We start from the raw sequence: 72,089 nt of genomic DNA on the forward strand, positions 1-72,089 counted from the left end.
CTGAGACCTTTTGTTACAAAGCCCAATTAAAATAACCAGGGTTGGTTAACCTAGAAATGTGAAAGCTTGTGGTAAATATGATAGCTTTATTTAAATACCTGAAAGGTTATCATGTAGAAGAAGGATTCAAATCATTTTGTTTGATTCCAGAGAGAAGAAGTAGCAACAGTAAGATGGCCATTGAAAATCCACATTTAGGATGGATGTAAGGAAAAACTTCCTGAAAATTAGAGCTATGAAAAAGTAGAATGAAATGCCTCAGGAAATAATGGGTGTCTTCTCAGTAAAGGTCTTTAAGGGAAGATTAGAATACCAATTACTTATTCAGCTTGCTCTAGAGAATATTCTCAGCCATGTATGAATTGGACATGCTCTTTAAGGATCCTTTCAATTCTTGTGTTATGTGAACACATAATCCATTTGTTTATTTTTATTCAAGAAGAATAAGGACAAACAAGCAAAATAGAGTGGGCGAGAAATGGCTCAGGGTCAGGATTTGCATTCATTTGCTAGACATAGGTACTTCCTTTGCCTCTGTTAAAAGGTCTGGCAATATAACAGTCAAAAATACTTATTCACTCAAAGTTGTCTTTAAAGCATTGTTGCTGTTACCGTATACAATGTTCTCTTGGCTCTGCTCATCTCTCTCCATTATTTCTTTTTTTTTCTCTCCATTATTTCTTGAAAATCTTTCCATGTTTTTCTGAGATCACTGAGCTCATCTTTCTTATAACATGATAGTATTGCATCACAATCATATACCACAACTTGTTGAGCCATTCCCAATTGATGGGCTTCCCCACAATTTTCTTTTTGCCAACACAAAGAGAGCTGCTATAAATACTTTAGAACATATAGGTTCTTTTGTGGGTTTTTTTTTTTCCCTAATACTCTTTGGAAATCGGTCTAGTAGTGGTATTGCTGGGGTAAGGAATTAAAAATAAGATAAAAATGTAAAATAAAATATGCAATAAAATCATATTATGTTGAAGTGACAAAGACCTTAATGATCGATTCATCAATCTTCATTTTACTGATGAGGACACTGAGGCTGAGAGGTTAAGTTATTTGCCCAAATTCACACAGGTATAAAATAGCAGAATAACATTTCCTTTCAAACATATGAAAGACATATATGAATGAATATGAGAAACTATTTAAGATTATAAGTAGTAAAGAAACTGGTAATATTCATCCATGGATGATGTTTCATCAATGCAAAATCAAAAAAGATATCATATATATACATATGCATATACATATAGATATTTGTAAGTGTGTATGTATATATGCATACATATGTCTATATATGCATATATGCATGGATTAATGCTCATCAGGTATGCATATATGTCCATATACACCTAAACTGAATAACTTTTTAAATAGATTTACCTCTAGACATCTGATATTTCATTTCCAAGTGTACATTTCCGATGAGTTGTCAAGTCTTGTCAATTCTGTCTCAAAAACATTGTTTCTATGTCTACTGTCCTTCTAATCCCCACTTTCACCACCCTATTACAATAACTTACTAACATTGCTTTCTACCTTAAGATTGTTCTCCTATTCTATCTTTCACATCACTGTCAGATTAAATCTTCTAATACTAAGTTTTGATAGTGCCATTCATTTGTTCAAAAGTTTGCAGAGATGACCTGTTGCCTATTCAGCATATTTACTAAGCATGGGATTCAATTTATTCCAAAGTCTGTCTCCAATGTTCTTGAACATTTATTTAAAATTACTCCCTTAATCCACTCCATTCTCTAGACAAATGACTATTCTAGGCTCTGTGAAAAAGTCCTGTGCTTTCCTCCATCTCTTTTCACTCTTGCCATGTCCAACACCTGGAGTGCTTCTGCTGTCCTTACCCTGCACCACAAGCCCTACTTCTTAAAATCCTGCCCAGCTTCAACTTCCTTATCTTTAAAATGGGGTAATAATATCTTTAGTACTTCTCTTACAGTGTTGTTGTGGATATTAAATTACATAATAGAAAGTGTTCTGCAAAAGTTAAGGCTCTATATAAATTTCAGTTGTTGTTTTACTAAGCTTAGCTTAAAGACAATTTACTCCATATAATACTTGCCTTGATCCCTTCAGTTTTTATTAATTTCATCATCATAATTCAAAACACATTTTTACTCTTCTTATACATTGGCATCATTTGCATATGCATCTTATTTCTCTTAATGAAATGTAAGTTCCTTGAGGGCAGGGACCACATCATCTTTTTATATCTTTATCTGCATGTAACAAAATTCATTAAACTCAGTCATTTAATAAATATTTTTTTGAACAGTGTAGAATGAAGTAGCTAACTTTGGAATGTTTTGTATGGTACGAGTAGAAAAATGTACCTGGGTCTATGTCTACAACTGGGAAGGCATTCTGTGCCAAAGAGATCAAGGATCAAGTTTTTTATATACTGAGGGGATTTTTTGCCTTCTTTTTTTTCTTTTCTTTTTTTTAAAATTGTTATTTATTTATTAATATTTTAGTTTTCAGCATTAATTTTTACAAGAGTTTGAATTACACATTTCCTCCCCATTTCTACCCTACCCCCCAGTCCAAGATGGTACATATTCTGATTGCCCTGTTCCGCAGTCAACCCTCCCTTCTGTCACCCCCTCCCCCCATCCCCTTTTCCCTTACTTTCTCCTAGGGCAAGATAGATTTTTATGCCCCATTGCCTATATATCTTATTTCCTAGTTGCATGCAAAAACTTTTTTTCAAACATCTGCTTTTAAAACTTTGAGTTCCAAATTCTCTCCCCTCTTCCCTTCCCACCCACCCTCCCTAAGAAGGCAAGCAATTCAACATAGGCCACATGTGTATCATTATGCAAAACCCTTCCACAATACTCATGTTGTGAAAAACTAACTACATTTTGCTCCTTCCTATCCTACCCCCCCTTTATCCAATTTTCTCCCTTGATTCTGGCCCTTTCCAAAAGTGTTTGTTTTTGATTACCTCCTCCCCCATCTGCCCTCCCTTCTATTGTCCCCCATTTTTATCTCCTCCCTCCTTCTTTCCACTGGGATAAGATACCCAGTTGAGTGTGTATGTTATTCCCTCCTCAGGTCAAATGTGATGAGAGCAAGATTCACTCATTCCCCCTCACCGGCCCCCTCTTTCCTCCCAAGAAAACTGCTATTTCTTGCCACTTTATGTGAGACAATTTACCCCATCCTATCTCTCCCTTTCTCCATCTCTCAATATATTCCCCTCTCATCCCGTAATTTGATTTTATTTTTTAGATATCATCCCTTCATATTCAACTCACCCTGTGCCCTCTGTCTATATATGTGTGTGTGTATATATATATATATATATATGTACATGTATGTGTATATGTATATGTGTGTATATATATATATATATTCCCTTCAGTTACCCCAATCTGAGGCCTCATGAATTATACACACTGCCTCTCCATGTAGAAATGTAAATAAAACAGTTCAACTTTAGTAAGTCCCTTATGATTTCTCTTTCTTGATTACCTTTTCATGCTTCTCTTGATTCTTGTGTTTGAAAGTCAAATTTTCTATTCAGCTCAGGTCTTTTTACTGAGAAAGCTTGGAAGTCCTCTATGTTATTGAAAATGCATATTTTGCCTTGGAGCATGATACTCAGTTTTGCTTGGTAGGTGATTCTTGGTTTTAATCCTAGCTCCATTGACCTGCAGAATATCATATTCCAAGCCCTTCGATCCCTTAATGTAGAAGCTGCTAGATCTTGCATTATCCTGATTGTGTTTCCACAATACTCAAATTGTTTCTTTCTGGCTACTTGCAGTATTTTCTCCTTGATCTGGGAGCTCTGGAATTTGGCAACTATACTCCTAGGAGTTTTCTTTTTGGGATCTTTGTCGGGAGGTGATCTGTGGATTCTTTCAATTTCTATTTTGCCCTGTGGCTCTAGAATATCAGGGCAGTTCTCCTTGATAATTTCTTGAAAGATGATACCTAGGCTCTTTTTTTCATCATGGCTTTCAGGTAGTCCAATAACTTTTAAATTATCTCTCCTGGATCTATTTTCCAGGTCAGTGGTTTTTCCAATGAGACATTTCACATTGTCTTACATTTTTTCATTCCTCTGCTTCTGTTTAATAATATCTTGATGGCTCATAAAGTCATTAGCGTCCACTTGCTCCAATCTAATTTTTAAGGTAGTATTTTCTTCAGTGGACTTTTGGACCTCTTCTTCCGTCTGGGTAATTCTGCCTTTCAAGGCATTCTTCTCCTCATTGGTTTTTTGGAGCTCTTTTGCCTTTTGAGTTAGCCAATTTTTTAAAGTGTTATTTTCTTCAGTATTTTTTGTGTCTCCTTTAGCAAGTCATTGACTTGTTTTTCATGGTTTTCTTGCATCATTCTCATTTCTACTCCTAATTTTTCCTCTACTTCTCTAACATGCTTTTCCAAATCCTTTTTGAGCTCTTGCATGGCCTGGGACCAGTTCATGTTTTTGGGGGGGCTTTTGATGTAGGCTCTTTCACTTTGTTGACTTCTTCTGGCTATATGTTTTGGTCTCCTTTGTCACCAAAGAAAGATTCCAAAGTCTGAGTCTGAATCTGAGTCCATTTTTGCTGCCTGGCCATGTTCCCAGCCAACTACTTGATCCCTGAGTTTTTCATCTCGTGCTATAACTGCTTGTAGAGTAGAGAGTACTCTGTCCCAAGCTTGTGGGGTTGCACTGTTGTTTTCTGAGCTATTTCTACACAGCAAGCTCTGCCACAGCAGTGCTTCTCCTCCCCCAAGAACTGCCAACCGGGACTGCAACTCAAATCTTATGCAGGCTCTGCATTCCTGTTCTGATCTGCCACTTAATTCCTCCCATCAGGTGGGCCTTGGGCCAGAAGGAACTGCAGCCATAGTTCTGTCCTCAGAGCTGCACCACCTCCACTGCCCCTGGGGCAGTGGCAGAACAGTGAACTCCTTTCACTCTGTCTGCTCAGCTTTTCCCACTAACCTTCTCTGTTGTATTTGGTGTTTTACTGGGTTGAGAAGTCTGGTAACTGCCACAGCTCACTGATGCAGGGTGCTAGGGCCTGTTCCACCCATTTCCCAGTCTGGTTGGTCTGGGTGCAGCCCACACTGGGCTCTACAGTGATCCACTCCCAGTTCCGTGGGATAGACCTTACCTAGCAACCATCTTGGCTGTCCTGGGCTGGAACTCTGCTTCCCTCTGCTATTCTGTGGGTTCTGCAGCTCTAGAATTTGTCCAGAGCCTTTTTTATAGGTTTTTGAAGGGACCTGGTGGGGAGCTCATGCAAGTCCCTGTTTTCCAGCTGCCGTCTTGGCTCCACCCCTTTTTTCTTCTAAAAGAAAAAAAGAAAGAAAAGAAAAATTTGTGAAGCTAAAAAATACAGATACATAATGGATGCACCAGATAACAGAAGTTTCCAAATATTGGACCTATATAGATCCCAATAGTAATTAGAAATTTAAAAATATTTAAATTTCTAAAAGTGGACATTTTAAACTTGTTTATATATTATATAAAATCATTCAATTCCCAAGTTATCTGATGATGTCTTGGGGGCATTTTTAGAATTGTCCTTAACAGGGAGCCAAGATGGCGGCTGGTAAGCAGGGACTAGAGTGAGCTCTGTACCCGAGTCCCTCCAAAAACCTATAAAAAATGGCTCTGAACCAATTCTAGAATGGCAGAACCCACAGAACAGCAGAGGGAAGCAGGGCTCCAGCCCAGGACAGCCTGGATGGTCTCTGGGTGAGGTCTATCCCACACGGAGCTGGGAACTGGGAGCTGGGAGCTGGGAACGGAGTGGAGCAGAGCCCAGCCTGAGCGACGTGGACCATCCAGACCAGAAGCCAGGCAGAGGGGGGCCTAGTGCCCTGAATATGTGAGCTGCAGCAGTTACAAGACCCCTCGACCCACAAACACCAAAGACTGCGGAGAAGGTTAGTGGGAAAAGCTGCAGGAGTGGAAGGAGTTCACGGTTCAGCTTCCAGCCCCGGGGGCACCAGAGGTGGGGCAGCTACAGCTGTTGTTACTTCCTGCTCCAGGCCCATGAGAGCCTTGCTCTCATCATGGTGGGAGGAATTGAGTGGTGGATCAGAGCGGGAGTGCAACAGCCTGCTGAAGATCTAAGCCCAGTCTGGACTGGCGGTTCTTGGGGAAGGAGTAGTGAGGATCTGACAGAGCTGGCACCTCCCCCCCAAACGTGGAACATAGAACTCGTTAGTCTACAAGCAGTCATACCCCACTGAAAAACTCAAGGGTCAAGTTAGTTGGTTGGGAATATGGCCAGGCAGCGAAAACGCGCCCAGATTCAGTCTCAGACATTGGATTCTTTCTTTGGTGACAAAGAAGACCAAAACATACAGCCTAAAGAAGACAACAAAGTCATGGAGCCTACAACAAAAGCCTCCAAGAAAAACATGAACTGGCCCCAGGCCATAGAAGAACTCAAAAAGGAGTTGGAAAAGCAAGTTAGAGAAGTAGAGGAAAAATTGGGAAGAGAAATGAGAAGGATGCGAGAAAACCATGAAAAACAAGTCAATGACTTGGTAAAGGAGACCCAAAAAAATACTGAAAAATACACTAAAGAAAACAACACCTTAAAAAACAGACTAACTCAAATGGCAAAAGAGCTCCAAAAAGCCAATGAGGAGAAGAATGCCTTGAAAGGCAGAATTAGCCAAATGGAAAAGGAGGTCCAAAAGACCACTGAAGAAAATACTACTTTAAAAATTAGATTGGAGCAAGTGGAAGCTAGTGACTTTATGAGAAATCAGGATATTATAAAACAGAACCAGAGGAATGAAAAAATGGAAGACAATGTGAAATATCTCCTTGGAAAAACCACTGACCTGGAAAATAGATCCAGGAGAGATAATTTAAAAATTATTGGACTACCTGAAAGCCGTGATCAAAAAAGGAGCCTAGATACCATCTTTCAAGAAATTATCAAGGAGAACTGCCCTGATATTCTAGAGCCACAGGGCAAAATAGAAATTGAAACAATCCGTCAATCGCCTCCTCAAATAGATCCCAAAAAGAAATCTCCTAGGAATATTGTCGCCAAATTCCAGAGCTCCCAGATCAAGGAGAAAATACTGCAAGCAGCCAGAAAGAAACAATATCAGTATTGTGGAAACCCAATCAGAATAACCCAAGATCTGGCAGCTTCTACATTAAGAGATCGAAGGGCTTGGAATGCCATATTCCGGAGGTCAATGGAGCTAGCATTAAAACCAAGAATCACCTACCCAGCAAAACTGAGTATCATGTTCCAAGGCAAAATATGGATTTTCAATAAAATAGAGGACTTTCAAGCTTTCTCAGTGAAAAGACCGGAACTGAATATAAATTTTGACTTTCAAACACAAGAATCAAGAGAAGCATGAAAAGGTAATCAAGAAACGGAAATTGCAAGGGACTTACTAAAGTTGAACTGTTTTGTTTACATTCCTACATGGAAAGATGATGTGTATGATTCATGAGACCTCAGTATTAGCGTAGTTGAAGGGAATATACATATATATATATATGTGTGTGTGTGTGTGTGTGTGTGTGAATGTGTATGTATGTATATATCAATGTGTATATGTATGTATGTGTATGTATGTGTATATATATATATATATATATATATATATATGTATGTATATATATGTAAAAGAGAGCAGACACAGGGTGAGTTGAAGATGAAGGGAAGATATCTAAAAGAAATAAAATCAAATTAAGGGATGAGAGAGCAACATACTGAGAGAGGGAGATAGGGAGAGATAGAATGGGGTGGATTATCTTGCATAAAGGTGGCAAGAGGAAGCAGTTCTGTGGGAGGAGGGGAGAGGGCAGGTGAGGGTGGGAATGAATGAACCTTGCTCTCATCAGATTTGGCCTGAGGGGGGATACCATACATACTCAGTTGGGTATCTTACCCCACAGGAAAGAAGAGGGAGGAAGATAAAAAAAAATAAGAGGGGGGGGGATGATGGAGGGGAGGGCAGATGGGGGTGGAGGTAATCTAAACAAACACTTTGGAAAGGGGCCAGGGTCAAGGGAGAAAATTCAATAAAATGGCATGGGTTGGGAAGGAGCAAAATGTAGTTAGTCTTTCAGAACATGAGTATTGTGGAAGGGTTATACATAATGATATACATGTGTGGCCTAGGTTGAATTGCTCGACTTCTTAGGGAGGGTGGGTGGGAAGGGAAGAGTGGAGAGAATTTGGAACTCAAAGTTTTAAAATCAGATGTTCAAAAATAAAAAAAGTTTTGCATGCAACTAAAAATAAGATACACAGGCAAGGGGGCGTAGAAATTTATCTTGCCCTACAAGAAAGGAAGGGAAAAGGGGATGAGAGGGGAGGGGGGTGATAGAGGGGGGGTCTGACTGGGGAACAGGGCAACCAGAATATAAGCCATTTTGGAGTGGGGGGGAGGGTAGAAATGGGGAGAAAATTTGTAATTCAAACTGTTGTGAAAATCAATGCTGAAAACCAAATATGTTAAATAAATAAATTTAAATTAAAAAAAAAGAATTGTCTTTAACAATTTGAGTAAAATTATGGTACTTCATGGCCTTATACTTTTTATATAAACATTTTGAGATCAAATTCATTTTATGATCTGCAATGGATAACATAATTCATTTACTATATGAAAAAATTGACTACTTAAAATATGAATTAATGTACTCAAGATGGCATATTGGTCCTAAAATTAGGCTCATGCATCATCGAACACAACTATGAGCTACCAAATATAGAAGTCAGGTCACTCACAGATAGAGTCATGAAAATTACACCCAGAGTTGCACTTTACAAGGCAAATTACTACAGATAAATGGAAAATTGTACCTTCTGGACAAATACATGCATAAGTCTATTATGAAGATTTAGAAAGTGACCTAAACAAATATAAATAAATATTGTTGGATGTACTTGATATGAGTTATTCTCCAATATTTTAATGTAACTTCAAAAAAATTTTTATGCAAATTTCACATTTTTCTAATTATTATTATTTTTCTTTTAGTTGGCATAAGCACATGGGTTTTAAATGGTTAAGCAGTTGCTAAAGATTTTAAATTAATGTAAAGAAAAGCAAATATTTTTTGCAAAGATCTTGGATGATCAAAATGGCTATTTTATCCAATGGTATCTTATTCCTGAGTTTATTAAAGATACAACGTGGGAATTGAATGGGTTTTATATAATATATTAACAAATTTAAAATGTTCACTTTTAAAATCTAAACATTTTAAAATTTGTAACCAGTTGGGGTCTATGCAGGTCCAATATTTAGAAACATCTGCTATCTGGTGCATCCATTGTGCGTCTGTATATTTTAGCCTCACAAACTTTTCTTTTTCTGTTTTAGTAATTGCAGATCAAGGCAGAAATCTTAAAATTACAGATTTAGAGTTAATACTTACCTCAGGACCAATGCTTTCCAGCTTTCTCATTTTATAGATGGAGAACTGAACTAAGTAACTTGCCCAACGTCACACAGAAACTAAGGGATTTGAATCCAGGTTTTGTAGTTCCAGAAACAGGACTCATTGTGCTATGTAATTGTTTTATAATTACAACAAACAAAAACAATAACCTCATTCCTAAGCCCAGATTGCATAAGAACATAATAGCTTATTTAAATCTAAAAAGCCAAAAATTTGCTAATACTGAAAAATCTGCACTTAACAAAACCTCTAAAATGATACCTAATAATGAAACAGATGACAAAATGTACACTCATGTCTTGAATGATTTTGAAGAGGAGGTAGACATTTTTGAGTAGAGTGCTGAAAGGCTTTTCTTTAGTTTAACAGCATAAATCTGATTAGTAGACTAATTTTTCCCAAACAGAATAATTCAAAAAAAGCTGGTGTGCTATAACTATCATGAATGAATACACTCTCCCACAGAATTTGATAAAATGTGACAACACGTAGGGATCTTCCCATAATAGTATATTTGGCATCTATTTCCATGATTGGAACCAAAGAGGGTAAGATGGGGTTATCTGGAACTACTTTGAAAGAAAAGCATCAGTTGCCCCATGATAGAAGCAACTTGAGAAAACTTCTAATGAACTTATGATAGCTACTGGAAACATCAATTTCCAGTCAGTGTCCACCAGAAAAGGTATATACGCTGTAAAGTCCAGAAAAAAAAAACATGCAGGACAGATTTAAGAAAACAAAAGTATATAAGAAATTGTTAATATTTTAATTAACCATTTAAAAACAGCTAAAAGTTCACAAGAAGTGAAAACAGTAAAAACAAATTTTAAATCAATATCACTCAAAAATTATGTTATAAACAGAAGACAGAGAGAAACTTTAAGGAAGGAAGATAAGAAAATGTTATGGTTGCCTCTTTGGTCAAAAGAAATCTAACAAGACAAAAGTATATATTGGATTAACTGTAAATCAGAAATTTTATATCCCATTAATATAATGAATGACAAAAGAGTTACTTCAAGGTAAGTGGCTGAAACTGTGGCTCATACGAAGACTGGAACACAGTGGGTAAGGATAAAACCATAATTATTGTCTCAGATGCTACAAGGTAGCACTTTACTAGAAAAGCATTTCGCTATCTTTTTATCATAAAAAATATAATTGTTCTTTCATAATAGAAGGCATCATGTATTTAATCCTAAAATATGGAAATGCCAGTGACCCCTTCAAATTCAATCTGATTTCACATTTATGGACTTCAAAACAACATTCATAGATTGCATACTACAAGCCCCCCATGCCCCCACCCCACCCTGCCACACACACAAGAAACAAATTATAAAGAGTTCTTTAAGAAGTCTTGGCAGAGAAACAAAGAGGGTATGCCAAAATTCCCAGGGGTGTGAACAATAACACTTTATCGATTCTGTGATTATTGAGCAAGCCATAGAAAAGGACAATAACTCTCTTACTTTATTAATATCATCCTAAAAACTTTGACTTAATTTTTAATTCATGCCATAGTCAGATATGGCAAACACATAAAATAGATCCAAATATAGTGAGAACACTATATTCATATGATATTCGCATGAAAAACTGTTCTCCATTTAAAACATACCACGAATGCCATAATGTCAAGAACAATTGATAGAAAACCTGGCATTTTCCAGGGAAATAGTTAAGCCTGTATGATTCTGCCTAACCTTAAACCCATTATCATCACTCCTGAATAGAAGAGTATGACTTTCACTTGAAAGAGGAAGCTGTAGCAAAACATCATATTAATCACTTGATATACTTGGTTGACATCAAGTTATATGACTGCTGAAAAGCACATTAAACAGCTGCCTCATCACTTAGAAACTCCAACAATATCAAAATGTCATTTGGACTTGATAAGTGTAAAATGTTTAATGTGAGCCAGGGAAGAATAAAGACAAGAGGCTCTGAGCTTAAATTCAGAGGCCCAATCAAACCAATGAAGAAAGCTGATACTTATCAGTATCTTATTCTCTACCAAAGACCATCCAGCATAAGGCTATCAAGGGGAAAGCTAAAACTGCAGATGTTAAGAGACTAATTGCTATCCTAAAGTCAAAGTGGATGGGAATAACCCATTTATAGCAATTAACCCCTATGGAATATCACCCCTAGTATTTTGGTTTGCAGGGTAGAAATGGACAGCATAGTGCTAATGAGACAGAGGACTTGTTACACCAAAGCATCTAGAGAGATATTACCATTTCCTCATTCAAAAGCAGAGAGGGAATTGCCAAATGTTTCCAAAGTGCCAGACAAATCAGCTGAAAATTCACAGAATACTTTTGGACTAAACGAATCTCACTTCGAAAAGTATTAGTAGGGGGCAGCTAGGTGGCACAGTGAGTAGAGCACTGGCCCTGGCATCAGGAGGACGTAAGTTCAAATCTGACCTCAGACACTTGACACATGTACTAGCTGTGTGACCTTGGGCAAGTTACTTCACCCCAATTGGCCTACCAAAAAAAAAGCAACAAAAAAGAAAAGTATTAGTAATGTCTTAAAACAGGTGCATGCTACAAGATTTATCTAATGTAACCAAAGCTTTATATTTGTATTGAGAACAGCTAAAATACTAGAAGAAAATCAAAAGGAAATCCCTTGGTCACCACTATGTTAACTCAACCAACAATATATCAACAGAAACTGTATCAAAGAAATGACTGAGTTATGCAGATTTGTTTAGAGAAATAGAGGAGTTTATGGTGACAATCTTGATCAAGTCTTTGCCACTAAAAATTACAGAAAGGTTATCTCTAAGGAGGCTTGTTGTTTTGTTTTGTTTTCTAAGTTAATGTCAATTTTTTAATGAAGTTGTGAAAACTGTTCAGTGTAGGGCAGTGCAGTGGCAAACTCTTGGCAACTACTAGGCACCTAGGTGGTGCACTGGATAGACCGCTGGGCTTGGAATCAGGAAGCATCATCTTTATGAGTTCAGATCTGGCTTCAGACACTTATTGGCTGTATCTCTGAGCAAAGTCACTTAGTCCTGTATGCCTCAGTTGCTCATCTGTAAAATGGGTTGAAGAAGTAAACAGCAAACTATCCAGTACCCTTGCCAAGAAAACCCCAAATGGTATCAAGAAGGGTTGGACACAACTGAAACAACTTAACAACAATAACAACAGATTCCTGGAAAGATATCATCAAGTGACCAGAATTATATACTAGTAACTGAGTATTTATAGATGGACAACAAAATGCCCACATTATAGATATAATGTCCTCCCCTATATCCTTGCAAATTCAATACATAAATTATTCTAGAATTAGGGTATAATTGCAGAGAAAACTATTGATTACAACTACTGAGATGTAACATTAACTCAAAATAATTGTAACAATGCTAAATCCTCAAAATCTTCAAACTACAAGGAAGGAAAACATTTCAAAATATGGAGACTGAATGAAATAAATTAAAGACATGATAAAAAGACAAAGCAGATATCATCTCTGTTGTTCTGTCTGCTACTGGAGTTGAATCCAAGTTTTTTTTTTTTCAGGAAACCTGTGCAACATGGACTTACATAACAGTACACTTTTTCCATAAGAAAAGCAGTTATTTCATCTGCCTGGGAATTAGTTCTGAAGACATTAAATAAAAAAAAAATCAGGAATGTCAGGATAGAGACTTATCTCCTCTCATCTCTGTTTCATCCCCATCAAAAATATAAAATGAAGCAGTAATAAGGGAAATACAAAGAGCTCTTTTATTACATAATTTCCAAACTACCAATAATAAAAATCTCATAAAACATGGAGCTGTATTGGGAAAATTATCAAAATCATATGGGAATAGAATGTTATTCCCATAATCCTGTCTGCTATTGGGAGTATCTCAAAATTGTTCTTAGTGATTCTACAGAAGATAAGCTTACATCAAAATATTTTTATACAATTACCAAAGTTAATTATTTATTCCATCTGCAGAGACATTTATCAAATATTAAACATAAAAGTTTAATAGTAAGGTATTGATTTTTCCTAGGACCATTTGTGTTAAAAATCTAACAATCAGAAGATGAGATAAGTGAAAATAATAATAAGCCACATTTATAAAGTGCTTTATAGTTTACCAACTACTTTTCTCAACAACCCTGTGAGTTATATACAAAGGTGTTCTTTAGACAGTTTGAAAAAGCTCCTCAAAGCTGATTGTTAAATTTTCAGTGAGAGCACTTACAGTTCAGAATTTGGCAAACACTTCAAATCAGGACTTGATTTATTGTTTTGTTGAATAGATTTATGAAAATGATAAAGAAAATGTTAATGCAGATTAAACCTAAAAGTGTGTCATAAGTACATTTTTCCTCCCAGAGAGCCAGTTGTTCAAAATTTACAAGCCCACCATTGGTTACACAGTATAAGTATCCTCCTCATCATTATTATTAGAAGCATTATTATCCTCATCTAAGAGATGAAGGAAATGAGATTCAGAGATAGGTCAACTTGATTATATCCACAGTTAGAAAATGGTCTGTATCTTACAACGTCCTTTACTTCCTCATAAAGATTTTCTCTTCTGCCCTAAAAAGAAAAGCTTAACAGGGCTATCCAAGAAGAAAGCTGAACACCAGGGAACCCCTGTCCAATTCATATAAATCATGATTTGTAAGCAAGGCAGAGTGATGTTAGCTGCCAAATACCATTTAAGATGTACCTTTATTTGCTCTGACAAAGCCACATTGCTTTCAAAGCCTTTCCAGATTGGCATAAATGAAATCCAGAATATTCTAAATTAGAACCTTTCCTCATGAGTTCTGATTACATACTGATCTTTTAGCAAAGTATACAAATTAAACCATCTATGTGCTAGAATTTGTAAAGAAAGCAAAATTATTTGGAAGCATAGTTTGATGGTGAAAATCATGGTTCAACTCTATTTCTGGTGATCTACTAGCTGGATATAGAATAAGACTTTTGTTGTCTTTTGGGATAAGTTCATTACAAAGGCCTGAGAACTACCCTTGTGGGTCTGATCATAGCTCAACTTAGCATCCTGACAGGCTTTGAAACCAGCAACTATAGAAAGCCAATGGTTCCTAGGTTTGAACTTTGAAGGATGGAGGATGGTGCTGCTCTGAAGAGGTTCAGCTTTGAAATCTGCTTTCCCCTGAGCCAACAAATCCAGAATGTGATGACCTCTTTAGCACAGGCCAAGATTTATTGATTTATTCACATTTGTATTTTCTTCTAGAGATGGTTAGCTGAATTTGAGAAGTGGAATTTGGAGATATGAGATATTGAAGACTGCTATTTTTTACTCATGCTAGCTTGATTTTCTTTTGGCTTTGATATGTTTCCTTTTTTGTATATCAATAGTTACAACAATACACAGTAACATTTTAATAATTTTGTTCATTTGAGAAAGTTGCAAATTGTTTTGTTTATATTATCCCATTATATAATAATGTTAATAATAAGTGCAACAACAATAATGTATTTCATTTATCTAATACTTTCTACGTGTCAGGCACTGTGTTAAGTGTTTTACAATTATTATCTCATTTGATCCTCACAACAGTCATGAGAGGTAGGGGCTATAACTATCTCCATTTTTACAGATGAAGAAACTGAGGCACAGAAGGGGTTGAGTGATTTGCCCAGGGTCAGATAGCTGAGACCAGTTTGGACCTCAGGTCATCCTAAATCCAGGTCTGGAGCTTTAACCACTGCACCACCTAACCACCCCTCATGACAAAATACTTTCTTATTTAACATAATAGATTTCTTTTGAATAGCAAAGTAGAGCTGCTAAATTATTATAATTTCATTTCTCTAGTTAGGTAACTTATCTTTAGTCTATGGATTTTGTTTTATTCTTTTGCCTTTCCTTTTTTGTTCAAAGGATAATTTAAGAAATAGCATCAATTGTGTAAAATATCCTGCATTTTAGGGGAAAAATTGTTTCTTAAAGTTCTCTCTTTTTCCTGGTGAAGGTCTTACTCTTCAGAGCAGGGCATGCTCATGAAGCTGGTGAAAAGGCCACTTTTTCAAGATCTTCTGTGAAACGTTTTTGCATCTGTCATCATTGGACATACTGCAACAGATGTCACTTTCTATTCAAATTTCATGTGATTTACCCTTTTCAGCAGAAACTCTCATGCAAAATAATGGCTTTTCTATAGTTCTTTTTTAATGTGCTTTTCCAAAGCAACATTTGTAGGAAACAGGCATGGGGTATAGAAGATATTATTCCTACCTTCTAGATGTGGATAGAGGAAAACAAAGGAAATACTATTCTTTCTAGGCCAGATATAGCACTGGTCTTTCCAGAATGACAGTCTGACTGTTGAAATACTAAGAGCACATTGCTTTAGCTTTTTCTTTAATGATAGTGGCCTCCAACAAACAAACACACTACAAAGAGCACATGATTTGATTTCATATGTGTATGTGTGAATATATACTTTGAAACTTGAGAAGTTCTAGACAGGTAGAAAGGTGAGGGGGATTGAGATAGAAAGATGATCTGGAGATAGACAAACAGATAGAGACAGAGATAAAATGCATCCTAGTACTGTTTGACAATTTGGGTATGTGGCTGAGATATTTTCAGACTTTAATCTTCTATATTGTGGCTTTAAGTCAAGTCCTTAATATGACATGAATTTAATTTTTTGGTAGTTTAATTTCCTGTCTTTTAATAATAGTAAATTTTTCAGAAGCGTGGAGTGAGGAAGGTGGATATTTTGTGCAGCAGTTTAAGAGGCTAAAAAGTCTATCTAGTAAATTGTTGTGGTCTCTTAGTGAAATATATAATGTAAATATGTATTGAGGTAGTTAAAATACATAAATTATTTACTGTTTATATGGGCTTTGATGAAGGTCCCACAATTTGTCTTGCAAGTTTAATAGAGCTCCTTTTGGAGATATCCCATCAGTCCTGAGTATTCTTAATTAAAACCACAAAATGTATACATATACAAATGCGTGTCTGTGCACACATGCAGTGTATGGTATAAATAGAAATATGCATATGTTTGCATGTGTGGAGATTTAGGAAAAATGAATTTATGAGATGACAGATGACTTAGTTTACCTGCCTAGCTAATATTTAGTTCTTTAAAAACCAACATCAGAAGGCAAACCAGAATCAAAAAGGGGAAAAGAGAAGAAAATACAAATAGAAACACATATGTTCTGAAGCTAAATGTCTATATTTGCCAAGGTTAAGCCCAGGGCAGGTTTTATTATTAAGAATGTGGCTTTACAGCAGGAAATGCTAGAATACATTTTAAGTTATTATTTTAGAAACAACAATTAAATCTCAACAATACCATTTTTGTGCTAAGAAGCATTCTGTTCTAATTATTTTTTAATTCTCAGCCAAATTTTAGCTTAGTCATTGTATCAGGCATAATCTTAGGCTAGTTGCCTACATGTAAGGTGTCCAGATTGCTTTGTGGGTCTTCCTTTTGGAAAACTAAGAGAAGACCTAGGATACAATATTTTGCAAGCCAGAAAATGTCTTTTTTTATTTTTAGTGATTCTTTGCCTATCTCTTTCTGTCTCTGTCTTTATTCTATTTCCCCATGCCCGCAAGTATGTATATACATATGTGTATATGCACATATATGTAAGGCATATGTACTTACATAGTCATATACATGTGCATATTCATGTATGTGATGAATATATATATATATGATTTGTGTATATATACTCATACATATTTATGCATGTATACCTTCAAATACATATGTGTGTGTTCATATGTGTGTATACTCATATACATAAATGTTAGAGATATGGTAGAAGGGGAGGATACTGTAAGTACATTATAAGTATGTGTTTTTTCAAATAATCATTGAGAGGTTAGGAAAAAGAAGGAGCAAATTCATATGTAGTATGTTTGGGGCAAGGCCAGGGCAGGGGGTGGCTAGATCTTGACTTGTAATTTCATGGGGAACTCCTGCTGAGGAAGTTTCATCTACCAACGCCTCTCAGCAATTCTTTTGCAATTGATGCCTTAGGCACGGAGTGGTTAAGAGTTAGCTCAACCCAGTATTCCTGACCCTGAAGTCAGATTCCAGTATGCCTGACTGTCTCTCTCTATATGAGTGCATATAAGTGCTAACTTCTTCATTTTTATCATTGCCATGACCACCATCATCATTTTAGTCTTATTTTTTCTTGTGGTTGGCGTCACCCAGTTCTCTTTCATTTTGAAAGAAGTCTTGGGGAAGTATAAATTAATATTAAATGTTGACCTCTTCCCTTCTGCGCCCCCTTTTCATTCCTAGCTCTACTTCCCTTCTCTACTCTTCATAGACAGCCTATTTCATTAACAAAAAAGAAATTTAAATTACCTACCCCAGCCAAGGAGAAAAAGAAAGGAGGAGAGGAGAAAAAAAGAAGGAAGGGAAAGAGGAAGAAAAATAAATAAGAAAAAGTAGAAAATGAGGAAGCAAGGAGGAAGAAAGGAAAGAAGGAAAGAAAGAAAGAAAAAGAAAGTATAAGAAAAAAGATGGAAGAAAAGAAAAAATCAGAAATAAAAAAGGAAAAGGAGAAAGAGAAAAGAAGGAAGAAAGGAAGGAAAGAAGGAAGGAAGGAAGGAAGGAAGGAAGGAAGGAAGGAAGGAGGGAGGGAGGGAAGGCAAGGAGGAAGAAAGGAAAGAAGGAAAGAAAGAAAGAAAAAGAAAGTATAAGAAAAAAGATGGAAGAAAAGAAAAAATCAGAAATAAAAAAGGAAAAGGAGAAAGAGAAAAGAAGGAAGAAAGGAAGGAAAGAAGGAAGGAAGGAAGGAAGGAAGGAAGGAAGGAAGGAAGGAAGGAAGGAAGGAAGGAAGGAAGGAAGGAAGGAGGGAGGGAAGAAAAGAAGGAAGGAAGGAAGGAAGGAAGGAAGGAAGGAAGGAAGGAAGGAAGGAAGGAAGGAAAAAGGGAGAAAAGGTTAGATCACAAATATACTAGCATAGTCAAAGTCTATATTAAATATATAGTTAGAAGCTGACACACTTAAAGTCCTGTCTTCCAAAAATAGGATTTCATTTCTTGTGCATTTTTTTTTCCTGAACCAGTTTTTGTCACTGTTAGACTAAATACCAACCTTCAGCAAGCAAAAAGTAAGGAGGACTCAGTGCCTAGGGGCACACAATGTTTCAGTAGGTGGCGCTTCAACACAGTTCACCTACAAGGGGCTGAGGTTTATGAACTGAACTTGTTAATACCTGAGGAGTACTCAGAAGCTTTGCAGCCCAATTCCTTAACATTACAGCAAGATGATTATCACTGGCAAGGAAGAATTCAGAAGAGGTAGATTTTTAGTCTCTTCAATATTGTTGGCTATTAGATTTCTTCTGTCATGAATTTAGAAGAGAAAAGAGAGGAGAAGAGAGAAGAAAAGAGAACAAAAAAGAGCAAAAATATTTAAGTCAGTGTAAATGGGAGAAAATTGCTCTTTAAATGACTCCACTATAGTTCCTAGTGTTTTCTATATTTACTTCTTCTTGTTGCTTGTTAGTTAGTTTCATTTTATATTGGCACCTGATGTGTCTGCCTCTTCTATCTATATAATCTCCCTGCCCCCAGCAGCTTGGCAATATTTGATAACATTTTAAAAGACATTCTTCCAACTTAAAAACAGAGATTCCCCTATCAAATTGTTATTTCATGTTTAAGTGATTTTATAGACTATAAACAGTGCTAACAGAGCTGACATTATTTATTAAAATAATAACAAAAATAAAAGTCCCTTCAGCTGTCTGTCCCAAACGGTTACAATCCAACCTATGAATCTGTGATTAAGTGGAGAAGAGGAAGTGATATCATTGGCAAACGAACAGGACTGGGGATGCCTGGGGGAAGTGGACTCGAAAGGCTCAATCCCTGCTTCAAGAAATGTCCCCAAGGACCACTGACCTAATGACCCCCATGAACCTCATTCCCTGGAGGGATGAGGAAAGAAGAGAGGATCCTACCTCTAGAACTAAAGCAGCGTCTGCTCACCCCTCAGGAGAGGAGCCACATTACCTCCCTTCCAGGTTTTTAATTTGTTGTTAGACACTAAGTGGGCAGAGTCACATCACTGTCATGTTTCCTTCAGGGGAAAAAAATCCAGCTTACCATTGCTGTTTAAACTGAGATTCTGCCTGTTGAAATCTTATAACTATCAAATTAAGATTCTCATTTGGAAAGTATACATCCCTTACTCTGGCTTCCTAGTCCAAAGCTTTTTGCCCCTTCATCCACAGTAGGAATTTATTATGTTACCTCTCTAGAAACGCTTTTGAAATTCTAAATCCCAGGTTATAATGCAGCTCAAATATAATATTTCAAAGAATTTTTCAATGCAGCATGTTCACAAGAAAACTTCATTTAAATATAGGGATATAATAAGCAGGATATGTATTTTTAATAGAAAATCCACTTTAAAAAATCCCTGTTCAATCAACTCCTTTGCCTGTAACATGAGGGAATTGATTTGCAAATTCTTCAAGAGAGAACATTCTGAGACAGTCTATTTGTTCCTGCAACACTTCCATAAAGTATGATAATAGAATACAGCTATAAGCAGAATTAGCGATTCAAATATTGAACATTGATCTTTTCTTTTCCTGATGGAGGATAAATGTAAAAACAAAAGTCAGCTAGCATTCTTATTTCTTTTTTTCCCTCAATCTCTCTTGACAGATTCATTATGGATTTTAAAGAAACAAAGCAGAATCCAATTTTTAAAATGCATCTTTCACGAAAACCAAACTGTTTCACTGATGTGACCTGAGCCTGAATTTTTTCCCCAAGAAATACATCCATATAGAAATATATGTATGGATATATATGTATTTCTACTTCAATACACATTCTCTATTTCCATATATTTTTAAACATAACATCTAGATAAGGAGGGGGGAAGCCACCCCCTAAATTTCACATCTTTGTTATTAGAATATATTGACATCTCTTGCTTCATTGACTTTTTATTACAGTCCTGAGGTTAAAAAAATGATTACCAGTGACAGCTTTGCTATTTGCTACAGTTCCCAATGATAATTTCTGGCATTTTCTGTTTTCTCTGAGTGTTGTAGTAGTTGGTGGTTCCTTTTCTTTCTTGAAAAAAAATAATAACTCTATCATATTTACAGTAGAAGTAAGTTTTTTTAAAGATGCTGAAGGGTTTGATTTTTGTTCTTAAAAAAAGGAAGAAAAGAAAAGGTTTAGTGCCACAAAATGCCAACATAAAAGATAGCCTTGAATTAGACCTCCTTCTCTGCTGCTGCTACTACTGCTGTCTTGGCATCTGTCAGTGAGAAGAGCTCCAATCTGGGATTCCCTGCTGGGGTGAGATATGGCTGCATCCCTCAATAAAGGGCCACACAGCACCAGAGCCAAAACACAGGGACCATCTGATGCAAGTCTGTCCTAATGAAAGTCCAGCATGGGGCTAAATGAGTTTCTACCACTGCTGGGTGAGGGGCTAATGATAAAACAGCTCCCTGGGCTCACTGCTGCTGTTGGTATCTTTGTCAGGGCATATGGCAGTTGGCTAAATGCCTTACTTGTGAGATTTCCTAGTGGCTTTATCTTCAGAATACGTTGCATTCTAGCTTTAGAATCTCTCCCTCCCTCCCTTTCTCCTTCTCTCCTCCATCCCCAACCCCTCTTCCCCATACCTTCCCAGACATGCACACACCTCTTCAGATTTCTCAGTTTTCATGTGGTGTATCTCCTTGCCATCCATATGTAGTGAGTATTTTTGTGTGTTTTTGCTAAGGGTGGGATTCTGGGAGGGGGTAATGGTCTTCTTTTCTTTCCCCCCCTTTTTTCCAGTAGGGGAGGGCAGAAGGCATGAGAAGAGGGACTAACAATGACTGTTATGCCCCAGTGGGTGGTTTTCTTTCCTTTAGAGAGGCATAGCTAAAAGCATGAAATATTCACAGTACCAGAGGTACAAGCAGCTTGAAACTTGTTGGATAGTGAAGCTAAGTAAATGCTTTTCTTTTCTTCTACCTCCCCTGTGAAGGGGCATTGGTGGGGGTTGAAGGAGAGGCAGAGAAGGGCTGTCTTCATTGTTATCTCTAATATTAACCTATTATTATTTATACTAGTCAATTTTCATGTTGGATAATGATATACATAGAATGCATAACTCAATGACAATTTTATTTTCCAATCTTTTTCTTTAGATATTACTCAGATTCTTAAGGCCCCTCCCCTAACAGATACAGGGTTTGTATGCTTCTTCTTGTTCTTTTTTGCTCTAAAGAAACACTATTAATAAAACTCAAAGGCCTGCAACAGTAAAATTAGCAGCATAATTTTGTGAATTATTTTTAATTTTTAAATGCCATTCATCACACCCAAACCATCTCTGAGATATTGAACCATTTTTTACACTCTCAATCTTGGCTGCATCTATCTCCAGCTAAATATAGTGACCATGGTTTGATCTTTTATACCTGAAAAAAATATTTTGAAGTTCAGGTTGTTACTTCACATTTCATATGGATAAATTATGTCACAGATAAAAGGGCTTGATCACAAAGACCTGAAGTCATGGAATCCTTTATCCTTTGCAAAAAAAGATTCACAAATCTAAGAGCTAAAGTATCAGGCATAATTTTCGAAAGGTCAGGAAGTAAATGCTGTGAATATTCAGAAGGCCTGCCTCCCAGCCTTCTTGCTAACCACCAGGCAAAACATTCCTCTTTCTTTTCATCACCATCACTCAACTTGTGGTTCTATTGGAAAACTCCAGGACATAAATACAATATGAGGTCATCTGCAGAGCTTCAAGAAATAGCTCTTTCAGGTCTAAATATAAATGATCCTTTCATAATCGTGTTCTGAGAATTCCTAAATGCAATCTTATAAAAATCACATGCTCCCTAATAAACGAACTCAAGCCTTTAAGCAAGGGCTCCACATGAGTTTCAGGTGATTCCTGTGTGTCTGCACAAAGCAGCCAGTGATAGAATCTAAATGACATTGTTTTGCTGTAAATCACATGGCAGGGAAATACCACCGTGTTCTGAATGCCTCATGCCCCATTTTAATTTATTCCCATGACAAAATGCTCCATTAATATAATTTTGGAACAAAGTGAAAATGATGGGAATTTTCTGTGTCACTGCAAAAACCAAACCTGCTTTCATTGTAAGGAAACATTCTTCGAAAAGTCAAGCAAACTTTATTCCCAATTTAAAACTTCTACCTTTCCAACATGAGATTGTCAATTTACAGATGGAATGACCCACAGTAGACCCATCTAGCCTAACAGGTCCTAGCTTTTACAAATGAAGAAACTGAACCCCTAAGAGATACAGTAGCTTAATGAAGGTCATTCAGGTGAAGGAGCCAGGGTTGAAACTGAATCCTCTGACTCTAACTTCCTTTGCACTGTGCCATATTGCCAACTCTCATTTTATTTTCTCAAAATGATTTAATCACCCTGGTGCAATTCAGGAAAAATTGTGCTAAATTCTCTATGTTCAGGTTTTCAGCTAAAACAAATTTCATTTTGGGTAAGGCCAGTGTTTTCTAATCTCAGATTATTTTCATTTGCACTTGAAGAAGTTCACAAGATATTCTTTATATTTTTAGAATCGTTGAACCTTGCCATGGGTTGAAGAAGAGAGCTATTTAGTTTTTACATTCAGCAAAAATAATTATGCAATTCTAGAAAAAGAAAACACATTGATCTAGCATTGTAGAAAGCAAATAGCTCAGCTCACAAGGTTTCCAGTTCTGTATTAGCCACTAATTAGAGCTTTGACCCTGGGTGAGTCATTTAACTCATCTATAAATGAGGTCCTTAAACTAGGAGATTGCTAAGGAACTCATGACAGCTTCAGATCTGTATCATTTCTCTTCAAACCAGAGTGAAGTCAATGGTGTTAACTCATTTTGCAAATGATCTTAACTCTGCATTCAAAAATTAAATTGACATATTCAGGTAAAATCAGAGGCACAATAATACAACTCCAAAGCAATAACACCTTCCTCACATGAGAACCGAGATTTGTAGCTCAGAGGGACAAGCAGACAAGCAACCCATCACTGACCTGAGAGTGCCTGAGACTTTAAAAAACTTGTAGCTGAAAGAGGTATTTGAATCACACCCACGAGTTTTAGAACATACACGTGCACACACACACACACACACACACACACACACACACACAAGTATGAGAGAGCAGTGAGAATAGGGAGCAGAGAAATAGCATCCGCAACCCACTAGGAATTTAATGATCCAAACCAGAATCAGTGAAACAGAGACAACAGATAAGGGTAACAGAGAAGGGAGAGCTGAACCATGGTAGAGAAGGGAGAGACCAAAACTGACCATCAGGTTTTTGTAGATATCTTAGAATAGAGGATTTAGATTGAATCTACATAGTGCTTGAAGGCCTGAAGAGAAATCCCAAGAGTTCTATTTTTTCTCAATTTCTACTCTCCATGCTTGTCTAGTAATAGGAAACTGTTATATATATTTTTTTCTCATTTGTTTTAATTGTATCTTTGTTTTGCTCCAAATGTAAACAATCCAAGGATTAGCTGGAAATATGCAAAATGTAATTTGGAGTAGAATACTAAACCTCTATATGAATGGTTAAGAAAAAGTCAACTGGGGGCTCTGAGCTTCTTAAATTATATTAATACCTTTCTGTCTGATGTAAACTCTAGAAACTGACAGAGAATGGTACCCTGTGGACCAGAAGGTCACTATATTGCCCCTAAGCTAAAAGTGAGCTAATTGCATAGTGGGATGTGGCTGATTCACTCTAACCCCCAATGAGGGAATAGATGTTACAACTGGGGATTTCATCTGGGATACATCGTTTCCTTCCTTTTTCTCTGCTTGGGAGTTTAAACCCTGAATTAATTTTTGTTTTTACATTTTAATCACTAGATGACTGAACATCTTCTAGTTTAGGCTCTCACAAACTTGTCTATCATGGGTTTTGTAGTTCTTATCTAACTTTTCCTAGATAGAGGAAAAGAAAAAAAGAAAAAAGTTTTGCAAATTATTGAACATTTGTGATAATTTAGAAACATTAGTCAGGGACAAGTTTGTTAGGCATTTTGTTATTTACATTTTTAGAAAGAGACTTATCTTAATGGATTGACCATTAGGGCTATGAAAAAACCACAGGGCCAACTCTCTAGGGTCACCTTAACCATTATGTCTGGATTTCATTCTTTCCCTCCCTCATTCCCTTAATATGTGCAACACTCTCTGCTAGATACTATACTGGTCAGAACTTTCAGCAGACCATGAAGGACACAAAGTAATATAATGTGTTTTTTGTAACTTGTCTTTGTGACCTGTGAAAAGGGTGGCTAAAGCACAGAAGAGACAATTAATTATAATGATAAAGTCACCTTATTTTTCATTTAACATTTTATTGACGTAGTTTGTTTTTTAAATTACCTTCACTTCACTCTATATTCTATATTCCCTTCTCCCCTCTAGTAAGAAAACTATTCTTTATAAAAGTTATAAAAATGAAACATAATTTTCAGAATTTCAGAAAAGTCTATGAATACATAAGATCAAGCGAATATTTGAAGGAGACTGGCATGTCCAAAGTTCTACATCTCTGAATTGAAGGGAGTGGTGGTGCATCCTTATACCTTTTCCTTGAAGATCAAGTTCAGTTATTATAATGACCTAGTGTTCAGTTTTGATGCATTATCATTTTGGTTTTGTTGTTATTCTTTTAATTTACATTTTTGTGGTCATTTTATGCATTATTTTTGTAGTTATACTTTATTTTGAATCAGTTAATTTAAGTTTTCCCGTGGTTCTCTGGATTTTACAGTCATTTTTTCCCTTGTAGTAAAGTACCATCTGTTCACATTCATGTACCACAATTTATCTAGCCATCATGCTTCAGTTAACAGGCTTAACTGTTACAAAGTAAATAACTAAAGTGTTGACTAAGTCTTTGACCCAGAAATTCCACTGCCGGTCATATATAGCTCGAGGAAGATGATGATGGAAAGAAAGGTCCCATTTTCACCAAAGTATTTCTAGCTATACATTTTATAGTAGCATAGAAGTAGGAAAAAAGTAGATACCTGTTAATCACTTTCTCTGGTTGTTCCCCATACCTGGAATGCTTTCCTTTTCCACTCTAACAACTGACCTTCCTGGCTTCCTCTAAGCTCCATCTAAGATCATACCTCCTACAAGAAGCCTTAACCATCCTCTCTTTATTCCAGTTCCTTCCCTCTGTTAATTATTTCCTACTTATCCTTTACATAGTTTATTTTCTACATATTTGTTTGCATGTTGTCTCCCCCATTGGACTGAAAGCTCCTTGAGGGCAGGGACTATCTTTTGCCTCTTGTGTATCCCTAGCACTTAGCCTAGTGCTTGACACACAGTAGTGTAGTAAGTGCTTAATAAATGTTTATCAATTGAATTCAATTGTTGTCAAAATATAATAAATATTTATCAAGTGCCTCCTAATGAGCCAGGTACTGTGCTAAATGCTGAGGATGCAAATAAGTAAAAAGAAAGACAACTCATTCCTTCGAGGAGCTTACAATCTATCAGGGAGGGCAACATCCAAAAAGTCGATGAAAAAGAGTCAGGGGAAGGTATCCAGTAAAGAGACATAATGATGGTGGAATTGAATCCAAGCAGTGCAACTGGTGGGAAATGAAGAGTTTTCTGAGCTTTTGAATCCCCTTTAAATGGAAACTTTGGAGGAGTTTTTTTTTAATTCACCCTCTAGGGTGCCCTTCATTCAGGGGCTAGCAGCAACTGAGGATACTGATGAGGTGTGAGTACCTAGTCGATGCAATCACTGTTCTGGTTCCTGGAGATAATTGTTAATAACTATTTTTTTTATTTTGAGAACTATTGATATCTTTTCTCACTAATTAATTTAGGTATGACTATATATTATATATTTATATTAAGAACTCATTTTTCATGTAGAGGAAACACTTATTCAGGTAAAGACTATGTTATATGATATGCATCTATCAAAATGTGGCATCATCACAGTTATTTAAAGGACTGGCCTTGGAGTCTCTAAGGCTGAGATTCAAGTGTTATCTCTAATAAATTTAGTACATGACCATGGAACTTTCACTTAACCTTGAAATACCCTCAAAGAACTTTCTAAGACTATCATTAATTAATTAACAAGCATTTAATAAGTTTTGACAACCTTAATAATTTGGGCAGCTAGGTGGCACAGTGGGTAGAATATGAGGACTGAAATCAGGAAACTGCTCTTCCTGATTTCAAATCCAGCCTCAGACCCTTACTAGCTATGTGATCCTGGGCAAGTCACTGTCTGCCTCAGTTTCCTCATGAGAGGAAACGAGCTAGAGAAGGAAATGACAAATCTAGTATCTTTGCCAAGAAAACTCCACATGTATTCATGAAAGTTGGAAAAGACTGAAAACAACTGAACATTTAATAAGCACTTACTTTATTCTGGGCACTGTGCTAGAGATAAAAGTACAAAAAATGAAATACTTCCTGCCCTTGTGAACCTTATATTGTGCTAAGTGAGAAACTGTTGGTGGATTTGTATTGGTGGAGGTACACCAAGAGTTTTCTATCATGATTAAATAAGAAGTCTGTACCAAATATGTATGTGTGTTTGTGTATGTATTTGTATGCTTGTGATTGTGAGGCACAATCTTATTTTGCACATGAAAACTTAACAAGTTTATATACAAGCCCTTATTTGCCTCATTTTACCTAGTAGTTAAGCCACCAAATGTAAAACTGCATACCTAAGGTGATCATGTGAGCAGTAGGAATGAATTGATGCTGATTTCGAGAAAGGAAAGGTCATTTCTCAACTAAGGAATTGGAGAAGCCTTCTCAGAAAGGTGATATTTAAGCTGGATCTGGAAGGATGAAGATATGAAAACTTGTCAGGGTTTGGAAAGGGGAAAATAGGTTGAGGATAACATTGCAAACCATAAGAATAACAGGAGTAGGAGAAGGAATATTAAGTAGTTTACTGTGACTGGGCCCTAGTATATGTAGAGGGGAGTCATGTGTGATAAGCTTGGGAAAGGAAATTGCAAAACAATGTTAAAGCCTTGAAAGTAAGCCATCTGTCTTATCTGATAAGCTCTTACAGCTTATAAAATAATGACAAATTGGGGGTGGGGGAGAAGTGTCATTGACCTCTATGGTTTCCACCATTCAAGTAGGTATTTGTTGCAAGAAACATGCCAGTGGATAGAACAGGAGGGAAGGAGCAAAAGAAACCAGATCCTATGAAATCGTAAAGGTGATTATGAAAAATGGACTGGACTTGTTCTACTTGCCCTTTGACAGTAAAAACTAGAGAAATTGGACGGAAATTGCAAAGTAGTAGATTGAGGCTGATGTAAATAATAACAAAGACAAAATTCCCATCAACTGGACCTAGGAAAAAGGAGGATGGACTGCTGTTCTCTCTCCTTAGACGTCTTTAATCAGAGATTGGATGACTACTTGTGGATGTAATAAAAGGGTTTCTTGGTTAGCTTTAATTTGGACTTTAATATGATCTCTGAAGTTCCTGCCATTTCTAAGATTCTACAATCATTTTTTTTCAGAAAACAGTAAGTTGGAATATCTATTCCCTGACTCCTACTCAATGGGACCAAATCTCTTAGTTTTTACCACTTTGCTGAGGCAAGAAAGAATAAGTCAAATAAGGGAGTAAAGGGAAGAAGGAAGTAAGAATTTCTTAAGGGTCTACTATGTGTCAGGCACTGTATTAAGCACTTCACTAATATTATTTCATTTGATCCCCACAACACATCCCCACTTTACAGTTGAGGAAACTAAGGCAGACATAGAGTAAATTACTTGCCCAGGGTCAAAAAGCTAGTAAGGGTCTAAGGTCATATTTGAACTCGTCTCCCTGACCGCAGGCCCAGCACACTATCAATTATACCACATAGCTGAGATTACACTGTCCATAGGGCCAATGTCTGAATGAATCTGTCCCGTGACTCACTCTAGATGTTCAGAAGTCCATTGAACAATCACATACTCAGTCTCTCTCTCTACTTTGAAATACAGATATTTATAATGGCTTTGACAGATAGAATTGTCCTCCTATTATTTTTAACTGTCTCCCAGTAAAGCAAGTTTGCTTCTGCCCAGACAAGTTTAAACCCTCTTACCGTGGGATAAACTATGATAAATGAATTATTAGGTATGCTTTTTTTAAACTTACTGTCACATTTTCTACTTTTTGAATTTTTTAGGCTCATTATCTACTATTCTTTGCCTAAGTGACTCACACATATCTGTTTGAATATCTATTTTGAATGTTCATCCCTCACACACCAAAAATATTCCCAATTGAAAAACATCTGTACCTACACTGACAATTGCTTAGTGACAGCATTATACTGTGCTTTCACAGGAGAATGACAAACCACTTGACAAACCTGATAAAGCACTGTATAACCATCAAGTGGTCACTCAGCACTGCAACTTATCTACTGCATCTGGTATCTAAAGGTTAAGTAATTTGGTCATACATGCCCTCTGTCACATGTTAGCCATGGAGCAGTGAATAAAATTGGACTCCTGACTCCCCATCCTGTACTTGAGGAATTCTATCATGTCTCCTCCCTTGTAGTAGATACTTTTACTGCACTCTGGCATTAGACCTTTATAGTCACAAGTGACATGAAAAAAAATGTTTTGAGTCATGCAAAAATCACTGGCCACGTGAGCAGCAGTGAAATCACTTTCCAAACCAGGTTACCACGTCCGTATTACACCTCCAACAATCAAGTTAGCACTTCCAACATAGCTCCCAGAAGACTAGTGAAACACTAGCATGTGAAGCCACAACTGATTTCCCCTTGTCAAGATGCAGGTAAACTACAAAACAAGTCGCACGGTACAACCAACTGCTATGCAGTTAATCCAGGTTTTTGCAATCATTAGAAGAACATTCCTGTGAGTTAGATCTTGTATCCCCATTCTTCAGCTGAGGAAACAAAGGGAGCTTGCACATCAGTGGCTTGCTCAATGCCACCTGGTAAGTCATGGCCTGACTGAGGCTCCGCCTGCCTGAGGGTATCTGACACAATCCTAATTCCTACTGAGTTACCCTGGCCCTGTACTGTTATGGTTTCTAGACCTATGTGATAGGGAAGTAGGAGCCTGAGAAGTTTTTGGAGAGACTTCATTTCTCCATAATTCCCTCTTTGCTTTATTTTTATTCTGTAGATGGATTGGACTCTGTAAGAGAGATTTTTAGACTTGCTTTTTCCCAGGGGAGTAGTAAAATGGGTTTGTTCTGTTTTTACTGTGTCTCCTGTTTTACTACCCTTGCCATCCATTGCTTCACACTTTTCATTTAATTAACCTCTCCATTGAGGTCTATTTGCACAAAGATGAAATTTCAAGGGAGAAAATTCTTAATTCAGATAAGAATCAAGAGAGATAAGTAAGATGAAGTCTTCTTTCCAGTCACTTTGAGGTTTAATTTATGGGCTGTGTGTTGGGGATGTGAACCCAGTTTTGCAACTTTACAACACATTTCTTTCTCTTTTATATGGTTTGAAATTAGCAGAACTGGATGCTGGGCTGATGTGAAGAAGGCAGGTTGTATCATGCTATGAAGCAAACCCTTCCTATCTTTCTGTCTGTCTCATTCTCTATCTCCCTTCATCTCCCCTCCATATCTCTCTATCTCTTCCTCCTTCTCTCTCTCATTCCCCTATGCCATGCCCTCCCTGTATCTTTAAGCCTCTCTCTGTGTATGCGTGTGTGTGTGTGTGTATGTGTGCCTGTCTGTCTGTCTTTTTTGTAGGTAGAGGAAACTTGTGTAATATTCTATTCCTGTGTGAGCATGGACTTCATGATTGAATTTTGTTTCCCTACTTCTAACACTGATGACTCTAATCTGCATTTTTAACAATTCCACCATCAGACACACCTGGTGCATTCAAGTGATGCCACATGCCAGAGCTTGGGGAGGGATGTTTATCTGATTTCAAATTTGTTCTTGTTGTTGTTGGTTACTCAGAAAGAGATTACAAGGGACCTTAGCTCTGTAATGATGGCCAGTCCTGGAAAAGTGCTTTGTACCATGATTCATCTAAATAAATTTAATCTGATTTCTAAACATTCTGTGATGTTCCTAGGCACTGTGTTCAGGACAATGAGCCGAGGGTGAGGTAAGAAGAACAATGTTATTAGATATCATGATACTGTCAGGCAAGTCCTGACTGGCTGAACATTGAGAAAACCTTTTATCGGCAGGTCAGAAGTTTGACAGGTGCACCTTACTTTTATGCTATAGGTTGCTTCCCGAAATTTGGGGAAAATCCTATTTTATAAATTGTTGTTTTTTCCCACATACATATTTTCAACTCCATTTTTCTTCAGTTTTGATTGACTTTCAATTAGAAATAGCTCTTATCCTAAGTTTTTCTTTCTTTAAGTACTCTATATTCTCAAGGAGTTAAACAACTGTAAAGCAACGCTTTAGTGCACGAGGAAAATTCAGATTACGAGCCAAAACAAATTAAAAAAACACAACAAAATCTGTTTCAAAACAAAATAATGCTTTTCAGAACTGAATGTTCACTCCCTTATTTATCTACTTTGTAATTTGGGATTTCGAAAACACTCATTTTCTTAAAGTGGGGCACATCTATCCAGGTTAAAAATCCCATCCATTCCTACTCAAATGAACAGCATTTCCAGTTTATACATGGAACAGAATGTTCAACAACATGGAACAACAAATGATACAACCTTATTCTATAGATCTGCTCCCAGTTTGCCCCTGGTTTTATTCCCTTCAATCTTAGTCTAGTCTCAATATCAGATGGTTTTAAGTTGCTTGAGTATTTGTTATAACTGGCTGGTCCGCTATATGGCTAATTCCTGGCCAACTTCATGCTTCCTTTCTCTGCCTCCTTTCACTCATTGCTCTTGGAACAATATTCAAATCAATACTACCTTTCTTGAAAATTAAATGTCCATCAACTATTGTATGATTCCACTTACCATCCCTGTTACTTCCCTGTCCAATATATTTCTCCCTTTAAGTCTTGTCTTCCCCATTAGAATGTAAGCTCCTTGAAAAAAAAAAGGTGCTGTCTTGCTTTTTTTCTTTTATATCACCTATGCTTAGTGCAGTGCTTGGCATAAAACTAGCATGTAATAAATGTTTTATCATTCATCCATCTATGTACAGGTCCAATATGTTCCCTCCTCTTCTTCACCTCCTGGCTCCCCTGAAATCCTTTAATACTCATTTCAAATCCCATCTTCTGCTGTCCTACTACATTCTTCCCTTTTCCTAATACTTTATCTTTGATATTACCTCCCATTTGTGCTGTATATATCTTGTACATACAATTACTTGCGTGTTGCTTACTTCCCTTATAATATGAGTTCCTTGTTTATTATATTTTCCTTTCTTCATATCCCCAGTAAAGACTTAGTGCAATGCCTGGCATGCAGTAAGCACTTAAAAATGCTTGTTGATTGACTGGTTGAATAGGATTGAGAAATGCATCGATCAGTCACAGAAACTCTCAGAAACTATCTGCCAAATTATCACAGTACTCTTCTGCTTAAATGAATTTACGATTTTATTAATTCAGGACTTTGTTTCAATGATGTACTCAAACACAAGCCCTACTACGCCTGCTTATCCTGGGAAACTCTCATCTATGTCCTCTCCTAAGGTCAGTTGTAGTCATTTCATAAATGTTTGTTGGATTGAATTTGATGGAGGGGTTGTGTCTGTCTCAGTGCACGGTCTGCCTCAGTACATGGCCTAAGTGCATGGATTACTGATAATGATGGAAGTGTAGGTAACAGGGGTAGTAAGCATCACAGCATAAACTATATTGAGCTGGTTAAATGGTTTATGTCTTTTTTGGATGCAATTTACCTTAACTATTCTGTTGGAAATGTCCTTTCTCCATCCTAATTCTTTTCTTTTTTCCCATTGCCTCATTGAGTGTATCCTAGGTTTAGGGACGCCTGGAGAAAAGAATGTAAAAAAAACATCCCAGTGGGTATCTATGATATTTAGAGAATGTTTCATGTTTCCTTAAGGAAAGGATTAGAACACAGTCACTCCAATGAAAATGTTATCATCGAGCCAATAAGATTCATTTTAGGAATCATCTGCAATAATAAAATATCGTTCCCTTTAACATTTTTAAGGGTTTGTGAAGTTCTCTTCTGCAACTAACACTGTGTGAGAAGAAAGAGAGGATTAACAGCATCTTAATAGGCTCGAAAATAGGGCCAATTTTCACATTACACAGCTAAATTGGAAAGGAAGGAAATAAAGACATCAGTGGATGAAATTAATGTAATTGGAGAATACTGTAGTCAGAGTAGTTTGTTTGCTCTAATCTCGTACACAATATAAAAATGTTGCTGCAAATGGACCCCAGCTGCAAGCAATCACAGTCAGAGAAGCTAAATGGAATCAACAATGATGATCTGGTAGAGAAGCAAATGCCCATGCAGTGTTTCTTGGAGGAGACTGCAATGGCCAACTGTTCCAAAAATGCTATTCCAAGATTAATAGAGGGAAAATGCAATATAGTTCGGTTGAAAATTAATTTGTATGCTCATGCTCAAGGACCAGATGGATGAAAAATGCTAATGTTGCAAAGTCTTAATGTCCAGTTGTTATTCTATCAATACACTTGGTACAAGCCTTTCATCAACGAGTGAGAAGAATGAAAAATGGCAAAATACACAGTATCTGGAGGCTGAGGATATAGATTTAAATCCCTGCTCTGCAGCCTACTACATTTGAGACTACAGACCAACCCTTAACTTCTCTGCACCTCAGAGTCATCCAAGCAGTAAATGGGTAAGACAGGATTTGAACCGAGTTTTTTATACTCCAACTCAAGCACCCTCTCCACTACAAAACGCTGAATTGTGAATTTAATTAAATTACATTTCTTTATGCAGGATCACCCACTTAGGTATTTATATATGAATACTAAAGTAATAATAATAATGATGCCTCTAACTTCTAAATTTGTTAAGGTAAAACTTGTAGAATATCCATGCATCTTAAAAAAGAACACGATATGAAAATATATTTAAAATGTAGTATAAACATGCAAACAACAATTTACTTCTTTTATAGTTAACAGTTAAACCAGGCTCTGTTACTTGCCCTACAAGACTGGCTGGAAAAAAAATATTTCTTAGTGTTTTCTTACTGTGCCTATGGTGGGAAAAACAACACAAAACAACACTGGAAATACAAAAAAATGTATACCCACTCTGATTTTTTGTGACAATTTGCTAAAGCTAAGGCATCCCATCAAGACTTAATTCCCTGTCCCTCAAGTCTGTAATCCATTGCAGTAACTTGCATAGAAGACTGCAAACGATGAGGAAGCCTACCTAACATGAGATTCTTTTGATCTTTCATAGCTATATAACATTAATTGAAGAACAGAAAATAGAGATCTTTAAATGGTTATGTTTTTGATTAGATGTAATTCTCTTCTCTCTCTCTCCCTACATATAAATATGCATACATGTGCATAGGTGTATCATGGATGGGGATGGTCCTCAAAATTATGAACTTAATCATTACTAAAAAAAAAAACTTGCATTAATCAAATCAGTATGCTATTTTTTCCACTTGATAGTATTTTTTTTCAATAACTTGTAAAGATAGTATTCAACATTCACTTTTATAAGATTTTGAGTTCCAAATCTGATTTTCTTATATTTGGAACCTAACTAGGGACAAAATATAACACTATCAAATTAGATATTCCCCTCTCACATTAAGGATTGCAGTATAGCACCACCTAATTTTTATTTAGCTTTTAAACTTTGAATTATAATCTAAAATGGTAGTTATAGTGCATGGACATGAAGCTTGCTTCAACATTGATGAATAAGTTTATGTGACATACTGATATTTTTTTTAATATTATAGAATAGCTATACTAGAAAAACATGTCTATATACTCAGTGTACCATAACATTTGATCTCTAAAGTAAGTCATTCAGTTAATGAACATATATTAAGTAGCTCCTATGTGCCAAGTCTTAAGATAAGGACTAGCGGTACAAAGAGTTCCTTGCTCTCTAGCAGTTCACTGTCTAATGCGAACAAAGGCTAGCATTTGCATAAGGAATTCTTAACTACAGACTAGTTGAATTAGATGTACTATGATATCACTTCCAATCTTAAAAATGTTAATATATTAAAGACCTGAAAAGTAACAAGTCGCCATAATATGCTCATTGTCAAATGCACAAAAGTTTGTTTATTTTAATTTAGTATTTGGTTCACATTAAAACTGAAATTTCTAATTCTCTTTCAATTCTACCATGCTGCTAAATTAAGTGTGTAAATTTCTCACCTCTTCCCATAACATTTATGTAATCATTGTCTTCTTGTCTATTACTAAGAGCAAGTTTAGGACCTGAATAAGAGACAGAAAACTGAGGTTTTAATCCTCCTTCTGCTATTACTCAGCAAGATGATTTTTAAGTAATCTCTTTGACCCCTCTGGGTCTCAGTTATATCATCTCTACAATGAGAATGTTTGACTATATTATCTTCCTGAAGTTTTCTCTGATTATATTATTATCCTCAGAAATTACTCACAAGCAAATAATGTAATGCAGAAGCGAGATGGCACAGTGGATAAAGTGCTAGATCTGGAATCAGAAAACCTAAGTTCAAATCTGGCCCTAGAAATTTACTGGCTATATGACACTGAGCAATTCACTTATCCGTGTTTGCCTAAGTTTCTTTCTCTGGTAAAATGAGTTGGAGGAGGACGTGACAAACCACTCCAGTATCTTTGCCAAGAAAACCACAAATGGAGTTATGAAGAGTAGGACATGACTGAAACGATTGAACAATAAAAATGGGGAAAATGGCAAAATTCCCTTTTCTAACTGACTCTCTTCACTCTCCTGGGGTGTAGGGTGTTTAGGGAAGATTACTACCTCTGCAATGAGGACAGCTGAGCCCTTTTTCAGGGATGCTTTCCATCTTTGGTGTCCACCTGATTCACCTAGCTCTTACCTGTGCCTCTTAGAAGCTATAGCATGAAAAGCAACCACATCCTAGTAAACCTTTTCATCAGATGGGCTAAACCAGATTGAAAGTAATTAATGGGCCTCAAACCCATAGGTAATGGGGGGGGTGTCAACCCAAAAAGTTTGAAAGACACCAAGGTCATCAACTGCCTCCTGAGCCATTGCCAGGTTGTTCTTATTTGAAATATGAAACCTTTATCTGATAAATTATCTATAAATTTTTACTCCCAATGTTAAAGTTTTTCGTGTCCTAATATATGGTCAATTTTCATAAAGGTACCCTATATCATTAAGGAAAAAGATATATTTATTTCTATTCATATTCAATTTTCTCCACATATATAAATGCATATGTATATGTATATATATATATGTATATATATATATATACTTATATATGTAGAGAGATAGAGACAGAGAGACACACACACAGAGATACAGAGAGACACACAGAGACAGAGTTTACCTAAGTTTCTATTCACTTCTTTAATTTCTTATTTCTTTTTTGGTTAAAATTATCTAGTTCTGAGATGGGAAGGTTAAAGTCCCCCACTATTGTTGTATTAGTATTTCCATGTGTAATTCATTTAACTTTTCCTTTAAAAATTTAGATGCTATAGCATTTGGTGCATATGAGATTAGTATTAATGTTATTTCATTTTCCATAGTACCTTTTTCATAGTATAGTTTTGCTGTTTATTTCTTTTAATTAAATCTATTTTAGCTTTAACTTTGGCTTTTAGCTTTAACATGATTGCCTTCTCTTCTTTTTTCACCTCAGCTGAAGCATAATAAATTCTACTCCAGCCCTTTATTTTAACTATGTTTTATATATATATATATATATATATATATATATATATATATATATATATATATATATATATATATATAAAATCTCTAAATGTGTTTCTTGTAAACAACATATTGTTGGATTCTGATTTTTAATCCATTCTTGTATCCATTAATACCAATCACTTTCAAAGTTATAATTACTAGTTGTGTATTTCCTTCCATTCTGTTTTTCCTCTCTATTATACTTCTTACCCTCTATAAGCAGAATAATTTCCAGGGATGTTCACATAAATGATAAGGTGATGGACACATTGCCAAAGCTAGGAAAAGTGTGGGAGAGAAGATTATTAGACGGCCTAACAAACTGAAGGTCCACAGAGCTATTGTGCTGACCTCATTGTTGCATGCCTGTTGAACCTGGAAAGTGTACCAGTGGGATGGCAAGAAACTGAATCACTTCTGTTTGAATTTTCTTAGGAAGACTTTGAAAATCACCTGGCTAGAGAAGATACCAGACCCTGAGATAGTTTCTCAAGCTGAATTGCCAAGCATTCAAACCCAATTGCAGAGAGCACACCTCTGGGCTGACTACATTGTTCAAATGAAAAAAAAGTATGTTTGCCTAAAAGGCTAATTTATGGAGAACTCACAAAAGGCAAGCACTCACATGGAGGTCAGAAAAAGCAATATAAGGATATTCTTAAGATCTCTCAGAAGAACTTTGGAATCAGTTGTGAGATATGGGAGACACTGGCACAAGACTGCCCGGCATGATGTGCCACATGAAGAAAGGCATGGCACTCTATGAGCAAAGCAGAATTGCAACAGCTCAAAAGAAACAAATATTCATATGGACTATTTGTGTCTAACCTGTGTTAGAGCCTTCCAAGTTCATATTGGTCTGATCAGGCACAGTTGGACACACTGTACCCGACCCTAATACTGCGATGCCATGCTGGTCCTCTTTAAGAACAAAGAACAACAACCAACCAAGCATATACTTAGAGCCTTCATACTTTGTTTCTTTCAGCAACAAATATTTTTAAAAGGCAATAAGAGTCTGAAAATAAGAGTTTAAGTTTTATTACACGTCAAGTACTCTACTAAATGATAGGGAAGAAATATGAGCAAAAAAAACCCCACAGTCTCTGTTCTTAAGTAGGCATAGGTGAAAACAACAGAAGCAGCTGAAAAGTGAGGGTTGAGGTTGCCCAAGTGGAGAGATTATGTCAGCATCTAGAAGTTAGCAGTAAAGCCAAGAAGAAATGAAAGTTGGCGCTCATTGACCCTTCCTAAATGGAGGCACTTAAAAGAACCCATTAATGAGAGAAGAGAGTGAGCATGCTGGAAGGATGTTCCAGGGTGAGGAGGGCCCAAGTACTGAAACAAGTATCAGGATGAGGCTGTAAATGATGCATGGTGTTGAAGTCTAGAAAGTCAGAAGCCTAATCCATAGGGGAATGAAATTTGGCATAAATCAAATAACGAATACAATTCATTATCATGTGAATTGGGGAAGATATAAAGAAAAGTAAGACATAGTCACTGAATTCAAGAATGTTTTAATCTGATGGGGGTTATAATACAAATGAGAATATAGGGACATAAGAGAAGTTAAAAATCTTGTACAATTAGAGGAGTAATCACATTTAGCTAGAAGGATTAGGAAATTCTTCATCGAAGAAGTAGAATTTAAGCTAGGCGATTAATCTAGGCTTGGATATGGAGGAAGAAATATTTTACAGGAAATATTGTGAGGAAAATCCTAGAGACAGGAAAACATAAGACATGGTGGATTGTACCTGTAATTCTGGATTTGATTATAGTTCTTAAAGTTTTGTCTGTGGACCCCCATGGGGCAAGTCACTTAATCCTATTTGCCTCAATTCCTCATCTATAAATTAAGCTGGTGAAGGAAATGGCAAACCACTCCAGTATCTTTGTCAAGATAACCCCAAATGGGGTCATGAAGAGTCAAACATGACTGAAGGGACTAAATAACAACAACCTACAGCATTGGTTCTTGTGAGCAAGGTGCTTTTAAACTTTAAAACCCAGTGTAAATACAAGGTATTATTAAGTCTCTCCAAATCCTGGTTGAGAGAGTGCTACCTTCTTCCTTAGCTAGGTTCTCTTGTGATTGTAGAGTTGAGGAAAATTCAGAACTATATTTTCAGACAGTAGACTAGTTATCCTAGTCTGGAACTTTTGCTCCCAGTCACCCAAATTGTTTAAACCAGGTCCTTGGTTCTTTCATGCTCACCACATATATTTGAAAACTTTTACTTATCTAGTATATTAAAAGTTAAATAGCTTCCCCTTCTCTCAATATGGTGGACAAAAAGGCACCAAAGGAACCAAAGGAAAAAAAGGTCAAAAAGGAAAAAAAAAAAAAGAGAACAAAAAAGATGTGGCTGAAAAGGTGGTGAAAAAGCCTCGAAAGCATTGAAGTAGGAACCCAGCCCTGGCTGGAGGGATTGGTAGATACTCCAGGTCTGCAATGTATTCCAGGAGAGCCATGTACAAGCAGAAATATGCTGCACCAAAAACCCAGATTGAAAGGAAAAAGTAAGAGAAGGTGCCTGCTACTATCTCAAAGCCAGTTGGGGGGTGATAAGAATAGAGGAACCCGTGTGGTAAATATTCGAAAAATGCCTCAGTAATCCTACTGAGGATGTGCCTAGAAAGCTGCTAAGTCATGGCACGAAGCCCTTCAACCAGCATGTGAGGAGACTTGGAGCTAGCATCAAGCCAGGCACCGTTCTGATTACACTCACTGGCTGCCACATGGGCAAGTGAGGGGTTTTCCTGAAGCAGCTGGCTAGTGACTTGCTACTGGTGACTGGACCTATGACCATCCACCGTGTTCCTCTGAGAAGGACCCATAAGAAATTTGTTATTGCCACCTCTACCAGCGTTAACCTTTTCAGGTGTAAAAATTCCAAATCATCTCACTGATGCTTACTTCAAGAAGAACAGGCTCCATAAACCTAGACACCAAGAAGGAGAGATTTTTGACAAAGAAAAGAGAAATATGAGATTACAGAGCAGCACAAGGCTGATCAGAAAACAGTGGACTCTCAGATCCTGCCCCAAATCAAGAAAATTCCTCAGCTCCGTGGCTACCTGCATTCTGTATTCTCTCCCTCCAATGGAGTTTATCCTCACAAACTGGTATCTTAAATGCCTTCCAGAGAACTCTTATTAAAATATTTGGAATAGGTAAAAAAAAAGTTAAATAATGCTTCCCTTTCAACTGTACAAGATTTTTAGCCACATTTTACGGACAAAAACAAAAACAAAACAAAACCCTGAAACTCACAGAATTTCAGTGAATTTCTTAGGGTCATACAGCTGATAAAGTTGAGTCAATACTCAAATTTAATTCTTCCTCCTTTATGACTAGTGCGTTCACTTATCATTCTACCACACTGCCTTAGATAGACCCAAACTAACAGCCCTTTCTTTCCCTTAAAGTTCCCTTACTCTGTTAGGAAGAAAAGAATAAGACATATCTGCCTTCTATAGAATCTGCTATCCTGAAATTACCTCTCTAAGCAAGCTGAGAATGACATATGATCAGATTACCAGCTTCAAAGGAGTACCTAACATATTGGAAAATAAAGCCCCATGCTAACTAACTTCAGTGATGTTGGCAGCTATTGAAAATACTGTTTTCCACCTGCCACACACTTGTGCCCTTGTTGCTTCTCAGCATCTCCAGTGTGACAATCACCAGATCCCTTGACCCTAATCACACAGTGGACGTGGCTTTAGCTAAGCATGTGGGAGTTTATTTACCTCCTTCTGGATACATGTGTTCTGCAGCCCCAGGATATTTCTTAATGTCAGCTGCAACAAACTGGAGTTGGTGACATGGGTCTAAGACTTGATAACAATGATAATAAGAATTGACATTTACAGAGTGCTTTATGGTTTACAAAGCACATTATGCACATTATCTCATTTTATCAGTACAACTCCCCTGGAACGTAGGTAGTACAGTGATTATTGCCCCCATTTTAGAGACCAAGATACCGAGGCTTGGAAGGCTGAAGTAATTTGTACAAAGTCACATATATAAAACTGTGATTCAAACCTTGCTCTTCTGGGTATAGATCCAATGTACTTCCCACTGCATCACAGTTATTTAGATTTATATTATTGAGGATAAGTACATTTGAAATTAATGTTTCCTAACTATAGATATTAACAGAACTATGCTTTGTAGATGCTGTCTTCTATAGTAGCATTGAATCTTTTCAAGTGTAACTGTTATTACAAACTTAAAACATATTTTTGTTTTGTCTCTGGTAACATTTTGTCTAGGAGATTAATTAATCAATAACCTTTATTAACAGTTTTATCATGTGAACTTTGGAAATGCATTGCTGTTACCAGCTTCAAGCCATCAATCTGTGAACTGATTTATTTGCAATGATATGTTAATTAATTTCATGGCTCACCATCTAGTCAATGCAGGAATCTATTGAAAGAAGCAAAAAAAAAAAGCTTTTCCTTTACACTGATCATACCAAATTGTTCCTGTTACCTTAATTTCAACCTAGAGGGTCAGAGGCATGGGAAAGGTAAGAGTTTATTTTCAATTCAAAAATAATCCTTAAACATTTCTGTTCATGCCATTCCAGATTTCCTTAGAACTCTTCCTGAAGCTTCTGTTTGCAAGAACATTATGCTGATCAGATGAAGTTCTAAAGATCCTCAGGACCTTGAAACAACATTCACAACTACTCAAAAGAGATCATAGAACAATTGATATAGCAGAAAATGGATGGAGGAAGTCAGTTGCCCATAAGCAGTGTTGCTGGGTGGTTGTTCCACTGAGTTCATGAATCAGCACAACATATCTTCTCCCCCAATGATAACCAGAGCAGCCTAGATAGCATTTAGGAAACTGCAGTACTTTCAATGATCCTAAGATGTTCCCTGGCATGAAACTCAACTTTTTATCACCAATACTTTCTCAGTGATACTATTTAGTTGTAAATTAAGAAATAAAACAACCTTTCATCAATAAAAATTGTAGATGACTCAAAGAATGATGAAGTGGTGGCTAAGATGAGTGATTTCAAGGCCATATGTCTTGAAGATGTTGAAGAAGAGGCAGTAACCCAGCTCAACTTTCCCAACATCACCCTCTAAACAACTTCAGAATAATGCCTTAAATAGATTCTGGAGTTGTGGAGCCAACAAAAGGTCAGGGTGAGACATCTTTCCAGCCAAACAATTTAGTTGTTCTGCCGGAGAGGTCTATGACACCAGTTTGGGTGCAAAGTGGGGAGTGCTTGCAGCAATAGCACCAGTTGTGAACCTTGGAGTTGGGGGTGAAAGTGGCAGCAACAACTTCAGTTTCTGTGAGCCCAGAAAAGGTAATGACAACTGCAGAAGGAGATTGCAAGGGACCCTGAACTAGCACTGGGTTCAAGATCCTGATGCATTTTCTATATGCAGTTCCTGGTCATAGTTTAAGGGAAGAGAGGAGTACTAGCACTTGTGACTACACAGGAGCAAGGCACATGTGGGTAAAGACCAGAGAGCAAACCAGGAAAGGAGTGACCACACCTCTCCTAGGATTACACCAACTTTGAAGCAATGAATACTTGTGGAACCAAGAATTAGTTCTTAAGACAGATACACTAAAAAGCCTGAAGCTTAGCTAAGTGTTTCTCCACTCCCAGGGAAGCAGAGTCCAATCTTAACAAAGTTCGAAGACAAGAAATAAGCTAGAAAAAATGAACAAAAAATGAAAAAGAACTTGGACATAAAAAGGTATTACAGCAGCAGGAAAGACCAAGAAACAAACTCAGAACAAGACAGTAACATGAATACAACTATAAGCAAAGCCTCAAAGAAAAAAAATGCTAATTGGACAACAACCCTACAAGAATTCCTGGAACAAAGAAATAAATAAGAGTGGTAGAGGAAAAAATTGGGAAAAGAAATGAGAGTGATGATATTAAGAAAAGAGACTAACAGCTTCTTGAAAGAGGCACAAAAATACTGAAGAAAGTAATACCTTAAAAAACACAATTGGCCAAATGGTAAAAGAAGTAAAAAAATCAATGAAGTAAAAAAGTCTTAAAATGCAAAATTGACTCCAAAGAACTTAATGAAAAAAGCTATCTACCTCCAGAGAGGGAACTAATGAACTTTGAGTGCAGATTGAAGTATATTTTGTTCACTTTGTTTTTCTTGCTTTTTTGTAACACGGTTAATATAGAAAAAATGTTTTTCATGATTTCACATGCATAACTGATATCATATTGCTGGCCTTCTAAGTGGGGGAGGGGGAGAGAGAGAGAGAGAGAGAGAGAGAGAGAGAGAGAGAGAGAGAGAGAATTATGAATGCATTTTTACAAAAAAGAATGTTAAAAATAAATAAATATATTTTTAAAAAGGAGATGAAGTCATACATGTCTAGTAAGAAGACTTATGGCCAAGAATAAGTCATATACTGCCTCAGAGCTATAATACCAATTATATTAATTAATCATGAGTAAATATACCAAATTATTACTTTTGGCAGGGGAGGGGGGAAGTGAGTACAGATGGAATTCAACCCAAAATATTACTTTTTAAACCAGGAACTTATCATTTTCTTTTGAATTCAAGTTTTTGTTTATTCAGATCTGTATGTATAGCAAAAAGGGATTATCATAGATTACAAAAAGATTTACAGTAGAAGAAAAATATAAAATGAAGGTCATTTCATTACAAAGATTTGTCAATTGATATCCTCTTATACCATTGTATCTCCTTCTGTATTGTACTACATGTATACTATTAATTTTAGTTCAATCAAACCTTACTTTGTAGAGCTTTCTAATAATGAATAAGCTAGTTGCTGAATGAGGAAAAAGCAGAATTGGTCGCATAGTAAAAAGGTACAAAAGCTGACTCAATAAAATTATTTTTTAAAAAGAAAATTATTCCTTAAAAATTAGACTTGGGCAAGTAGAAGCTAATGACTCCATTAATTAACAAGAGACAATATAATGAAGTCAAAATACTGGAAAAAAATATAAGAAAATGTAAAATCTTATTGAAAAACAACTGACCTGGGAAATAGATGAAGAAGAGAAAATTTAAGAATTATTGAACTTCATGAAAACCATGATCACAAAAAAGAACTTAGATATCATCATTTCAAGAAATTATATAGAAAAACTGCCTCAAAATCTTAGACCCAGAGAGTAAAATAGAAATTAAAATAATTATTTCCTGAATGAAATCCAAGAATAAAAACTCCCAGGAACTTCCAAATTCCAGAGCTCCCAGGCCAAGGAGAAAATATTGGAAACAGCCAGAAAAAAACCATTCAATTAACATGAAGCTACAGTTAAGATCACATAGGATTTAGCAGCTTTCATGTTAAAGGAGTGGATGGCTTGGTATATGATATTACAGAAGACAAAGGACCTAAGATTACATCCAAGAATAATCTAGTCAGCAATACTGAGTATAATCCTTCAAGGAAAAAATGGTTATTTGATGAAATAGAGCACTTTTAGGCATTCATGATGAAAAGATAAAAGTTGAATAGAAAATTTGACATTCAAAGACAAAACTCAAGAGAAGCATAAAAAGGTAAATGTCAAAGAAAAATCATAAGGAATTCAGTTAGGTCAAACTATTTAGATTCCCATATGGGAAGAGGACACATATAATTTCTAAGAACTTTATCATTATTAAGGTAGTTAGAGGCAGTCTATGTAGACAAAGGTCATGTATGTGAGTAGATTAGGATGGGATGATCTAAAAAAATTCAAGGTTGAGAAAGAGGGATGCACCAGGAGAAATGGAAAAGAGAGGAAGAATGGGGATAATCATATAAAATAAAAAGACACATAAGAAAGAACTTTTACAATAGAGGGGAGTGTTGGGGCTGAAGTGGCAGGCAATGCTTAAGCCTCTCATTGGAATTGTTTCAAAGAGGTAAGAATAAATATACAAATGCAGTTGGTTATAGAAATCTCTGTTACCCAACAGGGAAGCAAGAAAGAAGAGGGTAAGAGAAAGGGGGTGATGAGAAAAGGGAAGGTGGGTCAAAGGAGGCCGTAGTCAGAAGCAAAAATAGCTTTTAGGAGGAACAGGTTAAAAAGAGAGAGAGAAGGATAAATAAAAGAAAATAGGATAGAGGGAAACACACAGTAATCATAACTATGAATGGTGATGGGATAAATTTACACATAAAATTGAAGTTCATAGTGGAATGGATTTAAAGCCAGAATCCACCAATATGTTGTTTCTAATAGACATACTTGAAACAGAAAGATGCGGAGTTAAAATATGGGTTTGGAGCAAAATCTATTAAGCTTCAACTGAAAAAAAAATAAAGCAGGGGCATCAATCATGATCTCAGACAAAGCAAGAGTAAAAATAGTCTAAATAAAAGGGAAACTACATTTTCCTAAAAGGTACCCTGGATCGTAATGTAACATCAAAACATTTTATAACACGTTTCTCTGATAAAGACCTCATTTCTCAAGATAATATGGAATTTAGTCAAATTTATAAAAATGAGTGATGCCACAGTTGATAAATGGACAAAGGATATGAATAGGTACTTTTCAGAAGAAGAAATCAAAGCTATCTATAGTTCTATGAAAAAAAACACTCTAAATCACTATTGTCAGAGCAGGGCTTCTTAAGCTGTGGGTCACAACTCCATATGGGTTTAAGAATAAATAATTGATACTACATAGGTATATGTATATGTGTGTGTACATATATGTGTATATATGTTTGTGAATATACATGTGTGTGTGTGTATAATTGCTTTTTCAGTGGGTGGTGAGGGAAGCTGGGTGGGTTAAGAATTTGGAACACAAATTTTTTCAAAGAGAATGTTAAAAACAAAAATAAATTAAAATAAAAGAGCCCAAACCATATATCTTGGGCTCTAGCCATTCACTCCATCCTCCTGAAACCTTTCCTACAAGAACCTGAACTCAAATTCTGGGACACTGGGCTCTTATAGGAGAGATTTTATTTTATCTTGTTCAGAACCTGGACCTGTCACTTAACCTCTGTTGACCTCAGTTTCCTCAATATTAAAATGGGGATAATAATAAGAGTACTCCCATCCCAGGATTAACATGAGATAGAAATGAGATAGTAAATTTAAAGTACTTAATAGACTGCCTGGCATATAGTAAATGCTATGTAAATGTTAGCTATTATATTATCATTATACTCATCATCGTCATCATCATTGTCTTTGTTGATAATTATTTCCAGGCCACTACAATACCATATTTCCCCACATGTCCCCTTCCATGTATGTTTTGCTAGAGGTCTGAGAGCTTGTATTTTCATGTCGTGCACATATAAATTCTTTCTTTTTTTTCTTCCTTCCTCCCTTTATTCTTCCCTCCTTCCCTCCCTCCCTTTCTTCCTTCTTTCTTTTCTTCCTTCATTACTCTTCCTTCCTTTCTTCCTTTCTTCCTTCCTTCCTTCTTTCCTTCCTTTCACATAGGATATACCATACCATCAATGATGTTCTTCGCACATAAGAGATAATGTTCCCCAAATGTATGATTCCAAAAAGGAGATACGTCAAGCATACACTGTATTGAGAGTAAGAAACATCAAATAATGTTCAAAAAAAGACCTAAGGAAGGTCTTTGGGAATTGGTTAGATACTTTGTACAGGATCTATTGAGAACATAGACAGGAATTGCATGGAATGAGAAAATGGGACTGAATCGTGTTGTGCACAATTGGACAGAGCATGCACATCGATGAGAGCACAGGTCATTTGAGGTAAGATTTAAGTAGGAATTGAATGTTAAAAGTTCCAGGTCAGAAAACATTACTCATTTAAATAAATAGGGAAACTTAAATAAAGTATCACTGACATGAAACAGACTTGGGTTTGACTTTCACAGTTTCTTCAGGTTTGATCCCTATTCTGAACAAAATGTTCTGTTCATTTCTCTGCTCCCTTCTTATTTTTCTTATCATATTTCTTGTGAATTTTGTAAAAGGAATTTTTTGTGTGTCCTGTTTAATTTTTTGGTCAGGGGGGTGCAGGTTTGAGTCTTCAAAACTATTAACTTTGTCAGTATTGGAATAGTCATCCTAAAAGACTTAATCAGTATTTCAATACATCGGTAAAAAACAAACATTTTCTCCCTCCTCATTTTATCACAGGCCATATAGAGAAATAAAGAATTAGAAAAGTAACTTAAAACTGAATGTAGTTGATTATATTTTCCTCATGTCAATAGCTTTTTTTAAACTATATGGAGGATATTTAAAATTCTGTATGGTATGTGATGTGGTCCCACATCAAAGAAGGCCTATTATCTTCTTTCGTGCAGCTGAGTCAAAAAAAAGTTTTTATATTTTAAAATAAAGTTTTATTGTATTTTAAAATGTTAAAAAGAGAGAAGCATTCTTAACTCTGAGCATACAAAGCAAGGCAAAGGCAAGATTTTGTCCTCTGGCCATACATTTCCAACCTCTAGAGAAAAGGTTCTCAAACTTTTTAGTCTCAGAACCGCTTTATATTCTTTGAAATTATTGAGAACTTCCACCAGAGACTTTTCATTTAGATAAGTTGTACCCATTCTTACTTACTGTATTATAAATTAAAATGTTTTAATATTATTATGAAAAGAGTTCATAGACCCCCTAAAAAGATGTCAGGAATCCATAGAGATCCCCAGACTTTAGTTTGAGAACTACTCTTATAAAAAATAAGTGCTGCATGAGTTCAGTTGAGTCAAGAGTCTATGCAGTATGGGGTGATGGGTAATAGAATCTATTGCCTTTAAAGTGCGTGAGGTTCTTGCGACTAGAACTATTTGAGTACAGGTTTGATATATAGTAAAGGAGAGAGATTCTTGCTTTGACTGCAGAGTTCAACTAGATGATCTCTTAAAGCAAATTCCAAGGCTTCCATTTTACGATTTTCATAAATCTGTAAACAAAACCTAGAAAATATTTTTAATTTTTGCAATACATACATAAAGACAGAGGCATGTATGGGGTTCCCATGACCTATCCCAGCTTGCTTCGGTTGGGCTTAGCAAAATTAAGCCAACTTGGGCTGACTGGATCAATTTGTTTTGGGAACAGACATAGAATGAGGGAAATGAAATCAGTTGCTATTTTAAAATTAGCCATCTGGTGCATCCTCAAATATTGCCTTCTAGAATAGAATATAGTTGTTCTTAACTGTATCACCAAGCTTACTTATTTTACTTTCTTCACAATGTATGACTGATTCTCAAGCATAATTCCCAACCTCCTATCCCATTATTTCCCACTGTCCACTCAAGGAGGATGCACTAAAATGCAATTTGGCCTCTTCCTCCCTACTACACTCTCTCAACCCCTGGAAGCTTTTGGAAAAATGTTATCACATTTACCCCACATGGTGGGCAAAAGTAATATGTTGTGAATTATTGTAAGGCGAATCAGTAATTGAAAGATCTTTCCTGCCCATTGAATAGGCCTCTGGTGGGGCCAACAAAGGGAGGCCTGATTAGAGGCTGACCCACACCTTGTCACTAACTAGGTGTGAGTTCCCAGGCCCACACTAGTTTGATAGCTGTGTGAACCTGAGTAAGTCATTTAATCTCTTCAGTTTCCTCAATGGTGAATTGAGAATATAATAACAGGTACCTCCCAGAGTTTTTGTGAGAATTAAATAAGATAATTTTTCATAAAGTGTTTAACACAATGTTTTCATTTAGATGAGTTGTATCAATTCATATTTATTGTATCATAAATTAAAATGTCTTAATATTATTATGAAAAGCCTTTGACTTCATAGACCCCCTAAAAAGATCTCAGGAATCCCTAGAGATCACTAGACTTTACTTTAAGAACTGCTCATATACAAATAAGTGCTGCATGAGTTCAGTTGAGGCAAGAGTCTATGGAGTATGCTAGTTAAGCTGATGTGAGCATGAAGCCCTCAGGGAGTTGCTAAAACCAGAGCCAGTGGTATGTGCACTGAGTTCTAGTCAATCAGATGCCAGCTAGGACTGTATAAAAAGAGAGCCCAGAACTAAGAGCAGCAGGATTCAGAAGCAGGCAGCAAGAGGACTTTGAGGCATTGAGAGCTACAGGAATCAGAATTCAGCCCAAGGAGAAGCAGAAACTTGGAGTCTACAGGGCTGCAGAAGACAGTGCTGAGCAGAGTTAGGATTCCTGAGTGATTGTTTACAGGAAGGCCCTCCCAGCAGAGGGGAAGCTTACAGGATGACTTGGCTCCTTTCTGTAATATTGTGTTATAATTTCCTTTTTGCTACATTGAGGTGGGCTGACTGGCTTTGGAATATTATTGCTACTATATGGAATTGGAATTGCTGGTCCTGGGATTGGATTCTCTCATGTCTAAATAAATACACTTCATCTGCCTTCTACCTAGAGAATTTTTTATACCTTGTGATTCCAAACTATTCAGGCATGTTCATGGTTATCCTTGAGGTCATGAAACTTGCCTTACTAATATAAGTATACATAACAGATTCTCCAGAAAGGAAAAATCAGTAAAAGCTGATGTAAACAATACATCTAAAAATGAAAAAAAAAATCAACAAACATTTATTGAGAAACTGTTACATATAAGGCATTGTTCTAAGAGCGATGAGAGATATAAATAAGCATGAAGATATATGGTTTCTTATCATACAGAGTTTGCATTCAAGGTGAGGAAATAGGATGTGTCTACCTGAAAAAAAAATTACTTATGATGGAAGGCAGAGAGTGGTAAGTTTTAAATGAGTACGATAGGAAAGGGAACAGTGATTTCAAAGCAGGAAGGAGGAAAAGGAAGGAAGGAAGTATTTAAGGGAAGTAAGGAAGGAATGAAGGAAAGGAGGGAGGAAACAAGAATTTATTAGCACCTATTATATGCTAAGCAGGAACCTCACTACTGTAAAAGGCAATAGATTCCATTATCCATCACCCCATATTCCATAGACTCTTGCCTCAACTGAGCTCATGCAGCACTTATTTGTATATGAACAGTTCTTAAAGTAAAGTCTAGTGATCTCTAGGGATTCCTGAGATCTTTTTAGGGGGTCTATGAAGTCAAAGGTTTTTCATAATAATATTAAGACATTTTAATTTATGATACAATAAACATGAATTGATACAACTCATCTAAATGAAAACGTGTTAAACACTTTATGAAAAATTATCTTATTTAATTCTCACAAAAACTCTGGGAGGTACCTGTTATTATATTATCAATGTACCATTGAGGAAACTGAAGAGATTAAATGACTTACTCAGGTTCACACAGCTATCAAATATCTTAGGTCAAATTTGTACTCAGGTCTTCCTGACTCCAGGCCCAGAACTCTACATTCTAAGCCTTCTTGCTTAATGAATTCCTTCTATGAACACAGGTTTCTACCTTCTCTGTAGCTTATAGACTTAGATAGTTGCATAGAACAGTGGTATCAAACTCAATAGAAGGATGCATTAAAACATACATATGGGTCCCTGTAGGCCACATATTGAATTAAAAATCATATATACACATGATCTATTGCATTCTTATTTATTTTGTTAAACTTTCACAATTCCATGTTAATCTGTTTCTAGCAGTACTGGAGTGTTTTATGTTTCCTTTCTCTTACCTACAACACTGGGTGTCTTGCCCATGGTCACCCAAGCAGTAAGTGTTGAAAGCGGAACCTGAACTTAGCCTTCCTGGCTCTGAGGCAGGCTCACTATCCATTAGGCAATACTGCCTCTTCCAAATGAATGTCCTAGACTAGCAGTCAGAAAACTGCTACCAGCAAGCCAAATCCAACTCAATTAATATTTACTGTATTGGTTAAATTAACTATCTTAGTTTTATTATGAAAATACTTTTGACCACATGGGCCCCCTGACAGGATCTCAGAAATTGATAAGTCTCCCCAGACCTCACTTTGAGAATGACTGGTACAGATAATAAGTACTATATAAGTACAGTTGAGTCAAGAGTCCAAGCTGTGTGGGGGAAGAATCAGTTTTGGGTAATAGGATCTCCTACTTCCTAAGGTAGTGAGTATTCTATAACTAGAAGTATTTGAGTAAGAATTTTGATATACAATGTAAGGAAGAGATTTCTGCTTTGACTGGGGAGTTTAAGTAGATGATCTTTTAAAGTCTCTTTCAACTCTATGATTCCATGATTTTCAGAAAACTTACAAACACAAACATTTTAATTTTGGCAATATATTAATTCTCAGTTCAAAGAAGAAGGAACAAGCATCTATAAAAGGCTCAAAAGATTTCTTAGAAATCAAATAGCTCTTGCATAAGAATTTTTTGATGACTGGTATAAATGAATTACAAACATATGGACTCAATTCCTCATGAAACACAATGAAAAGAAAACAGTGCTTGGCAAAATGCACTTTGGGCTTTTTGAACCCAAAATCTTTGCGAAAATTGTTCAAGATGTTTTAATGACCCCCAAATACTGTTGGACTTATGTTTTTCCTTCTATAAGCAAGTTGAGCCCCTTAATTTTTTTATTCTATTGTGTCTGTCCAAAGTCCAAGGATGTTTTCTCCCAGCTGCTGAATGTCATCTTTTAGTAAACTGCCTTTTAACCTTTTAACTGTTGTTTTACTAAGTCTGTTTGCTTGTTTTATGCATTTGGGGGAAAATGACTTAAAGGTTTAGATGTTAAATATTTCAAAATTTTGTGAGTAGTGTATAAATCTACTCAAAAGAAAAAAAAAAAGAAAACGTTTCCTAACTCATGCCATTCAGTTTAAAGGTGAGATTCTCAGAATGAGTGAGTATAATGAGATATGAAGTATCAGGGCCAACAATGGATTCTCCAGAGGAAGAGAAGTCTTTAATAAGCATTACTTGAGTTTCTGTATACAACAGCAAGAACAAGATTTTGGAAGTTTAAATGCCATTGGGAAGTATTACCATGTTCAAGCAGAAGCTGTGTATTGGATAAAATCCATCCTGAAGAGTATATACAAATTTCAAACTTGAAGTACATAGGGAGCCTTTATCTATTTAAGTCTTCAATTTAAGTTGGAAAGAATATTTTTGTTCATTTTAAAATTTTGTTCATTTTAAACTTAAATACAAAAAGAGAGAAGAAAAATAAAAGAACATTTCCATGTAAACAATATAATGTAAGAGTATTCAATGTAAAAAAAATTTCCATTTCAACCTATGTAATAAATACTATACATTGTTTTCAAAGTTAGCTAGCTTTTCTTTGCTTCCTTCTAGGTTTTCTTTTGTTCTCTGCTGTGCACTTTTTGGTTTACTTTTTTCTCTTCCTCCCCCCCCAAAAGGAGGCTATAATTACATGTGGATATATATATATATACATATATATATACGTATATATATGTATATATATAGTCATAGACATAGATATCTATAAACACAGACATATATATGTATGTATATGTGTATATATACATATCTACATATATATATATATATATCATACTATGCATATTTTTCTTTCCCTGGAGATAGGTCCAAGTCTTTCCTGTTCTTCTAAATTAACTAGTTCATTATTTCTTATATCACAGCAGTATTCCAGAACAATCATATCCTCTCTGAGACATTATCTGTGAAAATTTTCCCCAATTTTCTGCTTTCCTTCTAATTTTGGCTACATTGGTTTTATTTATACAAGAAGTTTTTAATTTAAAATAATTGGAATTATCCATTTTATAGTTCAACAATATTCTTGCCCTATAGTTTAAAGTGTGCTACTGCTGAATTTCCTTCCTTTATATTTTTTTTCTTAGTTTCTTTGAAATTCTTGATCTCCCAAATGAATTTTGTTATTTTTTTTATAATTCAGTAAAATAATTTTGATTATTTAATTGGGATGGCATTGAACAAATGGGTAAAATTGACATTTTTAATTATGTTGGTTTTACCTACTCATGAACAATAAATATTACTCTAATTATTTAAATCTGATTTTATTACTATAAAAAGTATTTTGTGTTTATGTCCATATAGTTCTTGTGTCTATATAGACAGGTATACACTCAGGAAAAGAAATATTTTCTTCCTCCTCAAATTAACTGTATTAACCACAAACATTCTATCCCTACCCCATGTCTGTGCCTCCCTCTCACATAAGAATGTAAGCTCCTTTAGGGGACATATTATTTGAATTTTTCATACATATTTCCAGCATCTATCAGTGCCTTGCACAATGTAGTTACTTATTAATGATTTATCGAATTGTGTTGAATTGTTTACACATTGTATCCCATTTCAGCTCCCTTCTCATAGTACTCACACCAGCAGAGTATAACCCCAGAGGGGCAACTTCTTCCTCAGGTTCTAGTAACCCCGGGGGTGACTACTTCTAACAATGTAACTCCCACCAACATGCTTCCCATGAAAAATCAGTAAGCAGTGGGCACAATCATAAAGTACAATATTACTAAAGGAACACAGGTGAACAAGGCAATTCATAACTCTAGAATTACAAAATTGCATTTTCTTTTCTTACTTTAGACTCCATGAAGTTCATTGTGAAATGGGGAGGGATTATTGGAGGTCGACCAGTTCCTCCACTGCTAATTGGACTGGTTTTCAATAAAGCATATTATCACATTTGGGTACATAAGTGTTGCACTGACTCCTCATAGGGTATGGGATCTGTCCTGGATTGGTCAGTCTGCTGGACTTCTTTTTTATCTTCCATAGGTAGCTGCACTCTCTAGCACTCCCTGACTCAGGCTGAGCTGGTGTTACTATGCTTTTCAAGCTGGGACTTTTCACTGCCTTTTTTCAACTGGAATGCCACTGTGCTCTTTCACAAATGGCAGAGAATGGTGGAGAAGGCAGGCTCAAGGAAAGAGGAAAAAATTGTAGCAGGTACCATTGGAAATGCGATTGAGATTCCATTCGAGTAAAATTCAATTATTGAGCTTCAGTTCATGCCCAGTGAAACTCATACACCATAAGCTTATAAAACATGAAAGATTCAACTTTTACAATTTGTCATCACTTTCTGATTCCTCATATTTAAGTAGTTTCAAGGAAACTGTTGTTTTGTTGTTGTGCATTATCCCACCAGCATTTCACATTGACAGTCCTCTAAAGCTTCATAGATTAATGGTGCAGCTAAGCGATACAAGACAGAGTGCTAGACTCTGAGTCAGGGTGACCTTAGTTCACGTCCTGCTCAGATACTGACTAGTTGTATGTGCCTGGAAAACTGACAATCTCTTTGATTCTCAGTATTCTTATCTGAAAGACAATGATAATAATTGCACCTATTTCACAGGGTTGTCATGAGGACCAGATGAGATAACAGCAATAAAATGGTCCATAAGTTTTAAGTATTATTTGTGAGTTAGCTACTATTTATTATTTGTGAGTCAGCTGAGGGCATAGTGGAAATAGTGCCAGGCTTAGAGTCGAGAAGATCTGAGTTCAAATCCGGTCTCAGACACTTACTAGCTGTGTGACCCTGAGCAAAGCACATAATCACGTTTGCCTCAGTTTCCTCATCTGCAAAATGAGCTAGAGAAGGAAATGGCAAACCACTCCAGTATCTTTGCCAAGAAAACCTCAAATGGGGTCACAAAGAGTCAGACATGACTGAAAACTACCACATAGTATTATTATTATCATAGCACCATCATTGCCATTATCATCATCACTGTTATTATTATGAATTGCTACAGCCAAATCAAAGAAATCATTACCTGATGTCTAACTTTCTGACAATGAATCACTCTGAACAATAGTTGTGTAGTCCACGGCCAGGCCTTCACAAATTTTCTGGAACTTCCAGTGCTTGAAATTTTATAACTCTATTTTATAACCAGAGCCACCTCCACACTAGGAGCAGACATTGGGGAAGGGTGCAATTAAGAAACTAACATCTCTTCACTTGTAAAATGTTTTGAGTATTTAGAATTAATTGTTCCAAATCACTTCTAGAATAGTGTCTTGCATACTGTAGGTAATTAATTAATGTTTGATAAATCATAATTTGGGACTGTATATCTGCCTATGTTATAAACAAGTATTACCTGCAAAGTGGTATAACAGTAATGCTACTTGAAGTTACTGTGGCTGTGTAAGACCAGTAACACCATCACACAGGAGAGCTGCTAGCACAGATTTTTTGATCAGCTTTTCTAAGGAAAGCAACTTTAAGAGGTTAACAATCTTACTTTAATTAAACATACATATATCATTCACTTAGTGAAAGGGAAAAAGTCAACACCCTGAACTTCAGAGAACACACAAACAGAAATTAAAAACAGAGAAAATATAAACAGAACAAATAACACAAATCAACAAACAGGCTTCTAGCTGTCTGACCAAAGATATACATGCATAGTTACCAGAGAGAGAAGCATCAAGATCTGGGTTTTAAAGCTGGGGCGGGGTGGGGGTGGGGATGTTCCTTAAAGGCTACCCAGAGTCTTCATATCACCACTCTTCCAATGAGTGAGCCTCAAGCAAAATGCTAACCTCAGAGTATATACACCATTTTTCAGGGCCTGAGGGCTTCATACCTCTCCAGGGCTTCATACCTTTTGTGACCTAATTAGCAAAATGATGTGGGCCTTCCTCCAAACAAAGGCTAGACTTAATCAAAGGCACTTCGTTGCCTTACTGCTGAGAAGCACTCCAAAAGGAAAAAAAACAGTAAAAAGTCCCACTTTGCTTGCCCTTACAAGTGGTCAAAAGGAGAGGCAAACACTTGGAAATTTCCAAATTCAAGTCTTCAGAATCTGAAAGCCACATGTGATCCATGTAGTGTTTCATTCTTTTAAGCACTACAAATAAAACATAATTTGAAAGGATACTTTTGTCGTTTGTTTTTTTTTTTTTTTTAGAAAATTAACAAGTTTCAAAATTGTTTTTTGGGAAATAAAGTCCACATATGTCTTAAATTTCACTCTAGTCACACCCAAACGAGGGAAAGCTTGTTTAGAATAGTGCATTTTGGCTGTAATTATCCTTAAATAACAGTTTGGAGCTTGGACCAATAACTAAGAGAAACCCTGTTTTGCAATTCTCAATTTCTGTTTCATCAGAAAGACCCTACCTAATTATCGAATTAGGGTTCCCTATGAGAATTTTTTCTGGGAGGAAAGATTGTTAGCTTCTATGCCATTCAGGAGATAAGATTTATAATTGATCTGTTCAGGGAATTTTCTTGGAGTGAAGGAGAAAGGGGAAAATGTTTGTATTGGGGGTGGGGAAGGATGTGACGTCCTTCAGAAAAAAAAACTTACTTTGAATTCTTTCAGTCACTCCCTTACAAACATTTCTACCAGCACTGGTGGGGTATTTATATAGTAAAGAAGTATCACATTACATGGTAAAGAAGTAACACATTATCTTCATCTTTTGTCTATATAAATGAATATATGCCTTGTTTTATAAGATCTCAGTTATTCAAAACTAGAGGGAAGATATTTATTCAACAGCAAAAGATGACAAATTGTTAATTTCTATTGTTAAATATTAGGTGGCAGTATGAAAGAATTATGGAATGTAATTATATACAAAGTGTTTGCAATTTCTTTCCTGTTATATACATTTTTCTTTCATGATTTGCAATTATGACTGGGGAAAAGAGTGTCTGGTTTCCCTCATCTTTTTTTTTATTTCCTGGATTGCATCTCTAGTTACTTCAACTGATATTTGTGTAGTATAGTTATGAATTTTAATTCTAATCTTTCCCACCTGGATGTACCCCTATCTAGATTTTTGTTAAATGTTATCCATAACTAAACATAAAATTCCAGATGAATTCTGAATTGAACCAAGTATAGCAGAATTGCAATCTTCATTCTAGATGTCATAGTCAAAGTTTCAACTAGCTTTTGGTATATCACATTTTAAATTTATATTAAATTTCTTGTTGAATCAATCCCCTTGTTACTACATCTACACAATCTCTTACTTGCATAGATTATTATTATTTTTTTTAACTTGAAGATAGGAATTTCTCTCTAGACCTATAAAATTTAAGCATATGAAATTCAAACAACCATCCCAACTTGTTATAGTCTCATTTGATAATGATTCTACCATTCAATATATTAGCTTCCCTTTCACCCTTTGTGTAATTTTTAAAAATGATTAGCATGTCTTCATCCAATGCATTGATAAAAGTTGATGACTATTAGTAGTCCCCTGGTTCCTGTACCACTTCATTAGGAATCTCTCTTGAGATAAATATGTTTATATTCATCAATGCTTTTGACATCTGATCTTTCAAAAAATTAATCAATAGTGAGTGGAGCATTGGGTATTAAGTGAGGGAGACCTAAGTTCAAAGTCTTTTTCAGGCCCTTAGTAGCAAGTCATTTAACCCTACTGAGCTTTAGTATTGTCATCTGTGAAATGAAAGGGTTGAACTCACTGACCTCTAAGTTCCCAAACAGCTCTAAATCTATAATCTTATGACATTAAAGCTAATTTTTTAGGGGTGAAGGGCACTGAACATTGAGAGGATCCAAAAAACAACTTCTGGATATATAATCCATACTATTTCTTTTGAGCAGTTTACCTTTCCATTTCCAAACTCCAGGCATGAGTCTTAACTCATCAAGACATTTCCACCTGGGCATCTGTGAAATCCTCAAATTGAAGATATCTAAGGTACCTAGATGGAAAGAGTGCTGAGCCTAAAGTCAGAATGACCTGAATTCAAATCTAACCTCAGAAACTTCCTAGCTGTATGATGCTGTATAGCACCTACTGCCCAGGATGGTTATGAGGATCAAGAGAGATAATAAATTTAAAGCACTTAGCATAGTGTCTGGCACATAATGCCACAGAAACATTTGCTATTATTATATTAAACCCATCATGGCATCACCCCCAGACTCACTCTTTCTCTAGGTTGTTCTATTTTTGCTGATGTTACCACCATTCTCTTAATTTGCAAGTGTTACTATACCTAGGAATCTCAGACATCCTTATCTTGGGAAAATCATCCAGAGTCTCCAAATCCTTTCTGAGCTCTTCCATGGCCTGGGACCAGTTCATGTTTTTCTTGGAGGCTCTTGCACTTTGTTGACTTCTTTAGGCTATATGTTTTGGTCTTCTTTGTCACCAAAGAAAGAATCCAAAGTTTAAGACTGAATCTGCGTGTGTTTTGCTGCCTGGCCATATTCCCAACCAGCTAACTTGACCCTTGAGTTTTTCAGCAGGGTATGACTGCTTGTAGACTAAAGAGTTCTATGTTCCACATTTGGGGGGGATGCGCCAGCTCTGCCACACCAGCACTCCTTCTTCCCCAAGAACCCCCAACCTGGACTGGGATCCAGAGTCTCAGAACAAAAGTCACATTAGAAATGTAGCAGGAACTTTATCTCAATGGCCCTTATCACTGACTTAGGGTTTACTCACAAGAGACCCTCATCCCCTCACAAAAAGGGGAAAGTTTCAAGCTTTTCCACAGGACAAAAAAATAACAGCCAATGGCATTTATATAGCCTTTGAGATGTATAAAAAACTTTTAAAATATTATTTCAATTCATCCACAGAATGATTATGGGAGTAGGTCATATCACTATACCTATTTTACAGATAAGGAAATTGAAAGAAACAGAAGTTAAGTGATTTGCCCAGAGCAATACAGTAATAAATGTCTGAGGCCAAATTTGAGCTCAAATAGTCCTGAATCTAGGACCGGTGTTCTATTCTCTGGGCCAACAACCAGGGAGTGAACATCAGTACACAGAACTCCATGACAGAGACAGTCCTGTATCAAGTACCTTTTGCTAGAACCCCAAACAATAAGGGATGCTTAACTAGTCCACCTGATAATATAGGTGTAAGCCCCCCAGTTCCCAAAGTTGTAACTGGGTCTTTCATTCTTTAGGCACCTTAAGTTATCGAAAAGCAATAAGATAGTCCACATGGGTATATAGAGATAATGTGGTGTGGTACATAGAAAACCGACCTTGGAGCCAGGAAGACCTAGATTCAAATATTACCTCTGATTCATATTGGTTGTATTACTCTGGATAAATCACATTTCATATCAATGCTCTAGGGCATCTCTCTAATACTACAAATTATAAAGAAGTCAAACTGTATTAGCAGAATGAGTTTCCTCACCTCGGACTTCCCTATCATCATTGAATCATATGTCCAGCCTTTATTCTCTATCCTTCTGGTAAAAAATTAAGTTTCCTATAACTGTTCTTACTTTTTCAATAACTCAGCTACCACTAACTCCATACATGACCACAATAACAATACAATAATGTGAACGAAATCCTAGATAGTTTCCAGTCTCTATGATATTATTCATTGTGAGGCTAACCTTTTTATATAATGTAGGTTACAAAGACCTGTTGATTTTATCTCAAAATATATCTCCCATATATCCCCTACTTTCCTTTTCTGTGACCAACATTCTGATTCAAGCCTGAATTAATTCTCAAATACACTGTAGTAATAGATCTGAAATGGTCTTCTTATGTCCAGGCATTCCTATTCCAATATCATTAGTGTTCATTTAATAGAAATGTAATATTCTTAATGAAGTGCTTTGATCCAAGTGCTGTCCCTCTCGTATACCTTCACTGGCTAACTAACTGGCTAACTAACTACTAACTACCAAATAGAATACGAATTTGCCCTGACATGCACGATGTTCCCTTTTATTCTCTTTCAAAATTATTTATTTTAATCTGAACTTAAGAAATAAAACAAGCATTTTCATAATATAGAAGAATTGGGGGGAATGATTGTACATGAAAGTGCAAATCTATTATGTACAAGTTGCTATTCCTTTTAAATATATAATAAACTTTCTTCCCCCCCCCTTTTTTTCTTCCTTCCTTGCCTGCCCAAGAGATGATTACCATTACACACAAAAATTGATATAGACATGGATATATGGATGTGTGTGTATGTGTGTAAAATAATTCTATACACATTTTTATTTATCAGTTCATTTTCTGGATGCAGACAGTATTTTCCTTCATCTGTCCTTTCTAGCTAATTTGGGTATTTGTAGCAGTCAAAATGATTTAGTCACTCAAAGTTGTTCTTAAAACAGTATTGTTTTTACTGAATACAACATTCTCTTGGTACTGCTCATTTTGCTCTTCATTATTTTGTGCAAGGATATCCATGTTTTTTCTAAGATCATTGAGCTTATCATTTCTTAAAGCCCAGTAATGATCCAACACAATCATATACTACAACTGGTTCAACCCTTCCCCAATTGACAAGCATCCCTACAATTTCCAGTTCTTTGCCAACACAAAGAGAGCTACTATAAGTGTTTTAAAACATATAAGTTCTTTTCCTTTTTCCTAATCGTCTTGGGAAGCAGACCTTGCTGGTTCTAAGAGTATAGGCAGTTTAATGACTCACTGGGCATAATTCCAGATTGCTCTCCAAAATGGTTGGAGCTGTTTACAATTACATCAATGTTAAATTAGTGTCCCAATTTTTCCACAACCCCTTCAACATTTTTCCTTGTCTCCATGTAACGACCAGTGGGGTGGGACATTTCGTTGCCTTTTGTCTGAGTGCTTCTCAGCACTAAGGCAATCAAGTGCCTTTGAATCTTGCCTTTGTTTCAATCAAATCTTTAATTGAATCTGGAGTCTTTGATAACCAGCTTAAGTCATAGGAAAGCTTAGGTCACATGGATTTGAGTCACATGGTTGTTTCAGCAATCTGCTAGCAGCTGCTGAAGGGGTCTGTAAAACCAACAACAACCAGCACACGGAATGCTGAAAGCCCAGAATCTTTTGATCTGCTTTACTAAGGAAAGTAACATTAAGGGGTTAACAATCTCAGTTTAATCAAACATGCAAATATCATTCACTTAGTTCAGGAGGAAAAGCTAGCTCCCTGAAAGTCAGAGCAAATACAAACAAATTACAAATATCAACAGACAGACCTCGTCTGATTCAAATCTCAATGCATAGTTACCAGAGTTTAACAAAGTCTGAACATCCGGGTTTACAAGCTGGAGGGCTCTTAACTACAGCTGCCCAGAGTCTCCACATCAGCACCCCGACAAGGGTGAGAGCCCTAAGCAAATAGCTCTGTTCTCTCTTTTTTATGCACTCTTTAGCCATCATCAAACCTCATCTGAGTGACCAGAACTTAAGCTCTTACTATTGGCTCTAGTCTCGGCAGCTCCCCTTAGGACCCTGGGGGCTTCACACTCACATGGGCTTAGCACCTAGTAGCTAGGGGTTTTGGGCCTACTTGGGAGTAAAGATATAATCAGACCTCCGTTCATTGGCCCCACCCAGAACCCCTCCTTAGGTACCAATGCAATAGTTGTGAAGCCCACTGACCCTAAAGAAGTGTATATATACTCAGAGGTTAGCATTTTGCTGGGGGCTCACTCACCAGAAGAGTGTCATGTGATTTAACCAGACAAGACTCTATGTAGCCGTTAAGGAGCCCCCTGGCTTTGAAAAACCCAGATGTTGGTGCTTCTCTCTCTGCTAACTATGTATGTATTGCTATGGACAGATAGTTACAAGCCCTGTCTTCTGATTTGTGTTATTTTGCTGTGTTTATATAATTTCTGCTTGTAATTTCTGTTTGTGTTTTCTCTTAGAAAATCAGATCAAAGAACCTGTGTTAGGAGCCCTCATGGGTGCTGGTATTACTGGCCTTATACCTCCACAGCAGTTGCTTGTACCATTGTTGTTATACCCCTTCAATCATTTTAGCCAATGTGATAGGTATAAAACAATATCTCAAAATTGTTTTAATTTGCATTTCGGTAATCAATAATGATTTAGAGTATGTTTTCATATGACTATAAATTGTTTTGAATTCTTTATTGGAAAACTGCCTGTTCATATCTTTTGAACCTTTTGTTGATTGGGGAATGACTTGCATTCTTAGAGATTTTGCAAAGCTTTTTATAAATTTAAGTATGATACTTTTTTATCTGAGGAAAAACCTAATTTTTGTTTTCCTTCCTTTCCTTCCTTCCATTGATTTTATTTATACAAAAAACCTCTTAATTTAATGAAATTGAAATTATCAGCTTTACACAGCGCACTGCTCCCTATCTCTTGTTTACTCATAAAATTTTCACCTATCCATGAGGCTGATAGATAAAATATTCCATGTTCCTCAAAATTTTCTTGTAATATCTCTCTTTGTATGTAGGTAATGTGTTCATGCTGACATTATCTTGGTAAATGACATAAATATTGGTCTATGCCCAATTTCTCTCATATTGCTTTCCAGTTCCCCCAATAATATTTACCAAATAACTAATCATTCCAAAATATAAAGTCCTTACACTTGTAAAATACAAAGTCACTATGTTTGTTAATATACATTTTATGTCTATTTTGTTCCATTGATTTGCCTTTCTATTTCTTAGACAGTAGCAGATAGTTTTGATAATTATTGCATTATAATATAGTTTAAGAACAGGTGCTACTACTAATCCTCTTTCTTTTACAGGTTTTCAATTAGCTCTATAGATATTCTTGACTTTTGTTTTTCCAAATAAATTTTGTTTCTTTTCCTAATTCAATAATTTTTTGGCAATTTAATTGGAATGGCATTGAATGTACAAATTAGTTTAGGTAAAATTGTCATTTTTATTATATTGTCCCTGCCTATACATGAACAATTAATATTTCTCCAATTATTTAAATCTGATTTTATTTGTATAATAATTTTCTTATAATTTTGTTCCTAGGTTTGTTTTGGCAGGTGACCTTCTAGGATATTGTAAACTGCCCAGAGGTATTTTGAATGGAATATGTTTTGCTCTTTCTGCATCTATTGTTTTCTTTGTGATATATAGGAATACTGATGATTTATGTGGATTTATTTTTTATCCTGCTACAATGCTAAAATCATTAATTATTTCAACTGACTTTTTAGTTGAATCTTTGGGAATTTCTGAGTATATATTATCATGTCAACAATGAGATAGTTTTATCTCATTCTCTATTCTGATTCCTTATATTTCATTTTTTTCTATTCTAATTGTTATTGTTAGTATTTCCAATACAATATTGAATAATATTGTTGACAATGGACATCCTTCTTTCAAATCTGATCTTACTGGGAAGATTTCTAACTTAGCCCCATTACAAGTAATGGTTGCTGATGATTTGAGGTAAATGCTTTTTTATCCATTTAAAGAAACATCCATTTATACCTATACTTTCTAAGTTTTTTAATAGAAATGAGTGTTGTACTTTAACAAAAGCTTTTTCTGCATCTATTTATATAATTGTGTGATTTTTGATGCTTTTATAATTGATATGATGAATTATGTCAATAGTTTTCTGTATATTAAACCATCTTTCTCTTCCTGATATAAATCCTACTTTGTAATAAAATTTAATCTTTGTAATATATTGTTGGAATCTTTTATCTTGTTTTTTATTTAGAATTTTTTGCATTTGTATTCATTAATGAAATTGGTCCATAATTTTCTCTCTTTGTTTTTACTCTTCCTGTTTTAGGTATTAGTATCATATTTGTTTCATAAAATGAATTTATTAGGATTCTTTCTTTGTCGATTATTCCAAATAATTTGCTTAATATTGGAATTAGTTGGTGTTTAAATTTTTGATAGAATTCACTTGTAAACCCATCTAGTCCTGCCACTTTTTCTTAGGAAGCTCATTTGTGGAATGTTTGATTTCTTTTTTTTAAATAAGTCTATTTAGATATTTTATTTCCTCATCTGCTAATCAAGCTAATTTATATTTTTGTAAATATTCTTCCTTTTCACCTAAATTGTTAAATTTATCAGCATACAATTGGGTAAAAAAACTCATTAGAATTGCTTTAATTTCATATTCATTAGTGGTATATTCACCCTTTTCATTTTTTAATGTGTGTGATTTGTTTTCTTCTTCTTCTTCTTTGTCTTCTTCTTCTTTGTCTTCTTTCTCTCTCTCTCTCTCTCTCTCTCTCTCTCTCTCTCTCTCTCTCTCTCTCTCTTTCTCTCTCTACATACACACACATGCGCGCGCACACACACACACACACACACACACACACATTTATATGTATTTGTATTCCCTTCAACTACCTTAATACTGAGAATGGTCTCATGGGTTACAAATATCATTTTTCCATGTGGGAATGTAAACAAAACAGTTCAACTTTAGTAATTGCCTTATGATTTCTCTTTCTTATTTACCTGTTCATGCTTCTCTTGATTCTTGCATTTGAAAGTCAAATCAGAGCCAAGGTGGTGGCTGGAAAGCAGGGACTTGCTTGAGCTCTCCCCCAGGTCCCTCCAAACACCTGTAAAAATGGCTCTGAACAAATTCTAGCACTGCAGAACCCACAAAATAGCAGAGGGAAGCAGGGCTCCAGCCCAGGAAAGCCTGGATCGTCACTGGGAAGGATCTATTGCACAGAGCTGGGAGCGGAGCAGAGCACAGCCCAGTATGGGTCATGCCAGGACCAGCCAGACTGGGAGCCAGGCAGAACAGGCTGTAGGGTGCTGAATCACAGAGCTGCGGCAGTTACCAGACTTCTCAACCCACAAATGCCAAAGACAACATAGAAGGTTATTTTAAGAACTTCTAGATAGGAGCAAAAGGAGTGTGCAGTCTGCCCTAGCCCCAAGGGAGCAGAAGTGGTACAGCTCTGGGGCTGCTTCCAGAGCCCCAGCTGTAGTTACTTCCTGCCCCAGGCCCACTCTGTTGGAGGAATTAAGCAGCATATCCTAGCTGGAGGGCAGAACCTGCTTGGACCTGGATCATGGTCTGGGCTGGCAGTTCTTCGGGGAGGAGAAGCACTGGTGTGGCAGAGCTTGCTTTGTAGAAATTGCTCTGAAAACAACAGCAGAGCCTCTCAAGCTTGGGACAAAGTACTCTCTACTCTACGAGCAGTCATACCCTGACTAAAAACTCAAGGGTCAAGTACTTGGCTGGGAACATGGCCAGGCAAGGAAAATGGACTCAGATTCAGACTCAGACTTTGGAATCTTTCTTTAGTGACAAAGAAGACCAAAACATACAGCCAGAAGAAGTCAACAAAGTCAAAGAGCCTACATCAAAAGACTCTAAGAAAAATATAAATTGCTCTCAGGCCAAGGAAGAGTTCAAAAAGGATTTGGAAAAGCAAATAAGAGAAGTAGAGGAAAAATTGGGAAGAGAAATGAGAGTGATGCAAGAAAATCATGAACAACAAGTCAATGACTTGCTAAAGGAGACCCAAAAAATACTGAAGAAAATAACGCCTTAAAAATTAGACTAATTCAAATGGCAAAAGAGCTCCAAAAACACATCGAGGAAAAGAATGCCTTGAAAGGCAGAATTACCCAAATGGAAAAGGAGATCCAAAAGACCACTGAAGACAATACTACCTTAAAAATTAGATTAGAGAAAGTGGAACCTAGTGACTTTATGAGAAATCAAGATATTACAAAACAGAATCAAAGAAATGAAAAAATGGAAGACAATGTGAAATATCTCATTGGAAAAACCACTGCCCTGGAAAATAGATCTAGGAGAGATAATTTAAAAATGATTGGACTACCTGAAAGCCATGATCAGAAAAACAGCCTAAACATCATCTTTAAAGAAATTATCAAGGAAAACTGGCCTGATATTCTAGAGCGAGAGAGAAAATAGAAATTAAAAGAATCCACTGATTGCCTCCTGAAAAATATCCCAAAAACAAATCCTCTAGGCATATTGTTGCCAAATTCCAGAAGTCCCAGGTCAAGGAGAAAAGACTGAAAGCAGCCAAAAAGAAACAGATTGAGGACTGTGGAAACACAATCAGGCTAACACAAGATGTATTGGCTTCCACATTAAGAGATCAAAGGTCTTGGGATATGATATTCCAGAGGTTAAAGGAGTTAGGATTCAAACCAAGAATCACCTACCCAGTAAAACTGAGTATAATGTTCCAAGGCAAAATATGGATTTTCAATAAAATAAAGGACTTTCAAGCTTTCTCAGTGAAAAGACCAGAGCTGAATCGAAAACTTGACTTTCAAACACAAGAATCAAGGGAAGCATGAAAAGGTAAACAAGAAAGAGAAATCATAAGGGACTTACTAAAGTTGAATTGTTTTACTTACATTCCTACATGGAAAGATGATGTTTGTAATTCATGAGATCTTTCTCAGTATTAGTGTAGTTGAAGGGAATATACATATGTATAGAAAGAGGGAACAGGGTGAGTTGAATATGAAGGAATGATATGTAAAAAAATAAAATCAAATGAAGGGATGAGAGAGGAATATATTGAGAGAGGGAGAAAGGGAGAGATAGAATGGGGAAAATTATCTCACATAAAAGTGGCAAGAAAAAGAGGTTCAATGGAAGGGAAGAGGGGGCAGGTGAGGGGGAATGAGTGAATCTTGCTCTCATCAGATTTGATTTGAGGAGGGAATAACATACACACTCAATTGGGTATCTTATCCCACATGAAAATGGGGGAAGGGAATAAGAAAGGGGGGACAGTAGAAGGGAGGGCAGATGGGGGAAGAACTAATCAAAAGCAAACACTTTTGAAAAGGGACAGGGTCAAGGGAGAAAATTGAAGAAAGGTGGACAGGATAGGATGGAGGGAAATATAGTCTTTCACAACATCACTATTTATGGGAGTGTTTTGCATAATGATACAAGTGTGACCTCTGTTGAATTGCTTGCCTCCTTAGGGAGAGTGTGTGGGGAGAGAAAAGGGGAAAGAATTTGGAACTCAAAGTTTTAAAAGCAGATGCTGACAAAAAAGCTGTTTTTGCATGCAACTTGGAAATAAGATATACCGGCAATGGGGCATAGAAATCTATCTTGCCCTAGAAGAAAGTAAGTGGAAAAGGGATGGGAGGGAGGGGGAGTGGGGTGACAGAAGGGATGGCTGACTGGGGAATGGGGCAATCAGAATATATGCCATCCTGGATTGCGGGGGAGGGTAGAAATGGGGAGAAAATTTGTAACTCAAAACATTGTGGAAATCAATGCTGAAAACTAAAATGCTATATAATAAAGTATGGAAAGTTGAATCTATTCAACTCTGGTTTTTTCATCAATAATGCTTGAAAGTCCTCTATTTCATTGAAAATCCATATTTTGCCCTGAAGTATTATACTCAGTTTTGCTAGGTTCGTGATTCTTGGTTTTAATTCTAGCTCCTTTGACCTCTGGCATATCATATTCCAAGCCCTTCAAACTCTTACTCTAGAAGCTGCTAGATCTTGTGTTATCCTGATTGTGTTTCAACAATACCAGCAATATTTTCTCCTTCACCTGGGAACTCTAGAATTTGGCTACAATATTCCTAGGAGTTTTCTTTTTGGGATCTTTTTTTAAGAGGTTATCAGTGGATTCTTTCAATTTCTAATTTACCCTCTGGTTCTAGAATATCAGGGAAGTTTTCCTTGATAATTTTTTGAAAGATGATGTCTTGGCTCTTTTTTTGATCATGGCTTTCAGGTAGTCCAATAATTTTTAAATTATCTCCCCTGGATCTGTTCTCCAGGTCAGTGGTTTTTCCAATAAGATATTTCACATTGTCTTCCATTTTTTCATTCTTTTGGTTCTGTTTTATAATTTTTTGATCTCTCATAAAGTTACTAGCTTCCACTTGCTCCATTCTAACTTTTAAGGCATTATTTGCTTCAGTGGTCTTTTGGACCTCCTTTTCAATTTGACTAATTCTGCCTTTCAAGGCATTCTTCTCCTCATTGGCTTTTTGGATCTCTTTTGCCATTGGGGTTAGTCTATTTTAAGGTGTTATTTTCTTTAGTATTTTTGGGGGTCTCCTTTAGCAAGTCATTGACTTGTTTTCATGATTTTCTTGTATCACTTTCATTTCTCTTCACAGTTTTTCCTCTACTTCTCTTACTTGCTTTTCCAAATCCTTTTTGAGCTCTTCCATGTCCTGAGACCAATTCATATTTTTCTTGGAGTCTTTTGATGTAGTCTCTTACACTTTGTTGAGTCCTTCTGGCTATGTTTTCATCTTCTTTGTCACCAAAGAAAGATTCTATAGTATGAGTCCTTTCACACTACCTGCTCATTTTCCCAGCCAATTACTTGACTTTTGAGCTCTTTGTCAGGGTATAACTGCTTCCAGAGTGGAGATTGCTTTGTCCTGATCTTCAGGAGTTTTGTGCTGCTGCTGTCAGAGTTACTTCTATTCTGAGGTGGTATTATACTTCTCTCCACGCCTGTGCTCTGGTCTGTGAGTACTGGCATCCCTTTCTGCCTTGTAACTACCAGGAGGACTCCCTCTCCACAGTCACCACAAGCTCTGTCACACCAGTGTTCCTTCTCCCCCACGGACTGCCAACCACAACTGCGACCCTGATCCAAGCAGGGCAAAGTGAGAGAATACTGCCTTAGCACTGGTAAAGAGATCCCTGCATTCCCACTCTGATTAGCAGTTTCATCCCCCCTCCCCCCTCCCGCCACTGTCTGTGGACCTGTAGCTCCAGAAGCAGCCACCACGATTGCAGCCGCAGCCACCTCCACCACCCTGGGGCTGGGGCCGGGCTGTGTACTTCTCTCACCCAGATCCAATAGTTTTCCCACTGACTTGCTACTTTGTCTTTGGCATTTGTGGGTTGAGAAGTCTAGAAAATGACACAGATCAGTGATTGAGGGCCCTGAGGCTTGTTCCACCCAGCCTACTCTGGCCTGGTTTCTTCTGGTGTGGCCCAAGCTGGGCTGTGCTCTCTTCCCAGTATGGTGTGATACACACTTCCCAGTGACCATCCAGGCCATCTTGGGCTGGAGATTTATTTTTCTCTGCCATTTCATGGGTTCTGTAGCTCTAGAATTTGTTTAGTCATTTTTACAGGTGTTTGGAGGCATTTGTTGGAGAATTCAAGTGAGTCCTTGATTTCCAGATGCCATCTTGGCTGAGCATCTCCAATTAATTTTTAATCTCTGTTTCTGTGGTCCCTTATTAAATATAATTTTATTGCATTGTGTACTGAAAAGGATACTTTTTAATATTTTTGCTTAAGCTATAAATTTTTTAGGTACCAATATATAATTAGTTTTTGTAATGGTACTATGAACCACTTAGAAAAAAGGTATATTGCTATCTATTTCCATTCACTTCTCCAGATATCTATCATATCTAGCTTATTTTAAAATCCCTTGACTTGCTTCTTATTTACATTTAGTTAGATTTATCTAGTTTTGAGAGGGGAAGATTAAGTCCCTTACTATTATAGTACTACTATCTATCTCCATCTGTAATTCATTTAACTTTTAAAAAAAATTAGCTGCTATACTATTTGGTTTATATAGGTTCATTGATATTGCTTCATTGTCTATGGTACCTTTTATCAAAATGTTTCTTTTAAATCTTATGTTTTTGTTTTTTATTTTATGTTTTAACAACATGATTCTGAGAAGGGTATCCATCATCTCCACCAGATCTTCAGAGAGGTCCTTGACAAGATAAAAGTTAAGAATCTCTGATCTAGAGGGAGTTCCTCACATGGAATTGTAATGTTAATGTGATTGAAGATTTTCCCCACCCATTAATAGTCCTCAAGTGTAGCCCATTAAGAGAAGCTTCATTAGGGGAGACTTGTTTTGAAGGAAAGCCCCCACCCTTTGCTAATTTCTAGTTAGGAACTGGATCATAAGGGTTGTAATGCCCTCTGGCTCTGAAAAGTATATACATAATCTGAGGTGAGGTTTTGCTTTGGTGCTCACTCATTGGAAGAATGTCCCTGTGATTTGGCCAGATGAGATTCTGGGTAGCCATTAAGGAGCCCCCTGGCTTTGAAAATCCAGATATTGATGCTTCTCTCTCTGGTAACTATGTATGTATAATGTTGGGCAGACAGTTAGAAGCCCTGTCTGTCAGTCTTTATTACTCTGCTTGTAATTTCTGTATTTTCTCTGAAGTTCAGCGTGCTGACTTTTTCCCTGAACTAAGTGAATGATATATATGTTCAATTAAAGTAGGATTGTTGACCCCATTAAAGTTGCTGTCCATTTCTGTTTTTATGGTTGAGTTTTCCCCGTTCACATTCAAAGTTATAATGACTATTTGTGAATTTCCTAAGTATGTGGCCTTCCTAAATATTAATCCAATCTCCTTTTACTGTTTTTCACATTACACATCATTTATTCTAAGTTCTAGCCCAAGTAGACAGGTTTCCAGATATAATATCATCTCCTTCTGGATCTGATCACACATACATGCTACTTTCATTGCTTGGAAAGGATCTCTTCTTATCTCACCAGGTTAAAATTTTTGTTTATTTTAAGGCTTCATATACTATCTCTCTTTATCAATGACATATCTACATATCTTCAGGCAAATTCATTGCTGATATTATTGGTCTTACACCTTCACAGGAGCTATAAGTAGCATTGTTGTTACAGGAATAAATAAAAAGTTCAGAAAAATATCACATTATGATCATATGAGTACATGTGTTATTCCAACAGGTAAGAAAATCTTCTTGTGGTAAGGGATCATAGTATTTCTCATATTGATATTCCCAATCCATAGTATGTTGCCAAGAAAGTGTTGGGATTGGAACCACAAAATCTCAGAGTTGGAAAGGATAATTTAGAATATGTAATCTAAATGCTACATGAAGAAGAATCTCTCTATAGCATTCTCAAACAAATGATCATCCAGAATTTGATAGATAACATTTATTCAGCAAGAACCTACTACCTTTCAAAGTTGTTCATTCTACTTTTAGATATCTTATTATTATAACTTTTATTTTTCTTTCCTTCCTTCCTTCCTTTTTTTCTCCATTCTTTTCTTTTTTCTTTCCTTTTTTTCTCTGTCCTTACACACACACACACACACACACACACACACACACACACACACACACACACACACACACACGTATATGACAATATTTGACTAAATCTGTGATTTCATTGGTATAGAGTTCCCACTGAGAAACTTCTTCCACCAATGCAGACTGACACCTCTCTGTGATTTATAGGTTTAGCCACCTCCCTGGGGCATTAAAAAGTTAAGTGACTTGCCCAGGATTTTACAACCAATGTATGTCATAGGCAGGAGTTGAACTCAGATCTTTTTGAGTCCAAGTCCAGCTCTTAATCCATTGCAAGAGGATCATCTGTGTCTTTCTGTCTCTGTTTTTTTTGTCTCTCTGTCCCTGTCTCTTTCTGTCTGTATATCTGTTTCTGTGTCTGTCTCTCTCTTTGTGTCTCTGCCTCTGTCTCCTCTCTGTCTCTCTCTGTCTCTGTCTCTCTGTCTCTGTCTCTCTGTCTCTGTCTCTCTCTCTGTCTCTCTCTCTCTCTCAATTACATATCTACATATCTTCAGGCAACTTCATTGTTTTCTTTTTGCTGTCCCATCTTTCTTCCCAGCCTTAATGAGGGACAGTGAAATGGCAGGCATGTGAGCAGTGGCCTTACAGAAATATAAGAAGGCAAATGTGTTATGCTATGCAGATGATCTCTTTTCGTACTTGACAAAAGAAAAATGAGAATGCTGACAAAATCAGTTTGTGTGGGCTCCTTCAAAAAGATTCTACAGGTCAGGCACAATTCCAACACTCTTCCATATAAGTCAGCGCTGTCAATGAAGATATAGTTCAGCAAAGTGTCAAAGCACCCGTCTGTAGTTCTGGCTCTTTATTTTTATGCTGACACAAGAAATGTGAGCAGAATGAGTTGGAGGCTTGATTCTGACAATAGTTTGTAATTAAAAGTAGCTTACTAATAACTCAGGAGCATAGTTTAGTTTTTTTTGTTTGTTTTTTGGCTTTGTACCAGCTCACAATATGCCTAAAGAATGAGATATGCTATCCTGTCAATACCTAAACATCAATATAAGAATTTTAAGTTCAACTCAACAATCATTTATTAAACACCTACTATGAGCAAGGTCCTGTGTTTTTTATGGGGAGATGAGTGCAAAAATGAAAAATGTTGCTTCTGTCAAGATAATTTGAGGAGGGCACTAAAAACCAAGATGATTAGGAAAAGACAGTATAGGAGGTAGAATCAAAGATGAACCTTGAAGGAAACCAAGGAACCTAAGAAGTAGAAGTGAGGAGGGAATGCATGCTATTTATGGATGCATCGAGTGTAAAGATACAGAAGTAAGGGATGGATTGTAATTTGCAATCATTGATGGATTAATTAAAGGGAAATTACAATCTCTACAGCTAAACAAGTGAAATAGTTTGATAGTTTTATAGGCTTGTTCACAAAATGATGGCCATGTTTTCTGGGACATACTCTGAAGGATGATAAAAAATGAAATATCTTAAAGAATATTCTAGAATTGAGCTAATCAATGTCTTTCGATGCTAGGCTCAAAAATTTGTATTTTATCCAGAGGAAGCAATTGCTAATGGAATTTTAGAGCAAGAGTATGATGAAATCTTATCAATTCTGACTTTAGTGAGAAATTTTAGTAGATTTGTGGAGGATGGATTGGAGAGAAAAAACTGGAGGAAAGGAAAGAATGTAGGAGTTTATTTTTTGTGGATTTGGTGACAGATGATTAGGGAGTGAATTATGGCAGTGGCTGTATGACTGAAGAGAAGGGTCAGATACTGTACTGTGGAGACGTTGATGATAATCTAGTAAAAGAGACTAAGAGAGAGTTATCAGTCAGGTTGAAGAAAACTAGGAGAAAGCAGTGGTATAGTAGTCAAGGAAAGATAAATGTATCTAGAAAGCCAGAGTACTCAGTAGTGTCAAAGGCTATGAAGAAATCAAGAGGCTAGTGTCTGAGGAATGATTTTGAAGTTAGCAATTAAAAATCATTGGAAACTTTGTAAAGGGATATTTTTCAGCTGAACATTGTGATTGGAAACCAGAAAATATGAAGTTCATTGGAGGAAGGGAAATTGAGGTAAGAAAGATAGATTACCTTTTTTA

Source organism: Trichosurus vulpecula, chromosome 1, assembly GCF_011100635.1.
Source record: "Trichosurus vulpecula isolate mTriVul1 chromosome 1, mTriVul1.pri, whole genome shotgun sequence".
Taxonomy (NCBI): Eukaryota; Metazoa; Chordata; class Mammalia; order Diprotodontia; family Phalangeridae; genus Trichosurus; species Trichosurus vulpecula.